We start from the raw sequence: 72,089 nt of genomic DNA, 5'->3' as shown, positions 1-72,089 counted from the left end.
TATTTTAAAGTTCATCATATAGAAAACATTTAAATAGTTAAGCCAACATGGAAATCCGAGCTTTCAAATCGTAGTCTGAAATGAAACATATGTTAGTTCAAATTTAAACAAACAGTAAAATATCTAGTAAAGAAAGATGACTGAGCTCCTGACACACTGAACCTCCTAAGTCTGTGGGTTACCTACAATTTAGTTAACAAATAGAATGAGTTTATCACTCAATGTGTGTAACAGGTATAAAGACAAGACAACAATACAAATATAACGGTAATTTCCCAAATTCAGATACAGAACTTGAAACAAATGATACTCAGTATTATCGTAACAATTTAGATAAGATGTAGAACATATCTCATACGGATGTACAACAGATTAGAATCAGATGTAGTTTCCTATCCCAATCCGCTACACACTATCTCTAACCATCCCAACACACCATATAAGGTATCAAGGACCTATCCAGCCTTACACACCAATTAGTGTTTGTAGGTCACATTTCAGAGTGATTGTAGAATAACTATCAAATCAGTATGTAATAAATCCCCAGAATCAGATACAAATTTGTGGCTTAGCTATTCAATTCAGCAGATCATTAATCTGCTAGCACTTCCTTCTGTATACCATTCCACCAAATACAAATTACAGATATCAGATATTAAGGATATACATATAGTTATCCAAATACAATTTGTAATTAGATAATATAGATCATTATCATTTAACGGTTATCGTATTAATTATATGAACAAATAATCAATTATTCATAATCAGAATATTGGATATCAGTTATACAGTCTAATTAAAATCATACGGACCTTGCGGAAGGCCCACATTTGATTCGAACAACGCCTACGACCCTAGGGAAAATTTTAGTATTTTGGCCCACACGCCCATAAAATTTCACACAACTTGGGTGTCTGGCCCGTGTGGTCCACACACCGTGTAGCTCAAAACAATGAGTTACACGGTCTGGCATATGGCCAAGCACACGCCCGTGTGACTCACAACCCCTCACATGGCCTGGACACAAGATTATGTCATTGGCCTGTATGATTCCAAGTTCAAAACAGTGAGTTACATAGCCTGGACACACGCACGTGTCCCTAGCCTGTGTAACCCATAATATAAACAATGAGTTATATGGCCCAGACATACGCCCGTGTCCATAGCCTGTGTGCCTCCAATTTAAAAACAGTGAGTTACATGACCTGACACAATGTCGTGTGGCTCACATAGCCTACCACACGACTATGTGGCGTCGAGAGCCATGTTTTCTAGTGTTCAAAATTGACAGAAATTCGAGTTTTCGTTACATACCTGATATAGCTTTGATGTAGGAGCAACGCAGAAAAATGTGGAACTTAGAAAAAACCATCCAACAACCAATTACACGATAAATCACAACCCAAACGCTAAATTCGCAACTAAACTAAAACTACGTCGAAAAACTTCGACGGAAACCAAGTTGAAATTAACACCTACCCTTACGTAAAGCAGAAATTACGAAAACCATACTTTGATGGAGGAACGTTACTCTCGAGAACTTCTCCTACCATAGACTTATGCAAATTAGGAATTCAATCCAAGCGAAAGAGAAGAAAAATCGACCATTATCAAACTCAAGCAAAAATAACTGGATAAAAGACACTTACACGGTTCAATTGAAAATTAATGGCACAACAGAATGAAACACAACAGATACAAATAGATTCTCATCCAATTAATATAACCAAAAAGAAAAGAAACGATTCGAAGTAAAAAGGAGCAAAAAGAAAAAAAACAAATAAGAAGAAAAAGAAGCATTTGTTTTTTTTTCTTTGTCTTGGAACAAGAAAGAAATTGGGAAAGTGAAACCGTCAGTTAATTTTAAAAAACAAGATAAATTTTAGAAAACAACACAAAAACAATATTGTCCTTACTACCTACATAGGGATTCGAGCACAAGACTCATGAGTATTCAAAAGCTTAACCATTGAACCAACAGGCTCATTTTTGACATAGAATCGAACTTAAGTCTAAGGTTCAAAATAAGAGTTGATTTAAAACAATTGATAAAATTTCACTACAGCAAAACAGGTTTTTAGCGGCGTTTATAGCGGCGTTTGAATCAAAAACAGGTTAGGGGCTTAGGGTTTACGGTTTAAAGTTTATGGTTTGGGATTTAGGGGCTTAGGATTTATGATTTAGTGTTTAGGGTCTTATTTTAAACAAAACGGCACCGTTTTACTCCCTGTATTCTCACCCATCATCCAAGTGGCCATCATGTATTCTTTTCGACAACTCATGCATTCTTTCATCCTCTTCTATTTATTATTTAACTAGTTTCTATATATTCATTAAAATACAATTTATTTTTAATTTAATATTTAAAATCTTCAGAAAAAACTAATGACACGTAGAAAAAATTTGAAAGTAAAAACATAGAAAAATATATGTTAAAAATGAAAAAAAATTAAAATGCTATTATTTAAAATATTTTTAAAGTGTTTTTGGTATATGACTGATTAAGTTTTTAATTTATATATTAAATAATTATTATATAGTTGTAAAGAGATAATATGAATTTTAATATATTAAAATTATCATTATAGTTTTTAAAGCTTTTTTCATATTTTGAATTTTTATTTTGTTTTGTTTTCTTACAAAAAAATTATATAAAAATTTTAAAATTTATTTAATTCTTTTAAATATTACTTAAATTTTCAAAATTATTTATTTAAAGTTGATATGAATTATGTAATAATTAAATATAAAATTATAAAAAAAGTCAATCATTAGCGGCGTTTATAAAAAAAACGCTGCAAATGGTAAGTAATAGCAGCATTTAGACCAAAAACGCTGCAACTATGTATTAAAATTTTCAAAACGGCACCGTTTCAATACAGAAATTTAATTTTTTTAGTTGCATTTTTGCTGAAAATGCAGCAAAAGGTCCATGTATTAAGTCCACCAAATTTACATTTATATTGTGATTTGCGCCATTTCTTGTACATGGGCCTTTGGTCCATGTACATCCTTACCATCTGCTCTTTTATTACGTATAAGTTACAATTTTAGTCTCTATATTTTAATTTAATTATTTTTAATTCTTGTATTTATTAAATTTTAAATTTTAGTCTTGATCAAACTATAATTGTTAAATCAATTAAGTTAAATTTTACGATTTATCAAATGTATAATACTATGTTAATTTACTATTTTTATATAATACTCACAAAAATAATATCATTTTAATTAATGATTCAATTGCTACGGTTTTGAGTTAAGATTAAAACTTTAAAATTTAAAAAGCGTAAGAGTTAAAATAAACAAATTGAAGATTATGAACTAAATTCACAAATTGCTTGTGACTGATAGCAAAATTTGACCAACATATTAACTATTACTATTTGGACTAGGTTAAAATTTTAAAATTCGAAAATCATAAAAACTAAAATTTACCAATACGAGAAATACATTATTAAAAATTTACCAATTTTCTTTCAACAAGAAAATAATTTCACCTCAAATTATTATTATTTTATTGCTGACCTGAAATTAGTTAATACCCAATTAAATTGAGTAAATGACCAAAAATACCATTACGCCCAAAACAAAACCCTAGAGAAAGCAATTTAAGCAAACAGAAGAAGAAGAAGATCTTAGTCGTTGATCTGAAGTCTATCATGGTGTCTCGATATTAGGGTTTTTAAGTTCTATACTACCTTTTATATAATCTATCTCCTCCTCCTCCCTCTTTAGCCGTCTTTCCTTCCCTCCCTCTCAGATCAAAGCTTCAAAATGGTAAGTCTTTCTAACGTCTACGCTCTCCCATCTTTTTCAACTTGAAGATATTTCTCTTCGTATGAAGGGCTTTAAGAAAACTTTATCAAACTGCTTGGATATTAATGAAATCTGATGGCTTTTTGAGTATTGCTCATTTTTCCACTCTAGGTCTTTTTCATTCACCCAGTAATCACTTTTTAATTTTCTTTTTAGTAGGTTGGTTTTATTTTGATGACAATTTTAGCAGATCCAACGGCTAATCCCTGTTTTTCTCCGGTTCAAATTCGGCTTCATTTTTCGCTACCTTTGTAAATTGCCGCGAAAAACCCTAACCCTAACCCTAAAGCTCCTCAACTTTTCTCAATGACGAAGGTTCACGGAACCGGCGTTTACGACTTCAAGCGCTGCCATGTGGCGGAGTACCTGGTTGAGTTAGCCGACAAACCGAAAATGAAACCTCCTCACAGTTCATCCCTTCTGAGCTCTATTACTTTGTCTGAAATCTAGCGGGACCAGCTGACTAGAATAGCAGCCGCGAATTGGCTGAGAAGCGGTAGTTCGAAGCCTGAAAAGCCATTCGACCCTCAGCTGGTTAAGGATATTTATGAGACCGAGCTTACGGTGAAGTCGGAAGGGAAGTCTCAGAGGAAAACTGTGCCGTTGCAGAGGGTTATGATATTGGAGGTTAGTCAGTATTTGGAGAATTACTTATGGCCGAATTTTGATGCTGAGACGGCTTCGTATGAGCATGTCATGTCCATGATTTTGATGGTCAATGAGAAGGTAAAGCCCTTTTTTAACTAAATTAAATTCGTTTTAAATAACTTTGATAGATCTAACTTGTTCAATTACTATTTGCTTGTTGCTTTGCTACTTTTTTTTTTCTTTCTTATTCTGAGCAAATTATATTTTACATTTATCTATGTTAGAGTTGGTGATAAAAGAAGTAGGACATATTTTGTTGATAATATTCGTTTTTTTTTGTCAATTATGATTTTGTTGATAATATACTTGGTGAAAGCTCTTCAGTAAGGTGCTGTTCTTGATTGCTTGTTACGTTCTTCTATAAAATTAAAAGAATGATGGAACAGAAGTAGGAGGAGAGTGAAACATTTAAATGATGCATTTTCTTAAAAACATTAAAATGATATCCAATAACAAAGAATTTTTTAGCAAATGCAATACATAAATAAAATTTGATGTACATACAAAGAAAAGAAAAGAAAAGAAAAATCTACCTTAATATTTTTTTGGCTTGAGTGTGCGAAATTAGAATAGTAGTGAGAATTTACATATATATATATATATATATATATATATATATATCAAAATATAAAGATTTTTAAAATTATAAATTTATTGTTATATTTGATGATACAAGAATGTGTCATAAAGGACAGAGATGATTCACTCACTAAAGGTGGAGCATGATAAGAGGGAGGTACAAGTGTTGGAAGAGAGAAATGATAGAGGAATATGAAGGAAAACTTAGATTGAAAAAGAGAGAGAGCAGCTCTTGTTGAGAAGTAAAAAGGGTATATTGATGGTTTGACCCCTTATGTCGTATGACGCTTCCTGATTGGTCTATCTGTATTTCTTATTAGGTCGATAATGTAATGTTAAGTGATCAGGTTGAAAACATTAGTAAATTACCTTACATATTTGAAATAAATTACATTCATACAAGAGTTATTTTTGTCTTTTTACATTTCAAATAAAATCATTTTTATTTTATTTTATACATGTTGATATTTGAACTCATGACATTAGAATATATAAAATCTCAACTTTACCACTACAGCAAATGTTTCACCTCACTGAATTAGTGTCAATTGTACATTGAGTCGGTTAGAGAAATAACTTATATTCTTACAAGAATTCTTTTGTCTTTTTCATTTTAAATTATAAATGTTGAGATTTGAAACCATACCATTAACATATATAAAATCTCAATTACTAATATTATTACACAATCAATGCTTCATTTTAAATTTTTGTACATATTAATATTATTAAACAAAAGTTTTCACCTACACATATTACATATTTTATTTTGTTCATATTGCATATGTTATTTTTAAATAAAAATTATTTTATTTTTGTATGTGTTTTAAAATGCAAATCTAAGTTTTAAAATTAATATACTTTTAACAACGTAATAAAATAGTTGTCGTGACATCACTATCGAACTATTCTAGATGGCAGAAATGAGAGTTTAGTAGAGCCAAGTGGTATAAGAATTGAATTATTAGTTTCTCTTGAGGGGTTAGAATTAAAAAGAAAATAAACATCAATTACAAGTTTACAATGCCTCTACCACCATCTTACCCCTATTGGATGCACAATATTATAAAGTAAATTTCAATTTTGAATTTTGTAGATAATAGTTATCGTTTAAAGATTTAATCTAAGTTATATCTAGATTGAATTACAGGCTAGTATAATTATTATAAGAAAATAAAAAGAAATTAAAACGGGTGGAGAGAGTTGAAAAAGTTGACACGTGTTGTTGACATATATTTACCTAACCTTTTTCAAAGGCAATATTTATGACCGACTTGCTTACCTAGTCCTCCAGACTGTATTGAACCCCTTTTGAAGACTGTATCTTTTAAAGAAATTATCTTTTTATGTATGATCTCATAAATCTGGTAATATTTGTTTCTTTTCTTCAAACAAAAGCACTAGATGTAGTACTTCAGTATTCGTTGTTCAGAAATTGATGACAAATAGGCTAAATCTTTGATTACTGGTTTGGATGCAGGGAAGAGAATTAACCATTGCAGAGAAAACGAATTATCTGGTTTTCATGATCAATGCTTTTCAGGTAATCTAGCACCTAAGTATGCATTTTAGTGAATGCTTTTGGATGTTACAAATTCATGCATCTGTCAAATATTTGCTCCTATGGAATATAACCTCAGGCAGTTGAATGGGAGAACTTGACTTGCGTACTCTCTTACCTTAAAACAGTATAATAGAGCTGAAGATGATAAGAAATAGTCCATAGTACATGTGTAAACAAGAACAACATTCTCGAGCTACTATCAATTTTGTAATGTTGTGCCTGTTGAATGTGACAGAGTTTGGAAGATGAAATTGTCATGGAAACTGTCCTTAGATTAGCAAGTCTGCGATCTTGGCACAGTTTGTCGTATGGTCATTTTCAGGTAAGATTTTATTGAATGAATTGTATTTTTCAGTCTCCTTTTGCTGCTGGATATTTTATTCTCTCTCATCATCGTCATCATCATCATCATCATCATTTCTCCATAGATGGAACTTTGTCTAAATCCAGATTTGATCAAGAAATGGAAAAGAATGATAAAGAAAGAATCTGATGATGCCAAGAAGCTAGGAGTGCATCTTGATCCCTTATCTTCATTGGAAGCTAACTTATTGAGAAATCTGATAGAAGAGTTTCTTGAGGTGCTATGAATAAGTTGCTTCCTTTTTTTTCATGGTGGGTGGGGGTTTGGTGTTCAATGATTTTGCAGCAATTAATTGCCAATTTTTCATGTTACTTAGGTGCTTGATCATAAGGTTTTTACCCAGAAGAATCCTGTCAGTGAAGATGATGAACGTAATGCTTCTAGTATTTTCGATCAAGTTGATGATGCTTCTATTTTGTACTGTGAAAGGTTTATGGAGTTTCTCATTGATTTATTGAGTCAGCTGTCAACAAGGATGTATCATTGCCCTGCAACAGGATCCTATCCTCTTAGCTTTTAACTGATTTGTTTTCTTATTGTAAGAATATTTTTACCATTGTAACTTTTAACATTATGAATTTGAAGTACTATTTAGATTTGCTGTTTTTGATTGGATTTCATGCTAGTTGTATATGGATGAAAATGGATGAAAATGGATTGTTATAAATCTGTTAAAGTTAGTGGTGTTTTTTCATAAATGACGCTTTTACAAGTGCTATAGACCTAAAAGAATACCGCTAAAAGTTTATTTTGCTGCAGTGTTTCTGGAAATGGGATTTGAACCTCAAATCTCAAACACACAATTAAGACATTTGACCATTGAAACAAATACTCATTATTAATAAGATTTAACAAGCAAAATTTCAAATTTTTGGGGGCGTTACAAGAGTAATTTGTGTAACATTTGACAAGTTAAGTACCAAATTGGACAAAAAAAAAAAAGAAGCTTAGGTACTATATTAGGAAAAAATGCATGATAGACAAATTTCGTTTTAGTACCACTCGTTTTGGCCAAAATGCTCCGTTCTGGTAATTAGTACAAATTTCAGTAGGTATCGATCGTACTAGAGTGTATCAATTGATTTCGCCCATACTGGCTGGAATATGGTGTACTAGCTGGTACTAAAAAATAAATTTAAATTTAAAAATTTTATTATATATTTTGGGTTTTTTTGAATTATGGGTTGTTATATGCATAATATGAGATCTTATTGTTTAATTTATGAAATATTTTTTCCTATCTACTTATTTTGAGTTTGTTTAATGAAGGTTTGGATTTGTGATGTTTATTAAATAATATTTTATATAATTGATGAGTAAATTATATTTGATATTTATTTAATATTATTATTTGATGTTTGCAAATAATTTTTTATATAAAATGTTTTTTTAAATAATGATAAATCCAAAATGATACAACAAATAAATTGGTACCGGATGGTACCAGTACTGGTAGAAAATAAATTGTCCACCAGTACTATATTGACTACCTTGAAAAGTGTCAAATTCAATTAAAAAATTAAATTCAAGTACTAAATTAAAAAAAACTTAAGTGCCGAATTAAAAAATACATAAATTTAATTAAAAAAATATTATATTATGCGAAAAAAATAAACCTTTAGTTGAAATTAAACTCATCTTCCTTTTTCCCAGACAAATCATTGGTAAGTGCATATATCCATGACATTCATCAGCTACTGTTAAAAGGATTGTAGATTTGAACATATCCTAAGATTAGCAAATAGTCTCGCGCATATCTTAGCAAATGAAACGTTGAAGAGAAATAAAGGAGTTTACCTGGTCTGAAGCTGTAGAAAAACAAGCAAAAAGTGAAAGGGCGAGAGAACCAAATTGAACAAGGAAAGGGGAGAAAACGAAATGAGGGGAGTCTGAGAAGGGTTGGTAACAGATTGACTAAAGCAGGCCCTTGGATGAATTGAAAACGTCTTGAAGAAGGAAAGATAGATGAAATGACAAAACGGTAGTGGATTTGGTGCTGATTGGGCAGGTAAAACGGCAGCATTAATATGTTTCAGATTTTTGTTTCCTTTTTCGATTTCCTAGGCGATTAGGTTTCCTTTTAATTTTGTTTTAGTTTTCCTTATGATGGGCCAAGTCTTATAACTGAGCTCCTTTTCTTTCTTTTTCTTAGGTCTATCTGTGTAGTTCTGAAGTTATTTAAATAAAGCCCAATCTGAAGTTTATTTCAAAAAAAAAAACTCATATTCCTTTTTAATTTTTTTAAATATTCAATTAGAGATTTATATAATAATTATATAATTAATTTTAATGCATTGATGATCGATAATTTAATACAATGTAAATGAATTCAAGGGTGATACATCATAAAAATATCATTTACTATCATTATCAGGTTCAGTAATTGCATAGAATTATACAATACCGGTTAGTCAAATATAAATGAATAATTATATATGAAATGAGGTGAAAGTACTATAGAGGTCTCTAAAACGGGTAAATAAGTCTTTGTTATTTGTATGTAAGAAAAAGTTTAAATTAATTTTTAGTTAAATATTTCATCCATTTGTTCATTAAGTAATGAGTTGACATTTTCAAAAAAAATTATATAAGTGGCGAGAATTAAAGGATGCATAGGATTAGGAAAAAGTATAATGGAAGCATTTTATTAGGATTTGGATTGCATTTACTCTCTCTACTAAAAATGATGTTAATTAGTCCTTGTATGTAGATTAAAGAGTACATCGATCATTCTACTAAAAATTCTATCCATTTTTATTATTAAGTGATGACATGACCATAGAACAATCAGATAACGACACTTGATATGACATGTGTGCTTCGTGCTAACTTTGCATTTTGCCATGTCAACAAATATTTTAAAATTAAAAGAATCCTAAAAATAAATATTTTTAATAATTTTTAAAAACCAATTTAGGATGAATTAAGACATGATTTTTAAATAATTATATACCAACTACTTTAAAATTATTAAAAATATTTAAAAAAGATTGAAAACAAGTCTAGAATGAACTTGGATAAATAGTTTCTTAAATAATTATAAAAAATACAAAATTATTAAAAATATTAAGAATGATAAGAAATTATAAATAACTAGATTCACGGAACAATCACAATGTGGGTGTAAAAATTTTATTACAAGTATATTTATTAAAGTTTAATATAAAAATTATAGGCTTATATGTCAAAAAAGTCCTTATGAAAATGAAAAAAATAATTAAGCCCCTATATTAAATTCAGACTCAATTAAGCCCTGTTCTTAACTAAAATAAACAATTAAACCCCTTCATTAACAGTTTTCATCATTAACCACGTTCACCATTAAAATAAATTGATAGAGCAATCAAATGATGACATGCGACAACTTCTTGTTTCATCTAATATTTCCCATAAAATTATTGAAAAACTTAAAAGAAAATTAGATAATATAAAAGTTATAAAACATATTAGAATTCATAAAAAATAATAAAAAATTGTAAAAAAAAAATGAAAACTCATATAAACTTATAAAAATGATAAAAAAATTCATAGAAATTTGAACTGGATTGGATCACTCAATTGGACCAATTAAACCCATATGTATCAATGTAGAGAAAGCTATTAGACCGATTAACTTAGGGACTGGGCTGTTGAATCAAATTTTTTATTTTTAAATTTTTTTTATCAAACTAAAATTTTATTATCCAACTATTAGTATATATTAGAATGAAATATTCTGACCAAGGTTTTTAAAACCGGAGTGATGGTCAAACCAGTTAGGTCATCGATTTGCTAGTTTGATTGGTCCGACTAGTTTAATTAAATAAAACATTAAAAAGTAAAAAAATATATATATTAAAAGGAAAAGAAAAGAACCGGTTCAACCATCTGTTTCTTAGGTAAACCACTCTAATGGATTTCTTCGGACGGATTCAGTCTAACCAGTCTAATCAATTAATCTAGTCTAGTTCAAGTTTTATGGTTTTTTCAATAACTTTTATAAGTTAATATCAATTTTAATTTTCTTATAATATCTTATATTTTTTTATAATTTTAATTTTTATAGAATTTTAATACATTTTATAAAATTTTAAATATTTTAAATATGTTTTATTAATTTTATAAAAAAATTATGATTTCGAGAATTTATTATATATTTTATAATACTTATACTTTTTTTATAATTTTATAAATTTATATCAATTTTAATATTTTTAAATATTTAATAATTTCTAATTTTGATAAAATTTTTCTAACTTTTTAATCATTTTTATAATAAAATATTAGATTAAATCATAAACTAACATGTGTCACCATTTGATTGGTCCATCAGTTTATTTTAACGATCAACGTGTCACTAATGGAAACTATTAATAGATGGGTTTAATCGATTATTTTAGTTAACTGCAAGGGCCTAATTCATTTTATTTGCATTTTAAGGGTTTTTTAATTACATATAAGCCAAAATTATAAATTGTTTTTCGAATCCCATAATGGGCAATTTTTGTTAATTTATAAAAATATTAAAAAGATAAAAAAACCATTATAACAAATAAAATGAATTTTTGATAATTTCTTAATTTAGTTGTGACTCGGTTGATGGGTGACATGCTTTATAAGTAATAGAGAATATAAAACTTTTAAAAATTAATAATAAAAGTTATCATTAAATGTTACTATTAATATATTTGAATTATAATAAATTAATAAAATATAACTCATTAACATAATTAATTAAAAGTATCAATTCAATTAAGAAGATACATACGTGTATATATGTATACATATTTGAATTCTTTAAATATATTATATGTGTTTTATAATTTTTAATAAAATTTAAAATTATTTATAATTTCTTATAATTATTTTTAAAAATTTCTATAATGTTTTAAAATTATTTAAGAAACTACACCAAAATAAACAAGAACAAATGGTTGTGAAGGTTCATTTGAGTTTGAACAACCATTTGTTTAGGTTCACTATGGACATTGTTTTTAATAATTTTAATATTTTTAGTATTTTCTTACTGTTCATAATAAATTTTAAATAATTTTCTATATTTCTAATTTTTTATAATTATTTGAAAAACCATGTCTAGGATGAACATAGACAATTTTCTGGAAGTGGTTTTAAATAATTATAAACATTCTTATTTGTTTTAGGATTTTTAATTTTTAAATATTGTCATGTAAACATGAGGTATACATGGTATGTCCTATGTTACCGTTTTATTTTTCCATTAGTCACATTAGTACTTGACAGTAAAAATGGATGAATTAAAAAAAAACTAGTTTAATTTTTTTATCTAACCTTCATAGACAATTCATCTATTTTTTGAATAAAAAGATAAAATATAATTTAACTCTTAATACATAAGCCTTATATAATATACTACATCGATTTTATGTTTTTAAATAAAAAATCCATCTAAAATATTTGACTCCACATCATTGTTTAGTGGTGAATTTTAATAAAAAATCAATTTACACATATTCCTAACGTATATATTAATTTATTCATTTTTAATTAAAAAATAAAATACAATCTAATACTTAATATAATTACTACAATATAAAATGCTATGCTTAATCATCTCTTGATTGCTTGGATGGTGATTACGGCTGACAGCAATCGAAATTTGCCGGTACACAACAACCTTAGGAGTATTGGACAAATATCTGGGTCCAATATAGGTGGGTGTCCTTGTTTGCAGCAGGCCGTCTTATCTCCTGCCAGATGCCAAGCCTCACACCTCACTGCTGACAGCACGCTCTTTGTCAGGTTCGTGATTTGCTGCCCCCACTCGAAGTTTCAGACCATTCCGAGGTTTCGGACCCATATATCCTCCCATTAATGAGATCCTCATATTTGATATAATAAATTCCTTTTCTGGTTATTAAAATTTGATGGCCTTTTGGATGGGTTGGGTATTCAATCAGGCTCATTCTATCAACGCTCATAGCCCAATGAAGTGATGATTAGAAAGAATATTTTGGGCCATCAAATTGGACCATTAGGAGCACAATGCTTGGTTCTATTGGGTCTAAGAATACAGTTTCAAGTGCATGTTAGTCACCATCAAAAAATTTTACGTTGAAATTTTAGTACTTAAAAGTTGGCTTTATCTACTTTTAAGTTGAATTTTCCCGTATAGGCCGTAATATAATGTACTGGTCGGTATAAAAAAATTAAAATTAATTTTTTAAATTTAAATTTAGATTTTTATTATTTAACCAAAAGATAATTTTAAAATATATTATTTATTTTGATTATCTAAAATTGATCAAAATTGTGTAGGTTGGAAATTAAGTAAATTAATATTTTCAACGCATTATTTTTTATAATTAATGTATTTTTTATGTTCGTTTTACTATTTATGAAAATTAAAATTTCAAACTTCGTGCTTAAAATTAATTTTTCAAACTTCGTGCTTATCCTTCTTAATAATATCATATTCAAGATTACAATATATTTTACTATTATTGATCCTAATAATTTTTAAAAATAATAAATCAATACTCATTTTGTTTATTCATTACTTACAACTTTTTTCAAAAGAAAATTGTGTATATATATATGAAAAATTATTTGATACACAGTCAATAAGATATTTTAGACTACACAAGTAGGTTAAGAGTTTGATAAGTATATTGTTGACACCATTTTTTTTTGTGAAAACGGGGTCGACTTGGATTTTAAAAATGAAAACGAAAATAGGAGTCGCCACCAATCCTTTTTTAATGAGATGTGATTGGGTCACCTCGAAAAGTGGTTGTTTTTAATAAGTGATTTGATTTTATTAAAACAACGATTTTGGTCCATGAAATTCAGAAAAACGGGTTCGGGAGTCGGTTACGTACGAGGAAGGATTAGCACCCTCGACACGCCCAAAATTGGTACCTTGTTGATTAATTAGTGTCTTTAATGTCGAAGATTGAAAACTTTGAAGAATTTTAAAAATACGATCCTAAAAATTTTCGAACAATATGGGTTGGAATTTAGGATTCTCTCGTTCCGAAAGAATATCACATCCAGCACATTAGGATGCGATACTTTAAACTCTCGAAACCAAGATCACTTTATGGATTCCAAAACCCATACTTTGAAACTTTAAGAGGGTATTTGGCTATTTGGCTAAACGAGAAATCGAAACCCAGCACATTAGGGCACGCTTTCTCGAATTTCCAAATGCAAAATATTGCCTTTATTATTTTTCTAGAATAATCCTCATATTGAGAAAACAACGTGTCATATCCAATGCGTTAGGACACAACGTATTGAATTCCCGATAATGAGCTTTTTATTTATGTTTTTTTTATTAAAGAGCATTTTTGATTATTTAGATTCAACGAAAAAAATTAGAACCCAATACGTTAGGGCTCAATCCCCTCGAAGATCCCAAATATTGAGTATTGCCTTTATTTTCAAAATTTTCTATTTTACGAATCTGAGTAAAATTGATGTAATGGAATAACAATTATGATAATGTAAGTAAAAATAATATGAGCAAAAGCAAAAGATAAATAAATAAGAAGACAAATATATATAAAAATCAATCATGTGTACACAACAATAAGTAATAAACAAATAAAAACTAAAGCATAATAATAATAATAATAATAATAATAATAATAATAATAATAATAATAATAATAATAATAATAATAATAATAATAATGGACATATAAATAAATAAATAAATAAATAAATGAATACGAAGTGAAGCAATTATAACAACAAAGAATATAGATAAAAATTATAAAAACTAAAAATATATATGTACATATAAGAAAAAATATATGTATGTGAATTATAATATATATATATATACATATTTTAAAAAGTAAAAAAAATATAAGTATGTATATAAAATTATGAAACATAGAAAATATATAAAAGTATGTGTGTGTATATATATATAAATTAAAAATGTGTACGTTTATGTATATATTATAAAATATATGCATGTATATATATATATATATATATATATATATATATATAAAAAAATTTGAAATTTAAAAGGTAGATAGGAGTAAATATTAATAATAATAATTAATAATAAATATAATGATATTAAATTGATTAATTTCAATGAGAAAACAACCAAAATAATAAAGAAAATGACTAAATCGAAATAAAAATTAAAATTCGGGTCGAAACGCAAATAAATAAAAGAAAGGGACCAAATTGAGTACGTGAATAACAATGAGGGACTAAAGGGGAAAATATCCCTGCCCTCCAAAACAAAGCGCTTTATGCGGGACTCAAATAAAATCAGAAAACAATTTTGGGGCGAAATTAAAAATAAAATAAATCTAACAAAAAGGGACTAAATCATAAGAAAGGCGAAATGCGGAAGGACCCGCAGCGTAAATAGACCCTTCACCGCAAAAACATGCGGATCCTGAGGGTAAATGAGTCGAATTTCGGGTCTTATGCGAAACAACGCCGTTTTGGGGCTTCTGAGCACCAGCCAAAACGACGTCGTTTTATCACCCCTATATAAGTTAAAAATTTTCTAAAAAAATCATTTTCCCCCTTTCCTCAAAAATTTTTTTGAAAATGCTCTCCCCTTCCCTCTCTTCTGCAGTGTCGGCGCCGCCGTTCGAGGTGGACAGAATATTCAAAAAAAAAACTCTTTAATCCTCTCGACCCCCTGATTCCGAATCTGGGGTTGTTTTTTTAGAAAGAGTGGCCAAAAATAGCCGAAAGGAGGAAGGACCCTTTGAATCTCGATGACGAAGAACGAACATGTAGTTTTTTTTATATATATTTTCCGTTTATATATCTATATATAAAATAAAAAAAATAAAAAAGAATGAAATAGGATGAAAAATTCGAATATTAAAAGTCACCTTTCTCAGAACTCGATTTCTTTTTTTTTATTGCTCTCAAAAAATCCCCCCTTTACATTGTTTTGTTTCTGGGCTTATAAAGCCGAAATACAAGAATTTTTATTTTATTTTTCGCTGTTATTACGCTGCCTCTACTGTTCTCGGCTGCTATTTTCGTCTTTCTTGCAGGTTATAGGGCAAAGTCAACTTGCTGTTTTGGTGCAAGGCTGACAGGCGGTGGTAGACCTCGGGCGACAAACGTGCTACGGAGGCACGTGGGTGGCGGCAGAGGGTGTGGCGCAAGGCAGGAGCTAGGGTTTCTTTTTTTGCTGAAATTTGTTTAGGTTTTGGGCCATTAGGTTGTTGACACCATTTTTTGGATGAAAAAACGGGGTCGACTTGGGTTTTGAAAAATGAAAACGAAAACGGGAATCGCCACCAATATTTTTTAATGAGGTGTGATTGGATCACCTCGAAAAAGTGGTTGTTTTTAATAAACGATTTGATTTTATTAAAACAACAAGTTTGGTCCACGAATTTCATAAAAAACGGGTTCGGAGTCGATTCATACGAGGAAGGATTAGCACCCTCGTCGCCCAAAATTGGTACCTAGTTGATTACTTAATGTCTTAATGTCGAAAATTGAGAACTTTGAAGAATTTAAAAATACGATCATTGTATTAAAATGTTGAAAATTTTGGGAAAGAGGGACACGTTCCACGTTAATCGAGAAAGAAAGCATCATATCCAGTAAGTTAGGACACAATGTTTCGAATTCCCGATACGCGGATGAATGTCAAAATTTACTTATTTAAAAGATGTTTAATTATCTCGGGTTTAGAAAAGGGACCATGCCCAGTAAGTTAGGAAACGATCTTTTTTTTTAATTCCCGAGATTGTTTAAAAACTTGAGTTTGAAAAGATTCGTATATTTAGATTTATTGTGAAAATCGAAACCCAGTAAGTTAGGGTACGATCTTCTCGAATCTAAACACGAAGTGCCATTTTTTAAAACAAATTTTGTTATATTGAGTGAAATAAAAACACGAAGTCGTAGTAAAAATGTGAAAGCAAATTACATTATTATGCATGGCAAAACCATGATGAATACAAAAGTATAAAAAAAATACGGGCAATAATACTAAAATAAAATAAAGAAAAAGAACAAATCGATAACATGCGAAATAATAAACCGTAACATATAAATAAAATGCATAAATGCGTATAAATATTATATAAACATATATATATATATATATATAAAATATATACATATAAAAATGTGCATGTGAGATATAAAAAATAAGATAAATATATCTATATATATATATATATATATATATATATATATATGTATAGATATAAAAGAAGCCATATAAAAAACATATGAATATGTATACATATATTCGTGAGAAAAATGGAAAGTATATAGATACACATATATAAAAGAAAAAGTATTTATGTATATATTAAATAAGTTAGAAACAAATACATATACATATACGTATTTACATATATAAGCAAATATATAATATTAATATTAATATAATAAGACACATACTTAAAATTACATAAGTAAATATAAATGAAAATATATAATGAGAATAACAATGATATATAATAATAATAATAATAATAATAATAATAATAATAATAATATAAAATTTGTTAAGAAAATAAACAAATTAGCAAAAGGATTAGACTAAACATTAAACAAGATTCGGGGGGTTCAAAACGCAAATAAACGAAAGGGGAGGGACTGCTCTGAACACGCATGTAACATGGAGGGACCATCAAAGCAAATTACCCTTCTTTTAAAACGGCGTAGTTCTATTGAAGACTAAATTGAAAACACAAAAAAAAATTCTGGGTAAAAATTTAAAAGATCAAAAGAACCTAATTTAAAAAGCATTAAAAAACGGAAGGGCTAAAGGTGAAATTAGCCCTTTCGTCAAAAACACGCGGATCCCACGGTTGGACGGGTCGGGTTGTGGGTCGGATCTCGGTTTAGACGCATAAGCGGCGTCTTTTGAGGCCGAATGAAACAGCCAAAAGCAATGCCGTTTCATTTAGGTATTTAAACCAATTTTGTTAAAAAATCATTCACCCCATTCTTTTTTTAAAAAAAAAAACTGAAAACTTCTCAGTTCTCTCTCCCTCTTCCCCTTTCTTGATCTCGGGTCCGGCCGAGGGCCACCGTGTCGGCCGTCGGATCGCCGGCGCCAGCAACGCCGTACACGGTGGCCGGCGAGTGGAGAAAGGCGAGATTAGAGATCCCGACCTCCTAAACCCGAATACGACCTCAAAATGACCAAAAACGAAGGGAAAAAGGCCGTTAGGCTTCTCTACAGTCGGTTTCCTCACTGGAGGAGTCTCCAACGAGGAGGAAACCAGCGACCTGCAGTGAGTCTCTCCTTTTTCTTTATTTTTTTATTTCCTTTAAGAAATGAAAATAAAATAAAATAAATAAATACAACGAAAAAAGGAAAAAGGAAAGATTACAATCGAAAATCCAGGAAATCACCTTAAAGCTTGATATTTTTTATTATTCTGTTGATATTTGTTTTCTTGGTTACAAATCGAAAAAAGAAAAAGAAGCCCCCCGATCCTTTGCCTAAAATCGGCTTTTATAGCTGATAGAAAGGAAAAAGAAAAAGAAATTCCCCCTTTGCTTGTTGTTGTGGTTTTGCTATTTGTTGCAGGTAGCAAGTGGGATGATGGGACAACGGTAGGTGAACGGTGACATGCGGAGCGGCGGTGGCGGCACTGGCAGAAAAGTCAGAAGGTCCTAGGTGCGACGCACCTAGGGTTAGGGTTTTTTTCATTATTGTTTTGGGCTTGTTGGATCTGTAACTGTGGGTCAGTTTTGTTTGGGCTGGATATTGGGCCATGGATTATTTTGGGGTATGGAAATGGGCTGGGTAAAATTGGTCTGTACAGCTGCCCCTCTTTGCTCGTTGTCGTGTAACGAGATCAGAGCAAAGACCTAGAAAGACTAATTTTGCCTGGTCCCGCCGAGTCTTGGCTTCTTTTGACACTTCTCTTCTTCGAGTAGTTTCGCTCCAGTCCATTGTGTCTTGTTGCTTCGATCCATTCCACTGCACTTGAGAGAGATGCGTCTTGTAGCTTCAATCCATTCTGCTACAACTTCAGGGGGACGAGATTTGTGGTTTTAGTCTGCTCTACATCTTTGATTTGCTCCACTACTACTTATGGGGACAGAATCCACAATCTTCAATCTGCTCCACCTTGAGAGATAAGATCTGAAATCTTCAATCTATTTCACTGCCAACCAGGGAGATAGAATTATCGACTTCAATGTATTCCACTGTAGTCACATGGGGGTAAAATCTGCCATCTTTGGTCTTCTCCTTTTTGGGAAATAAGATCTGAAATCTTTAATCTGCTTTGCTGCAAACTATGGTGTCTTCGATCTATTTCACTGTACTTCAGAAAGATCTGATTTGTAGCTTCAATCTTCTTCGCAGCAACTTCAGGGGGACGATGTTTGTGGTTCTAGTCTGCTCCACTACAATGTTAGGGAGATAAGACTTGTTGTGGTAGATTTTTATCCACTCCACTGCAACTTCAAGGAGACACGATTGGTATTTTTTGTCTGCTCCACTACTGCTTAGGGATAAGACTTGATGCGATCTGCTCTACTGTAACTTCAGAGAGATAAGATCTGTGGTTTTAATTCGCTCCACTGCAACTTCAGGGAGATAAGATTTGTATCTTCAACCTGCTCCACTGTAATCTCAGGGAGATAAGATCTTTGGCTTTAATCTGCTCCACTATAATGTTAGGGAGACAAGATCTGAAATTATTCGGTCTACTCCACTGTAACCTCAGGGAGATAAGACCTGATGCGATCTACTCTGCTGTAACTTCAGAGAGATAAGATCCTTTATTTTAATCCGCTCCACTGTAATCTCAGGGAGATAGGATTACTATCTTCAATCTGCTCCGCTGTAATCTCAGGGAGATAAGATCTCTGGCTTCAATCTGCTCCGCTGTAATCTCAGGGAGATAAGATCTGAAATTCTTCGATCTGTTCCACTGTAATCTCAGGGAAATAAGACCTGGCGCGATCTACTCTACTGTAACTTCAGAGAGACAAGATCCTTTAATCCGCTCCACTGTAATCTCAGGGAGATAGGATTACTAGCTTCAATCTGCTCCGCTGTAATCTCAGGGAGATAAGATTACTAGCTTCAATTTGCTCCGCTGTAATATCAGGGAGATAAGATCTGAAATTCTTCGATCTGTTCCACTGTAATCTTAGGGAAATGAGACCTGGTGCGATCTACTCTACTGTAACTTCAGAGAGATAAGATCCTTTAATCCGCTCTACTGTAATCTCAGGGAGATAGGATTACTATCTTCAATCTGCTCCGCTGTAATCTCAGGGAGATAAGATCTGAAATTCTTCGTCTGCTCCACTGTAATATCAGGGAGATAAGACCTGACGCGATCTACTCTACTGTAACCTCAGAGAGATAAGATCCTTTATTTTAATCCGCTCCACTGTAATCTCAGGGAGATAGGATTACTAGTATCGATCTGCTCTGCTGTAATCTCAGGGAGATAAGATCTGAAATTCTTCTGTCTGTTCCATTGTAATCTCAGGGAAATAAGACCTGTATAATGAACCTAATTATGCCTAATGACTAGGATGACATGATCAAAACGAATCAAATGCTCCTAACTAGATGTGTATGAATGACATGCAAAATGTCATGAAAATGATTCCTTAATGCTTAGGTTATCATCACACAAAAGCTTATTAAGGCTTTATCATTGACGTGCTACACCGCCTTCTTGCTCGGCTAGCATATCCAAAGAAACACTTAATCTGATTGCCCCCCACTGTGAACGTCAAAGTTCAATCCATTGGGACATAAAATTTGTACCATCAATCTCCCACTGTAACCCAATGGTAGAAAGGTATGGCTTTTCTCAATCTTCTTCTATCGCAATTCAATGATATTGAATGTGAAACTCTTTGGTCCTTTACCTCATCCCCAAGGTGTCATACCAAATGCTCATGCACAATTGCAAAATTTTCTTCTCCTAGAAGACCTTTTCTTTTTGCCTGGTAAACATCGCTTGTTGGTTCATTGAAGCTTTGTCATCAACACGGCATCTTGTTATTTTGTTCAATCAATGTTTGGACAAAAAAAATCTGAAAAGATAACCTTTAACTTAGACTATTCCCTCTTAGATATTTCACCCTTTAAACTTGGTGTTTTCTAAACAATAGTCCTGTTTCAGGTCCCTATATTATTTAGAAACTTCTAGAGTAATATGTAAAACTTCCATTGTGAAAGTATTATTAGTCCATTAATCATTATTCTAATGCAATATGCCTGCATAAAAAATCATAACGATAGGTAAAATAGAATTGATTTGAGAGCATAGCTCGAAAGGAATAAATTATCAAGGATAGCAAGAATAAAAAGAGGAATTGATTAGAACATGTATCTTGAAAAAGAAAGAAGTATTCCAAGAATGACAAATTCAATATATAAATAGTATGAATGTCAGGTGCCCCAGATATCGCAGCCTGAACTTCTCTGTACAAACTTTCTGAAGACTTTCCTGAGTTTGACATGTGTTTAGGAGATCTACAAGACTTTGTCGATACCCCAAGATGTCGCCTTACCCTTTCAGGTATAGCAGGATCGCCACATGCCCCAATCTGATCACTTCATGCCCCATTCTGATCAATATTTGAGCCGCCCTTTTCGGGTTTTCAACTCAAATTCCCTTTGGCCTAAGGTGCCCTTTGTGGGTTTTCCCCTTAGCCTCTCCATTTTTACTTTTTCATTTTTTCATTTTTTTCATCCTTTTTTTTGACTCAAAGTGCCCTTTTGCAGATTTTCACCTTGGTTCCTCCTTCTTCTTTAAACGAAGTGTTTCTTGACTGGATCCGAGTTTATAGAATTAGCAATCTCACTCAGGATCAGTGCTCCTCTAAAAATTGTTCTTTACAACATAGGGACTTCCCTAGTTTGGCATTCATTTCCCTTTAGAATCCTTTCGTTAAGGAAGAATCTTTTTCAACATCCAGCCCTCTTGTGGAATTCTTTGAGACGAGCATGTTTATTATGGGCTCATATTATTTATTTATGGTACATCTGACCCGAGAAGTGTTGCCCCAGTACCGATGTTCGACAAACAATGAGGGCAAATGGTAATTTCTCACGTCAATCCTTGTAAGTCTCAGTCATTTTCCTTCAATTTTCGATGTTCAACTCTAGGAACTTCAGTGACGAATCATGGTGTCCACTTCTGAGTTAATTTGAGACCTCAGCTATCGTACTATTGTTTAAGCTCAATGCATTCTCCAATACCCTCTTCTCTGAAATTCTGTATCGGTATACGATGACTTTGGCCCATGCAGTAGCCTCTAAAAAATGAAGCAATGCCCATTAGAAGTCTTCGATAATGGTGATGTCCATGCCCCATTTTGCTCAAAATTTGAGTCGCCCTTTTTCGGGTTTTCAACTCAGATCCACCTTTGGTCAAAGCGCCATTTACGGGTTTTCGCCTTAACCTCTCCTTTTTCTTTTTCTTTTTTCTTCTTTTTTCTCCTTTTTTTTTGACTTTGATTTTTTTTTATTTTTGTTTTTGTTTTTGTTTTTATTTTTTTTGTTGTTTTTTTTTGAGTATGAACTGATGAGATTAGGCAAGTCCTGGTCATGCTTTTCGACTAGAATCAATGTTATTCTAAAGTCTTCCACATAAGATCTTCCACTTTCTTCTTGTATGTGAAAAACCTTCTTAGGTACCAGATTCATAGAGCCCTTTTGGGACGCAACTACGACAAAAACTTTAGATCTTCCTCTTTAATCAGGATAAAATCCAACAACATCTTGAAAGGATGGAAACTCGACTTCAAATGGGCAAAGCTATGCTGACTCAATGAGAGAGGCATTGCCCCGGCAAAGAATTACATCGTTCGCACTGTAAATTTCTGACATCGTGCTGTTGCGTAGGTTTTATTATAAGAATCGAGGCATACCCTGGTATGATCATACGAAGACATCTTTGAACTCTAGAGGTAACTCAATAAGGTTTTGCTTCATCTCTTATGGTCAAGTCAATTCTAGTCTTCACCAAGTTCACAAATTCTAATGATTCCTTGAGAGGTAGGACCTGTTTATCCTCTTATTCTACCATCCTCAACAAGTCCGGAGATAGGCTACAATCTGTGTCATCTTCAAAGTCGTGAGATCTCTCTAAACACATGTCTCGCTCAAAAGGAGATTTTAAGTCTGTAGCAGTGTCATTCATGTCGTTGATATTCAGGGACCTACTGTAGGTACAAAAGAATATATAAAGAATGTATGAATTTAAGAACAATTATTTATACAATATGATTATGAATGAATGAATGATGTGGAAGAAAATCCAAAAGAAAAATAATCAGACATAATTATTCAAAAAGAATGAAAGAATATTGGCTCAAAAGTGAATGCAAAGATGTATTTTATTAGAATAATAACGTTCAGACATTAGCCTATTTCACAAAGGAATTTCTATCGCTTCTAGGCTAAAAACAACAAAATGTTCTGAACATTACTCTAGATAAGCCCTAAAAACTAAAGGGATTTCTTCCGCAGCCCAATTGCTTAGAACACTCCAGATTTATAAGGGCAGATATCTAACAAGGTTCCTTTTCATTCGTGTCTTCAAATATGTCATTGGTGTGAACGCTTGCCAACATTGAGCGTATGTTTTCCTCCTCTTTAATTTCCTCACGAAGCTTCATCCCTTTATCGTCCATCATGTCCTGAACCAAGGCCTTGAATTCCACACTCTCTTGGGTCTCGAACCCCCTCTCATGATGGAAATCGCAATGGTTCCGTGTCTTTCCCTTATTTCCTCCTGAATCAGAAATAACTGATCCCCTTCCTACCTTCATGTCTACCCCATTATTAATATGGCTAGGTAGTAGATTTTCTGCACTAGACGAGTCATCAAATCTGACAACCCCCATATTAATGAGTTTTTCAACCAGTTTCTTGAAGGCAATGCAGTTCTCTATTGAATGCCCCGTAATTCCCGCATGGTAGTCGCATTGTACGTTCGTGTCATACCATTTGGGATACGAAGGCTGTATGGGTTTTAAGTAGAAGGGGGACACCACACGTGCATCAAATAAGCTTCGGTATAACTCACTATATGACATAGGAATTGGTATGAACTGGAGCTTCTCAGTACCTGGCTTCACTCCAAATTCTTGCTTTGAAGACCTCTGATGGCTGGTGGTTTCTGTTTTTGGTCGGCCCGCAGTGATTGGTTTTGAGTGGCCCTTGTTATACCTGCCCGCATTATCCCATTTATTCCCCTCCTTCTTTGGGGCCTTTGTGGTACTTAGGTATTCCACCCTCACCTGCTTTGTTTCAGCCAGGTTGTCGAGAGCAACAGGAAAATTGTTCCTCACTTTGGACCTTGGGTCCGTCAAGCCACTTACCGGTGCTGTTGTACCAGTCTGATATTGTTGAGATCTTATGGTAAAGAGTGCCCCTTGTGGACGCCCATCCGGCTGGACTTGGACACTTGTCGGAGTATAATCTAGGGAATGGGCAGGATCCTTATTATCAACCCCAAAGTGGACCACTAGGTCCTTCCTTTTTTCTAACTCTCCAGCTGGCAGTCGGTTGAACTGACTCATCAAGGTTCGTTGTAATTCTAGCATCCGATCTCTCATCTCTGTTGAAATTCACCAATTGCTCCCAGATCTCGAATCAGATTCGCTCTAATCTCTCCAACATTTGGTCCATTCCTTAGTTTCTATTCGGGTACCGCAAAAATGTTGGTTTTCCAGACTTTCTGAAATAATTTTACCTAATTAGGGTCACTTCGTGAAAATCTAATGCATATGATACAATGTAATGCAAATGCATGAAATGAATGCCTAAAGAGACGTTGATTCTGATTCAATTACATTTAGGAAACTTTTCTAGGAAGCAAATTCCCTTACATAAAACGGATACATGTACGACCTCACCCTCATATTCTAAGGAACAACATCAGTTTTTCTTCATCCACATGTTTGAGGTAATCTTTCCAATAGATGCCATTGCTAGCTCATTTTCTTGATCTTGGTCGCGATCCATCATCTGCCCATCTTCATAAAGCTCGTCTGCCTCTTTAAGGGGGTGGAATGTTAAAGGCTCTTAGACAATTGCCTTGAATCTTCAGGCTACGAAGCAGGGTCACGAGCTCTTCCATCGCCATTCTTGTGTTTCTCAGAATATATTCGGGAAGTCGTATTATTTTCCACTTTATCAAGGAATCCGTATTCCATGACAAGCTTTCTAATTTAGTAATCAGACTTGAATCAATATCTCTTTCCTAAGATGCAAATGCAATGTAATGCAATCATAATCAAAACAAAACAAGAGGGGTCAGAAAGAAACATAAGCAAGCACAGAAAACAAAAAGTACCTAATCAGGTAAATACTTGGGATTTGGAGTGGCTCTACCTAGGTTAAGTTCCTAAGTCCACTATATGAGGTTGGTTCTAAAGATAAGGTACTCGAACCAACAGATTCCTCGATCTTCACCCATTATAGGTTCATACAGACCGAGTTCGGTTCAAGGGAATACATTTCCCTATGGCTGCACGGAGATGAAAATCTCACGAAGACATAGGTACGGATGTATCCCGAAAGCGATCCACTATCCTGTACGGAGGTGAAAACCTCACGAAGGAGTAGCTTCTCACTCCCACTTAAAAGGTGTGACCAACGGTCATGCAATGCAATGTCGAGGTATATAGAAATTTGAAATACGTAACATTATAAAACTATAACTCAAAACAAATGAAATGCAATCAGAGGATCGTATATTTAAATCAAATTTCAACTTTCGACAAAAAGACAAGAAATAATCAACCCGTGGCTCGACTCACTTATTTTGAAAAAAAAGTCCCCAGTGGAGTCGCCAAGCTGTTGACACCATTTTTTGGATGAAAAAACGGGGTCGACTTGGGTTTTAAAAAATGAAAACGAAAACGGGAGTCGCCACCAATCTTTTTTAATGAGGTGTGATTGGATCACCTCGAAAAAGTGGTTGTTTTTAATAAACGGTTTGATTTTATTAAAACAACAAGTTTGGTCCACAATTTCGAAAAAAGCGGGTTCGGAGTCGATTCATACGAGGAAGGATTAGCACCCTCGATACGCCCAAAATTGGTACCTAGTTGATTACTTAATGTCTTAATGTCGAAAATTGAGAACTTTGAAGAATTTAAAAATACGATCATTGTATTAAAATATTGAAAATTTTGGGAAAAAGGGACACGTTCCACGTTAATCGAGAAAGAAAGCATCATATCCAGTAAGTTAGGACACAATGTTTCGAATTCCCGATACGCGGATGAATGTCAAAATTTACTTATTTAAAAGATGTTTAATTATCCCGGGTTTAGAAAAGGGACCATGCCCAGTAAGTTAGGACACGATCTATTTTTTTAATTCCCGAGATTGTTTAAAAACTTGAGTTTGAAAAGATTCGTATATTTAGATTTATTGTGAAAATCGAAACCCAGTAAGTTAGGTACGATCTTCTCGAATCTAAACACGAAGTGCCATTTTTAAAACAAATTTTGTTATATTGAGTGAAATAAAAACAAGTCGTCGAAAAAATGTGAAAGCAAATTACATTATTATGCATGGCAAAACCATGATGAATACAAAAGTATAAAAAAATACGGGCAATAATACTAAAATAAAATAAAGAAAAGAACAAATCGATAACATGCGAAATAATAAACCGTAAAATATAAATAAAATGCATAAATGCGTATAAATATTATATAAATATATATATATAATATATACATATAAAAATGTGCATGTGAGATATAAAAATAAGATAAATATATATATATATATATATATATATGTATAGATATAAAAGAAGCCATATAAAAAACATATGAATATGTATACGTATATTCGTGAGGAAAAATGGAAAGTATATAGATACACATATATAAAAGAAAAAGTATTTATGTATATATTAAATAAGTTAGAAACAAATACATATACATATACGTATTTACATATATAAGCAAATATATAATATTAATATTAATATAATAAGACACATACTTAAAATTACATAAGTAAATATAAATGAAAATATATAATGAGAATAACAATGATATATAATAATAATAATAATAATAATAATAATAATAATAATATAAAATTTGTTAAGAAAATAAACAAAATAGCAAAAGGATTAGACTAAACATTAAACAAGATTCGGGGGGTTCAAAACGCAAATAAACGAAAGGGGAGGGACTGCTCTGAACACGCATGTAACATGGAGGGACCATCAAAGCAAATTATCCTTCTTTTAAAACGGCGTAGTTCTATTGAAGACTAAATTGAAAACACAAAAAAAAATTCTGGGTAAAAATTTAAAAGATCAAAAGAACCTAATTTAAAAAGCATTAAAAAACGGAAGGGCTAAAGGTGAAATTAGCCCTTTCGTCAAAAACACGCGGATCCCACGGTTGGACGGGTCGGGTTGTGGGTCGGATCTCGGTTTAGACGCAAAACGGTGTCGTTTTGAGGCCGAATGAAATAGGCCAAAATGACGCCGTTTCATTTAGGTATTTAAACCAATTTTTGTTAAAAAAAATCATTCAGCCCCATTCTTTTTTAAAAAAAAAACTGAAAACTTCTCAGTTCTCTCTCCCTCTTTCCCTTTCTTGATCTCGGGTCCGGTCGAGGGCCACCGTGTCGGCCGTCGGATCGCCGGCGCCAGCGACGCCGTACACGGTGGCCGGCGAGTGGAGAAAGGCGAGATTAGAGATCCCGACTTCCTAAACCCGAATACGGCCTCAAAATGACCAAAAACGAAGGGAAAAAGGCCGTTAGGCTTCTCTACAGTCGGTTTCCTCACCGGAGGAGTCTCCGACGAGGAGGAAACCAGCGACCTGCGGTGAGTCTCTCCTTTTTCTTTATTTTTTTTATTTCCTTTAAGAAATCAAAATAAAATAAAATAAATAAATACAACGAAAAAAGGAAAAAGGAAAGATTACAATCGAAAATCCAGGAAATCACCTTGAAGCTTGATATTTTTTATTATTCTGTTGATATTTGTTTTCTTGGTTACAAATCGAAAAAAGAAAAAGAAGCCCCCCTATCCTTTGCCTAAAATCGGCTTTTATAGCCGATAGAAAGGAAAAAGAAAAAGAAATTCCCCCTTTGCTTGTTGTTGTGGTTTTGTTATTTGTTGCAGGTAGCAAGTGGGATGATGGGACAACGGTAGGTGAACGGCGACATGCGGAGCGGCGGTGGCGGCACTGGCAGAAAAGTCAGAAGGTCCTAGGTGCGGCGCACCTAGGGTTAAGGTTTTTTTTCATTATTGTTTTGGGCTTGTTGAATCTGTAACTGTGGGTCAGTTTTGTTTGGGCTGGATATTGGGCCATGGATTATTTTGGGGTATGGAAATGGGCTGGGTAAAATTGGTCTGTACATAGGTTTTTTTAATTTTGGGCTTTGTAATGGACTGTTATTTTAGGTTTGGGTTTGCTGGTATGGGCTCGGGCTAAAATTGGGCTTGTACATATATCATAAGCTGTAATAAAACAATAAAAAAATTAATTATATAAATAAATGTTATACTTGTTACCCTTTCAACTCGCTTGTGAAATCTTATCAAATAATTATTCTCTATATATTATAATTTATAATTTATAATTTATCATTAATATATCTTATAAAATTAAGAATGGGAGATTATGAGTAAGAGGTTTAATATCTATGATATAGCTGTAATAAAATTACAGTTAAGATCTTTCTAGTTTCATAATTTTCGGCCAATTGCCAATTTGGCCAAGAAAAACAAAGCTAGCCGGATTTATGATCATGAAAAGTGCCATTAATCAATCCTTCATCTCAATCGGCTGCAAGAAAATAAGAAGAAAGGGACATTTCTTGTTGTCAAATTAACAAGGTGAGATTAAATCATTCGGCACTATACCATCTCTTGAAATATTTCCAAGTTCCTAACAATGAGATTATAAGATTGAAGTCCTTGAAAAAAAAAAAAAAGTTACTGTATATAAATACAAAACTCATTTGGGAGGTTCTCAAATCCAATTTCATCGTCATCATGGGTTTCATAAAATTCTCAGGTTCATCTCTCTTTCTCTTCCTAGTGTTTTCTCTCCTTTTGGTTAACTCCATGAGTGACAATGATGACTACGACGACGATGACTCCGCTTCCATGGCCAAGCTTGCGGCGGCTCTTTGTCCTTTGCCGTGGACTTGGTCCACCAATTCATCTTCTTCTTATTGTGAATGGCATTATGTCAAATGCGACAGGTCCAAGCACGTTCTAGAGATTGATCTCCAAGCCAGGACTCTCAGTGGTTCTTTGCCATCCCAATTCCCTCCTTTCCCTTTCCTTCAAGTCCTTGATCTTTCAAGGAATAAGTTAACTGGTTCTCTTCCTTCTTTAAACAAACTCCCTTTCTTGAAGAGACTTTACCTAAATATCAACAACTTCACAAGAATCCCACCAGGCTTTTTTCAAGGACTGTCTAGCAGTTTGCAGCTCTTGATGCTTGGTGGTAATCCCTTTCTAAGCACCTGGATGATACCCCTTGAATTTACAAAGTTGGGCAATCTGACAGCATTCTCTGCTTATAATACGAATTTGGGAGGTTCTATTCCAGACATTTTCCATTCTCTAGCTTTAACAAATCTGAGCCTTCATGACAATAACCTGACTGGATCTTTGCCACCCTCTTTTTCGAGATCCCAGATTAAAGATTTGCAGCTCCAAAATCAGAAGGTAGGGCTGACAGGAACCATTGATCTATTATCAAACATGACTTCTTTGTACAGTGTTAACCTAGGATTCAATCAATTTACAGGCACCATCCCGGATTTATCTAATTGCAAAAGTTTGAAATTATTAGACTTGAGTAGCAATAATCTCACAGGAGTTTTCCCGTCATCTCTAGCTTCTCATCCTAGTTTAGTAGTCATTATCGTCAATGACAACAAGTTGCAGGGTCCTTTCCCTGCTTATATATTCATCCATAAGTTAACCACTGTTGAGAATAATAATTTCTGCACAAACACAGCAGACTCGTGTGATAGTCAAGTTACAATATTGCTTGAGATTGCGAGCGCTTGGATGTATCCTTATGAGTTATCCGTAGCTTGGGAAGGAAATGATGCATGTAGAAATTGGTCATTTGTGACATGCGACTCGGAGAAAAGTATTACGAAAATCAGTCTTCAGAAGCAACGATTGCAAGGAACAATTTCTCCATCATTTGCTGATCTAACTGCGTTACGGTATCTCAATCTAAATGACAATAACTTGACAGGTCCTATCCCTAAGAGCTTGGTGAAGTTACCTAACCTTGAAGTCCTGGATGTTTCCAATAACAATCTCTCTGGGATTATCCCTACTTTTGCACCATCGGTGAAGCTAATAACCAGCGGAAATGACTTGCTAATTCCAAGTAGAACAGGCAATACATCTGATTTCCCTCCAGAGGGTATGACACCTTGTCTACTTCGATTTGTAGTGAACATATGATTTTATTCAAGCCCTTTCGTGCATGGCAGATTGTGATTGCCCTTATCCTCTGACAATAGGAGGATAGTCATATTTCTCTGGTTTCCATATAGGAACTTATTTTTACTTTACCTAGCTAGCGATCTTAGCTTACAATATTTATACCATGTTTCAATTTACAGGGCAAAAAAGAGGCATAATAGCAGGAATAGTTGTGGGAACAATTGTTGGTGTCATCTTCTGTATTTTCATTGGAAGGAGGATAACTACTACTACAGGTATGATGATATTAATATCAATAAATATTGACACATTATATTCATACATGTAGTGACAAATGATTTGTCTTGTTTAAGTTTTTGTTGACATAGGTATTGTTGGGTTTAAACTTGGACAATCCTTTCCTATTATTGATAAAAAGGATTTTATTCACAAATTTGCCCATAAAATATATCTCAATTCAAAATTTTTTTCTTTCTTAGAATAAGAATTGTTATGTAAGCTATCAAAATTTAAAAAGAAAAATATTAACCACAATATTAACTAATAAGAATGTGATGTGTGGCATACTTTTTAAATAAAATAAGACAAAATTGATTATTTTAAAAATATATAAATTAACTATCAATATTAAAATTTCGTTATAATTGAGCCAATTTATTAATAAAGTCTAAAATTATACATGTTTAACAGCTTTAAAAAAAAAATATTTATAGCTTAATTTTTCATTCAGCGAAGAAAGGAAGTGAAGATGATTTTAGGAAAGATGAATCATGTTTAGAGTTATTTTCTCTCAATATGCTCGGGAAATCTCAAAATGGAGTCAAATTACAAGAGCTTCAACTATTAGATTTTGGGAAGCTAGCCACTGCAACAAATAATTTTCATCCAACAAATATGCTAGGAAAGGGAGGTTTTGGACCAGTATACAAGGTAACATGCTACCTGTAAGTTAACTTCTTCATATTGCCAGTTGGATATCAATAAGATTGAAGTTATTAAACAACCCATATGGTTCTAGATGCTAAAATGATATTTGAATATTGTAGGGGAAACTCCAAGATGGGCAGGAAATAGCAGTGAAAAGACTTTCTAGAGCTTCAGGGCAGGGGCTAGAAGAATTTAGGAACGAGGCAATGGTGATTTCAAGACTCCAACATCGAAATCTTGTAAGGCTTCTTGGTTGTTGCGTTGATGGGGAAGAAAAGATGTTGGTCTATGAATACATGCCAAACAAGAGCTTGGATGTTTTCCTCTTCGGTTAGATACATTTTCTTTATTATTTATGGAAAATATTATTATTAAACCTAAAGCAAATCTAGCTAACACTATTTGAATACTTTTAAAAAAATATATTTAGATGCAGAAAAACAAAAACTTCTTGATTGGAAAAAACGTCTCAATATTATAGAAGGAATTAGTCGAGGACTTCTCTATCTTCATAGGGACTCAAGATTGCGAATTGTTCATAGAGATCTAAAAGCAAGTAATATTTTATTAGATGATGAATTAAATCCGAAAATTTCAGATTTTGGTATAGCAAAGATATTTTGTGGCAATGAGAGCCAAGCTACTACTAGGCGGGTTTTCGGAACATAGTAAGCTATCCTTCATTTTTCTATCAAAATCTAATATTTAAATATATAATATATGCATATATCACGTTGGCTAAAATAATTTTCTTTGCGTTGATGAATTAAATGCAGTGGTTATATGTCCCCTGAATATGCAATGAAAGGACAATTTTCAGAAAAATCAGATGTTTTTAGCTTTGGGGTCTTGACATTAGAGATTGTTAGTGGAAGAAGAAACTCGAGTTTCCAAGATGAAGAGCATTCACCGAGCCTTTTGGGATACGTAAGTATTAGGTAGTAATAAAATCTCAAGATTCCAATGCCTTAACATTTGTGCTTTTTCAGGCATGGAAATTATGGAGCGAGGGCAACATTTTGGAATTAATAGATCCAGTGATCTCATCAGATCCAAGTTGTCATAGGAAAATGCTGAGATGCTTTCATGTGGGATTGTTATGTGTGCAAAACTTTGTGAAAGATAGACCAACTATGATGGTTGTAGATTCCATGCTTAGCAGTGAGATAGAAAATCTTCCTACACCAAAACAACCACCTTTCTTTGATGAGAAAATTATGATGGATCACTCACAATTACAAGCAAGCCAAATAATTTTAGCCATTGACAATATTTTCTAAATTCTTGTTGTATAAGCAAATTTTATGTTGAAAATGTGTCTAGAAAAAATTGGAGGCAACTATTTTTATTTTAATTTTTTGTTAGAAAATATGGACATCACATATATAATAAGAGTAATTATATGTTATTATTTACTATCATAAAAGGTTAGCCCATATTAAAAGTAATCTAATTTGGTTAAAGTTTATTGGTCTTTAATTATTAAACAAAGTATGAGTCAAATATGTGTAGATACTATAGAAACAGATTTCTAATTGATAATGGATTGATTATAAATTAGGGTTAATGTGCAAAAGTTATATATTAGGGTTATGGTCCTTAAATTACACACACGTAAATTTTCTAATATTTCATCTTTAGAAAGAGAACCACTTTTTCTGAATTACTTGTGTGTTAATTTGGAAGATCAAAACTACAATATCAAAGATTCTAAGAAATCACTGGATTTAAGTACGCTTCCGCAATTAGTCTTGTTCTTGATGATTTTACATGATAGATCCTGGTTTGTTAAGTTTTATATTAGATATTGTTTTATGATTTTAACAAGTTGCATCTGAGCCACATCATGTTGAATCATTGGAAATTGATTAAGTTTCTTTATTTTATTTTTTATGGATTTAATAATTCAATTATATGCTATGTTGAATTTTTAAGATTCTTGATAAAATTTTTAAGTTTTGAGTCTTTATATTAAAGTTTTAGGGATTTATAAAGATGTATAGTTGATTCGGCTTGCTAGAATTGCTTAGATGTTTAATTCTTGGGGCTACTATTTATACATGACTTAAGTGTTTATGATATAATAAATCTTTTATTTAAGTTCTAGATATCATGAATATCATATACTTTTGAATCATGATGCTTTAATTTGAAAAATGCAGTGCATGCAAAATCACTAAAGGATTAAGTGCTAAGTTGCTTTATTATCATTAGCGCTTAACAAGGTTATATTGTAGTAATGATGATCCTAACATGGTTAATCATATATTTTGCTTGGGCTAACATTTTCCAATTGGCTGGAATATATGAGATATTTGCATGTTGCTCGGTATGTGATGCTTATTTAGCGAAAAGCTTCGATTGGCTTGAAATGACGAGGATATCATTTTATTAATATATGTAAGCAATGGCACTAAGATATGACGAGCGACTAAGCATTCGTTAAAGTTGTTAATAGTTTACTATGATTAGATATATATGTTCACTATGATACAAAATTTGGTTTTAAGTTCAGTTAAATTTTAATTTTGTATTTTATTGTAAAAATAATAATTTTGGATTGGTGCTTGTTTAAGCTATTAAAAGTTAAAGATTAAAGTTCCAGTTTTTTATTGCATCATTTATACAACCTTATTTTAGGTGGGTTATTTCAAAATTGTAGCATGATAAGAAATTTTAGTTTTGGCCTTTGACTGTTATGGAAATTTTAAATTTGAATATTAGTATATTTATATATTTTTAAAATAACTCAATTGAAACAATAAGTTGTCAAAGTGACCTCTGTTGTTGAAATTATTTTGTTTTAAAATATAAAAGGTTGTGTGCATGTAATTTAAGCTACGTTAATATTGATCAGTCCAAAGGAAGGTTAATATTTAACAAAATTATATGTGCAACTGTGGTAATAAACATATGCCAATTTTTTGATTTTATATGTGTGTAATAAATCAGCCCATCGTTAAACAAGCTCTTATTTTCAGTGTTTGATTACTACACACTATAGCAAAACAAGCTTTTAGCTAGGGGTGTTCATTCGGTTAATCGACCCGAAATAACATTAACCGAATTAACCGACCTTTCAAAATTTTTAACCGTTAACCGAACCGAAATTTTTTTTAAAAAAATTAACCGAACCGAAATTTTTTCGGTTAATTCGGTCGGTTAACTGAATTAACCGAATTACCTGAATTAATTGAATTACCTGAATTAATTGAATTAATCGAATTAACCGAATTACCCGAATTAACCGAATTACCCGAATTAACCGAATTAACCGAATTGAATCACTACATAATTAAATTATTTTTAGACTTTTAGACTTTAGTTTTAGTTTTAGTTTTAGAATTTTATTTTTATTTATTAAATTATTTGTAATTTTTATGATTGGGTTGGGTTGGGTAATTGGGTTGGGTTGAATACTTGGGTCTGGATTGGGTTTAGGTGAATAGTAGGCCTATTATATATTATCATTTTATTTATTAAATTTTCCGGTTAAGCAAGAAAAATTGATTAACCGATCGGTTTCGAACCAATTAATCGTTAACCAAAAATCAAAAATAATTAATCGACCCCGATCAAAAAAATTCGGTTAATCGACGATTAATCAATTCGATTGGTTAACCAATTTTTCCGATTTACCCAATTTTGCACACCCCTACTTTTAGGGGCATTTTTTAGGCCTATTGCGGCGCTAAAAAGTGTTGCTATAGACCACGTTGCTAATATTGGTGGCGTTTTTTTCACATAAACGCCGCTAAAGGTCATGACCTTTAGCGGCACTTTTATAGCAAACGCCGCTATAGATCATGACATTTAGCGACGCTTTTATAGCAACGCCACTAAAGATCATGACCTTTAGCGGCGCTTTTATAGAAAACGCCACTAAGAACATGACCTTTAGCGGCGCTTTTATAGAAACGCTACTAAAGAACATGACCTTTAGCGGCGCCTTTGTAGAAAACGCCGCTAAAAAACATAACATTTAGCGGCGCTTTTATAGCAAATGCCGCTAAAAACATGACCTTTAGCAGCATTTTACTAAAAACGCCACTAACTTTGGCATCCAATTTTCATCCATATGCAACCCTTCCTGTAGCATGGAAACCAACCAAAAACAGCAAATCTAAATGATACTTCAAATTTAACGAAAGATATATGATATAAATTGATAAATGAAGTATAATTGAAATTATTCTTACAATAATATTAAAAGTTAAAATGTTAAAAATATTCATACAATAGTCTAAGATGGCGGATTTTGCGACTGCTGAAACATCTTCATCATATTCTGAAGCTGTAGTTGGAGTGCGTCGTACTTTCTGCTCTGCTTTGCTTCCCTCGCTGCTGCCTCTGCTTCTCTCGCTACTGCCTCTGCTTCCCTCACTGCTGCCTCTGCTTCCCTCGCTACTGCCTCTGTTTCCTTCATTGCTGCCTCTGCTTTAAGTTGTAGCTGGAGTTCTTCATATTTTCTTTGAACCTCAGCTTCTCTCGATGCTGCCTCTTCTTTAAGTTGAGTAATTTGCTCAACTGTGCTCGCTTGCATTTGAGCCATCTGGTCTCTTAACCTCTGAAATTCAGCTTGAGCCTGACTCCCCGAAGGCATGTATTGCTGCGAGCTGGATCCAAAATATTGGGTTGGGTTAACAAAAGATCCTTGAAATTGAACCTGACCATACCTTTTAGGACCCAAAACTTCAGTAATAATCCGATTATCAATGTTGTCAACATTAACAGAACTATCACTCGAAGCAGTCGCTTCATACTCTGCCTTTTTATCCTTTATTTTCTCCTAATAAACCAATCAAAGAGTTAGAAACGCAATATATATTATAAAAACAAATGCAACTTAACTTAACATTATTTTCTTTACAAACGACGAATTAAACCATTGTAATTAAACATTATAAAAATTTAAAATAATTCAAATTTTATTAAGTAAACATACCATAATTTCTGCAGCTTCAGAAGTCATAGGAGATCCATCTTTTTTCCTATGTGTAATGTCAAAAAGCTAAACGCGTCCAACTTTTTGACCAGATGACAGTTCCTACAATATAGTAGTAAGAATATTATTTATTGGAAAGTATTAAATATTTGAAACTATTAATAAATTCAAAATACCTCGGCCTCAGCTATACAAGCAAAACTTTTCGACCCAGCTGTGTGAGTGAATTTCTGTTTTTGCCTGCTGCCTGTTCCAACTCGTTCACGATCCTACATTATGAAATTATTATTACGTATATAGTAAATAATATAAACTAAAATAATTATAAGAGTTTGGAAGTACGTAATACCTCTCATTTCTTTGAATTCTAAAATCTAACCGCATCTTCCCATTGGTACCTCAGCATTCTCGGCAGGACATTTCGCAATTTCTCTTCGAGGGTTGTTTTTGTCTTAAAATAATCTTTCTTTAAAGTACTTTTATGGTCTCTCCATCTTTTTCCCAATGCCTTTTTGACATAATTATCCGAGACCTCTAAAGCAAACCTGGCCTATAAAAAACACAAGTTTAGAAAGTAAATATAAATGAAACTTAAACCAAAGTATTATAAATTACATTCAAGTTTTGTTACCTTAATATTATCAAGAGCTTGATTTTTGTTACTATCAGGCATTTGATGCCATGACTCGTAGTTGATAGGCAACATATTGGCATTTCATGCTATAATGCCCAAATATCCTACTAAAAGTTGAGCTTCTGATCCAACAGGCTAACCAAAATTGTTTCTACATACTTTGACAGGCTCGGCAGGATCTAACTTGTATAAATCTTTAAGTAGCGTATGTCCTTGACCTCTACACGTCCCACCACTTTCAGCTGAAAAATGGTATATTATAATATAAGAATTTGAAAGGGAAAACAATAATAAAAGTCAACACGCATGTAAATTAAATTTAACATTACTTTGAATTTCTGCAGGTTCGTCAGGTGTATTCGGAACATTCGCAGATCCAATGGCAGTCTGTTGTTCACTATTTGTTTCTTCCGAGTTTGGAGTATTTTGAACAATACTTAGATCTCGCAATCTTCTTCTAGGCATTTTATCTGCAATACACATAAAATAGTTGAAATTTTAGTAACTAATTACAATAATAACAACACATATAAAATAGTTGAAATATTTAATAAGACCAAGACTTAAATTATGATATTACATATATTGGCTTCTTCCTTGACTATGCATCATTTTCATCGTCATTCCCATCTTTTGTGTTTCTATTCATCCAATGGGATTGGCCGCATACATGACAACACTATTGGTTTTTTTCGATCACCCCAATACAACATGTAGTCATTTGGGCAACTATGAATTTTGTTGTACCCAAGGACTAAATCTTTTATCAGTTTCTTCATATCTTTGCATGAATGAGGGATTTTTGCAAACGGAAGTATATCTCTCAAAAACTCTAACAGCATTGTCAAAGAGTTTCCGGTCCACCCTCCCAAACATTTTAACTGAAAATGATGAATACAGAAGGACATTTTTGAAAATTTTGATCCCTCATAAAGTTCTTCATTCATTTCATTAAGTAACGTGTAGAACTTCGCCGTTTCTCCATTCGGCTCTTCATGAGGTACACTTCTTCCCGTTTCGGTAAAAACATTTCCACTGAGATTACAATCATCGGATGCCACAAAGTCGGGTGGAAACGATTGGAAACCATGATTGCACAAATTAAATGCATCCCGCAACATATCTTCCATGTCATTTTCTCTAACAGACCGATGGTAAGCAGTATGAGGATAAGCCAGATTAATCGTTGAAGAGGAAGTACTAGGTGTGCATTCTCTATGGAAAATCCATTTTTTATAACCCCGAATAAACCCATCAACAATTAAATGCTCGTAGACAACTTCACGATAATGCCAATTAATGTTGCCACACTTCTTACACGGGCAAAGAATCATATTCTCTTGGCTTGCATTTTGAAATGCAAAATTTAGAAAAGTTTGTACTCCATTTCGATAGTCGTTGCTTACCCTTGACAAATTCATCCAAGATCGGTCCATTTCATAGTTCTTGAAGTCTAAAGTTAATAATAAATTACACGGGTTTAGGGTTTAAGGATAAGTATAATTAAGTTATGTAAATTATGTAAGTTATGATATGATATATATTTTTGTAAGTTATAAGTATAATTAAGTTATGTAAGTTATGATATGATATATATTTATGTATTATGTAAGTTATGTAAGTTATGTGAGTTACGTAAGTTATGGTATGATATATATAAGTTATTAAGTTACGTAAGTTATGTGAGTTATGATATGATACATATAAGTCATTAAGTTATGTATGTATGTGAGTTATGTAAGTTATGATATGATATATATTTATGTATTATGTAAGTTATGTAAGTTATGTATTTGTTTTGTAAGTTATGGTATGATATATATAAGTTATTAAGTTATGTAAGTTATGTGAGTTATGATATGATATATTTAAGTTATTAAGTTATGTATGTATGTCAGTTATGTAAGTTATGATCGATATATATAAGTTATTAAGTTAAGATCCAAAGTTTTTTTAATTCTTTAAAGGTATGTAAATTATGTAAGTTATGATATGGTTATTAAATTATGTAAGTTATGTGAGTTATGTAAATTATATAAGTTATGTGATTTTGATATGATATATATTTATGTAAGTTATGTAAATTATATATTCATTTAAAATAGAAGTTTTAATTTCGAATAATTCAAAGATCATTTTGTAGCTTTTATTAATAATCTTGTGACGGATATATTTTATCTTATTTTATATGATTGAGTAATTTTGATTTTGCTTTCCTTGTATTAGTCGGGAAGAAATTGAAATATAATTATTTTGTCTATATTTATCAAAATAAGTAAAATGTAAAAAATAAGACTTTGACTTGGCAAAATGAAATATAATTAATTTGCCTATATTTATCAAAATAAGTAAAATATATAGCTGAAGTTTTATGTCAAGATGATATATAAAGCTAAAATGATAATTAAAACTCCTTTTAAAACTCAAAAATAGTAATTAAAATATAAAGCTAAAATATAACCATACAAAAATTTTCCGCAATTGGAGATGTTTTTTTAAGAAAACATATTAGGGAAACATAGGAATAAGTACCTTAAATTTGCTCAAATTCGAAGCAAACTTCTGGACAAAAGTTAGCAAACTTTTAACCAAATATTTTGAACAAAAAGAAACAATGCAGAAGAAGAAATTACCTGTCTCTAGCTGAGCAGGCAGTTAATATTTTCCTACAAGCATTAGGAAGAAAAAAAAAATCAAAATTCAATGGAAACATTTACAACATTAGAATTAAGAAATGAAGATTGGGCAAGATTCAAATAGCTCCAGCAAATTCAGCAAATATTTTTTAGATTGAAAACATGAAGATATATTCACAAACATAAATACTCAATGTGGAAGAGATGGGTCGATTTTAGCTCGTTTTTGTGCATTATGATTTTGAGCATATTTTTCATTCGTTTGTTCTTTTCTCTCATAATGCTTTTGATCCTCACTATATTTTCTTTCTTTCATATTTTCATTTCTTCTTATGCACAATTTTTAGTAAGAATCAATTACGAGCTAAATCAACCTCTTTTCACTAGTCACTCAAGTATATTTTGTAAGAAACCTCAGTAATGTTCCTACCGAACCCTCGATGTCCATGGCCTGATGTCCATTTGATAGTGCAATATAATGTTTAGTGACTGTGAAGGGTTGAGTTTTGAAGTCAATTTCGGCTCAAGGTTTCAAATATAAAGGGTCATCAAGAAAGGACAATGTAATGCTCAAATTCAAGAACTATGGATAATGTAGCATCTAAGATTGGTTCTTTAGGCTCTAGGCTACATAAACAATATCTTAGGTCATCCCTTAGCATTTCAATGAATACAATACTGAAAGATGTTTCTACTTATTTTAATGAATAATGACAATTTCTAAAACATGCATGTATACACCTATCTTTATTCTTTTTGATCATTTGGATAAAACAAAAATTTTCAACTACCTCTATCCTATTGTACAATGTAATTAATTGAACTAAACAATTTATTCACAAAACAAAGTGTTCATCAAGCATCAATTAAAATTTACACATTCAAAGTACTTAATGCACAATATCATGCCACAATCCACTAATTTCAATCACTTCATGTTCAAGCACCATGCATAGAATAACAAAAATAAAATAAATAAAGAAAAATATTTTTGAGAAATTTTGAATTTTTTTTTTGAAAAATGACATATAAGCTGAAAACATGCAAAACACGCATAAAAAAAAGAAAAGAAAATAATATGCATCCTCCCACACTTAAATTACACATTGTCCTTAATTTGTAGCCCAATACAAAATATTAAGAGGTTACCAGACTTTCCTAGAAGGAACATCAAACTAACTTGGGTAGTCCACCTTTACATTTAAGCTCAAAGTTGTTGTGTAATCTTTGGATGGGTGGGTTGCACAGAAAACAAACAAGCCCACAAAAGAAAATGTATTTGGGAGATTAGGACTAAATATTAAGAAAATTTTAGTTTTAGGGTTAAATAGAGTGAAAGCACATGGGTCGCAATACCTAAAACAAGTATTTTGTAAAATCTGACAGGGTATCATGATACCTAGAGCTAGTATCATGATACCCCTAAAACTTTTAAAACCTCAATTTTGAAACTATCTTGGGTATTGCGATACTAACCTATGGGTATTGTGATAGCATTGTAATGTATAAATTTTTTTTTTAATTTTTTAGTCTAAACTCCCAACTATACAAAAATTAAACCTGCCAAATCCTAAATTTGAACATGCAACAAATTTTAAATCTAAACTAAACAAAAGTAAGTAGAGTCTCATCTTGAATAAGTTTAATTATTTACAAAATAAGTTTAAACTTAAAATCGCTTTCCGATGGTATGTCATGCCCCCGAAGTGGAACTTCCACGCAATTCTCAAGACTTTTACCCTTTTCTTGTTCATCATCAGGTTGATTAGGCCTCTTTCAGCAAATGAACATATTGAACCCGCCTTAACTTAGGCCGTGTCAATATGTACACTTTATGCCAATTCTTATTGAAATCGAACCCCCTCCATTGCACCTTCCTAGGAATCGTCAATGTCGGGATTAGAAACTCAACATGTTCTGAGTTCTTCACCTCCATTTGAGCAAACCTTTGTTGGAGTATTTCCTCGTTTGATTCTTGTCATGGAGTTTCTTCTAAAATGTCCAAGAAGTGTGGCGACTCCTCTACATTTTTACCACATTAGAGTCGGAGATTTCCTCTTTAATGCTTAATACTTCACTCAAGTTTTTGATCTCTATTTTTTGTTGAACATCAACCTTCAAGTCTTGTTGCTCAACGATTTCATAGGGGACCTCTTCCTCCACTTAAACTTTGTCTGGCTTGAGACACTCGTCCACTGAAGTTGCTCCCTAGCTCAGTGTTGAAGGAGTTGAAGTATTTGGCTCAATTGGTTCTTGATAGCTTCTATGTTTTTCGGCATTCTGACATTCCATTCTTGAAGGTGTGATCCCAATGGATCTGATCTTGATCATCATTAAGCACCTTCAAATCCTGGTTGTCGCTAGCTACCAGATACGAGTAGGTATACCAATCATAGCAGGGGTTGTATCCTTATTTCACAAAAGGGTCGTAATCATCCCAACTAAGTATTGAAGTACCATCAACATTAGACACAAATGGTCCTTCAGGCCACCTATAGTTACCATTAAACATGACTATCAGTTAATAATCAACAAAACAAAACCAAGAAAACCATAATTTTCCTTTTGTATGTATAGACTTAATTTTTTCTAATTATCTTTCTAACGAGCATGTAATAATTAATCAAAAATCACCAAAGCTTACATCGACTCCCAGGCAACGGCGCCAACAACTTGACCAAATATGCGTGTGCGTGTTAAAATAATGAATTTATATAACAAATTTTAAAGCCCGATTTTATTGCAATCGTAAAGTGTCAGTTGTAATATTTATAGTTCCGATGGAACGTAAAGTATTCCTTAGGGTCGAACCTAAAGGAGCTGGCGATTCAGCGATTTCTATTAAAAAATACATACAAGAAGGGAGTCTAGCTAGCTACTCACTAATTACTATAGTACGACAAACCATTAATGAATTTAATTGAAACTAATTAGTTATCTAAGACAGAAAAAGACTAAATTGTAAAAAACACAAAATTAAGAAATTATCTAATAAATAACTAATTGTGGTTGGTTAATTTCGATATGGTTCATCGATCCTCAAATAAGGGACTTAAAGCACTTAAATTACTAAGTGGATCCATTTTATCTTCCAATCTCAATTTTACTGACTTAGACGAATTAGTTCTGATTTATCTTTCGATCTCACTAGTCAATTCGGGACCAATGAACGAGTGCACGAAATATTACCTCTCGGTCTCACTTTTCTTGATATTCTGTTAGGGCCATCATTACCCAAGTTCTTAGTTTTATTCGATTTAGTTGAATTTATTACGATTTAGTCCTTTGTCTAAAAATCAGCTTACACACATCTCCATCAACCAACCCCTTTTAGGTTTAGTTATCCGTGTTAACAATTGAGTAAATAAATGTAAAAATCAAAACCTTAACAACCATGAGCATAAACCCTAAGGAAAACATAAAAGTTAGGATTTTTACTATTTAAAACTTGCAAGAAAGATAAATAAAAGCATCTAACAGTGAAATCTAAAGCTAGGAACATACAAGGAACAACCTTTAACTAATTAAATGTAAAAAAACTGAAATGTGTCAAACTTAAAGCTGAAAATGTCGTTACAAGAAAGGAAAAAGGATTAAAGATGTAAATAAACCTAGCTATAGTAATAACTAACCTAACTAACTACCATTAACACTAAGAAAAACAAGAAAATGTGCATGAAAAGTAAACCCTAAGCTATGGAAAAGAAAACTACTATAAACTTAAACTAAAAGATGAAAACAAACCTAAACTAAATAGCTTTCTAAATCTAAACTACAAGCTTCTTTTTTCTCAGCCAAGAGTGGCTTTAAATAGAAAACTAAGTAAAAACATAATATAAACATATAAATTGCTTGGAAACAAGCTTGTTAAATGTAATAAGAAGCCTAATTTGACACATCAATTTGTGGTAGATCATACCCCATGTAGCGCACTACTTCAACAATACAGAACTCAACCAAGTTCTTTAATGAATATGTAGTATTCACTAGCAGGAAATGTGTTGGTTTTGTTAGCTGATCTACCACTACCTAGACAGAGTTCTTCATGGAGGGGCTAAAAGTTATTCTAGATACAAAATCCATGGTGATTCTGTCCCATTTCCATTTGGGAATTTCCAAAGGATAAAGTTTTCCTGATGGAACTTGATGATCCGCCTTCACTCTTTGGCATGTTAAACATGTGGAAACATATTTCGAGATTTTCTTCTTCATACTAGGCCACTAGTATGAGTCCTTCAAGTCTTTATACATCTTGATGCCATCAGGGTGGAGTGAAAAAAGCCCTTGGTGAGCTTCTCTTAATATTTCCTTTCTTAATTTATTTCCTTTTGGCACAAATACTTGATTCTTGAACTTGAGTTTGCCATATTTGCCCGTACTGAAGTGTTTTTCTTTTTTTGTTATTATTTTTTGCTTAAGTCTCTCACACTGACTGCCCTTTCCTTGTTCTTCCAAAATTAGGGAGAGATGGATTGGTTTCACAACTAGCTTCGCCAATAAGCCTTTATCATCGACTAGGGTCAACTTGGCTCATAGAGACAACAAAGCCGCCATAGTTTTCCTGCTCAATGCATTTTCCACTATATTTTCTTTTCCTGGATGGTACTTGATGGTTAGATCATAATCCTTCAACATTTCCAGCCATCTTCTTCTACGTAGATTCAGATCCTTCTGGGTCATTAGGTACTTTAGACTTTTATGATTAGAAAAGATATGGCATCATTCCCCGTATAAATAGTGTCTCTCGAGCTTTAATGTTAAGACCACAGCTGCCAATTCCAAGTCATGTGTGGGGTAGTTCATCTCATGCGATTTTAATTGACATGAAGCATAGGCTATGAATTTCCTTTTTTGCATAAGGACACAACCTAGTCCATTCAATGACGTGTTAGTGTAAATTATATACTCCACTCCAAGCTCTGGTTGTGGCAACACTTTGAGTTTTGGTAAGAACTGCCTTTAGCTTCTCGAAGCTTTGCTGGCATTCGTCGCTCCATACAAATTTCTCCTTGTTCTTTAAGAGTTTGGTGAGAGGTGAGGCTATAGAAACTTTTCACGAACCTCCTCTAGTATCCAGCTAATCCCAGGAAGCTGCAAACCTTAGTAATATTCTTTGGTGAGTTCCATTCAAGAACTACCTTTATTTTGGTGAGATCCACCATGACACCTTTCGCCGAAATCATGTGTCCTAGAAAATGTACCTCCTTTAACCAGAATACACATTTACTAAACTTCATGTACAATTGATGTTCATGCATGGTCCTTTATACATTCTTAAATGCTTTTCATGGTCAAGCTCATTCCTGTAATAGATCAATATATCATCAATGAAGATCATAAAAAAAATGATCCAAGTAAGGTTAAAACACCTTATTCATTAAATGCATGAACATTACGGGTGTGTTAGTAAATCCAAATGGCATCACCAAAAACTCGTAGTGCCCATACCTTGATCGAAATGCCATTGTAGGCACATCAACATCTTTGATTCTTATATGATAATATCCAAACCTTAAATCAATCTTGGAGAATACTGAAGCATCACTTAATTTTTCAAACAAGTCTTCAATTCTGGGATGAGGGTACTTATTCTTAGTGGTGACCTTGCTCACCTGATGATAGTCATGCACAGGCGCATAGACCCATGCTTTTTTTTTTGACAAACAAGATTGGCGCCCCCAATGAGATATACTAGGCCCTATGAAACCTTTACTTAACGTGTCCTACAATTGTTATTTTAATTCCTTAAGTTCTATCGGTGCCATCCTATAGGGTGTCCACGATATAGGAGCTGTTCCGGGTTCTAATTCTATTGAAAATTCTAGCACCCCCAATGAGATATACTAGGCCTTATGAAACATTTACTTAACATGTCCTGCAAATTTTCTTTTAATTCCTTAAGTTCTACCAGTGCCATCCTATAGGGTGTCCACGATATAGAAGCTGTTCTGGGTTCCAATTCTATTGAAAATTCTATCTCTCTATCCTTAGGCATACTAGGAAGTTCTTCAGGAAACAAATCTGTAAATTCTCTCACTAGAGGTACTTGGTTGACTTCACTCATGGACTCAGGTGTATCCATTATATACGCCAAGTAGGCATCAACACCCTAAACAATCAATTTTTTGGCGGACATCGTAGAAATAATTCTAGCTACCAATTTTGAATTTTTCCTAGACAATAATATTTCCTTTCTTTAGAACTTGCCAAGAGCATTCTTCTAGACCAACAGTCAACCATAGCGTCATGCCTAATCAACCAGTCTAACCCCAATATGACGCCAAACTCATGAAAACTCAATAACAACAAGTCTGCTAAAAACATGTGCTCACCCACAGCTAAAGGGCGATTCCTTATTAACTTATTCACTACATTGCTCTGCCCCAAGGGATTTGTTAATAATATGTTGGTAAGAAAACATTCTACCTTGAGACTTAAACCCTTTATGATGTTAGTGCATATATATGAGTGAGTAGACCCAGGGTCAATCAATGCATAAATATTTTTTTAGAGGAAAGAAAAATTACCAATTATGACCTTAGGCAGGTCGACGTCTTCCTTGGCCTTCATAGCAGAGGCACGTGCTGACGCACCAGAATTTGTCTTATCAAAAAATTTCCCCTATGGCCTTTGAACTGAGCTAAACTTAATCGCTATCTCCGATCAGTCAGACAATATTTAACCATGTGGTCTCTAGACCCTCAGCTATAACAGGCCCTTAACTTCTTTCTACACTCCACTCATGATTCCTTCCATAGAAATTGTAGTCCCTTTTTTCCATTTGAGAACTACCAGGTTAGCCATGGATGCAGCTGGCTTATGGGATCCATAACGCTTATAGCTAGAGGTCTGCGATTCTCTTCTTGAAGTTTGAAAATGGTGATCTTTTGGTTTCTTAAAGCTCGAGGAATGTGGAGGGCTAGATCTTCCTCTCTTCATAATTTCCTTCTCATAATTCTTGCTCTTATCCCTAAAGATTGACTCCATCTTATGGGCTATAACCATTACCTTTGACAGGGTTTTATATTGAAAAGCTGCCATTAAGGCACGAAGCTCATCCCTAAGTCCCCATTCAAATTTATCACACATACCTTTTTCTAATGGGAACATACCTTTGGTGTACCTATTCAGTCACATGAACTCACGCTCATATTCCAAGATGGAAATTCTGCCCTACTTCAAGTACAGATGGTCCCTTTTCATTTGTTCCATGAACGTTGGGTTGAAATATTTCTCGTGGAACTTCTCTAAAAATAATTCTCAATTGGTTAGATGCTCAGGGGTAATGTTGACCATGTTTTCCCACCATTGGTACTCTTCTCCTTCTAGCAAGGATATGGCACATCAAAGGTTGTCCTCTTGATTACACTTTAACTCTTTAATAACCCTTCCTAACTGAGACAACCAGTACTCAGTGTTAGTGGGGTCATCTTTCTTATCTCCCAAAAATTCCTTTGTTCCTCTTTTCTAAATCTCTAAGATAGGATTAGATATCGGGAGAGTCACTATAGGTGCAAGAGGAGTAGGTTGTGTTGGGCGTACTGCCTCAGGGTAGGGTTGAGGAGGGTGTTACGGTTGTTGAGGCTGCTAAGGTTGTTGCTTAAATTTAGTACCCATGACCTACTCAAATAGTTATGCCATCATGGTGAAGAGCATATTTTAGAATGCATTTCTTGCATTCCTTGTGTTGTTGTCATTGGCGATAGTAGCCTGTTCTTGGGTAGGAACATGGCTCTCCATATCTGCATAAGCGACCTATCTCAAACTTTCAGATATTTCCTTCTCTTTACAAAAGAAAGATAAATTTTGTATGTTACGATAAGACTAAGCTAGAGGCATACTATGCATGACAGGGGTGTTAAACTATCCTCAGCTTGTCCAAGAATTGGCTAAACCTAGGCTCTGATACAAAAAACTTGTAGTGCCCCAAACTCGACCCTTGAGGAGGATCTAGGAATGGCACGTTATAGCCTGAAATTCTTTTTCAAAAATGCAATTGGAGAAAACTTTGGTTAACATAAACGGTTGGGTATATGTATAGTAATAAACAATATACATACCTTTCAGGCTAAAAGGGGTAAACCACTGAATGTCATAAAATTTCATTGTAAGATTTAGGAAAGAACACAATTTGGCAAATAAATTTTTAGTTACATAAAATATCATTCTTCAAAATCTTATGCCTTTTGACGTGAACTCTATTACAATATTGAAACTCAATTCACGATTTTATGTTTTTGATCGTCTAAATAGGTACTTGCTTATATAATGGTAGAAATATGAAGGAAAAAGTAAAAAAATGGTAAACTTGGATATAACTCATGAATATAAACAAACCAGAAAAGAACTGACGCTATATGACAATGCAAACCATTTTCTATATTGTTCTTTAACACTCGAAAGTTTCGAAAACGACAAAGAACTTTACCCACTATCTATAATGAGATAAGAACTAGAGCAACAAAACAAGTAGAGAAGAGGAGTGCACTAGTTTGGCTTCAGATAAATATTGGATTTGCTTTCTAGTTCCCTTCTCTTTAATTTTTTTATTGTTTATGTTGAGATTATGAATTTGAAGGATTGTTTTGCTGTTGTTGTTCTTTTAATTAAATGACTTAAATTAATTCATGTTAGCTTGATTGCATTATGTTCACTTGAATCATTAAAATCATGTTTGTATTGTTATAGGCCTTGGTAAGTTGTTCAATTAAATAAAACCATGCTTATGTTATACTTGCATTATAAAATGTAAGGTAACAAAATGAATTAATTATTAAATGTATTGAAATTATAATTAATTAACATAGTATTTAATTGGTGCATGTTTAATCTTCTAAGGTAGTTGAAGGTTAAATTAGCGACGATTAAGCAGTACATTAGCCTTGCATAACTTGCAAGATTATTGTGATTAAACCGCTTTAATATAGAAATATATTGTTACCTTAATCTTTTTGTGCTTATGAAGGTTAATTAATTGTTTGAATTGGCATTGAAAAATGTTCAAGAGATTAGTTAATTATTAAACTGCTTCAGTATAGAAATATGTTTTTGCCTTACTTAATCTTTTAAGTGCTTATGAAGCTTGATTAATTGTTTGAATCGGCATTGAAAAATGTTCAAGAGATTAGTTAATTTAGTAAGTACGTATGAGTAGTAGTTAGCAAATTACCAAGTTGCTGTGAAAATATTCCTAACAACATGAACATGGGTTTAGTAATTCTAAGTTAAGGACTGTAATTGATCTAACACAATTACTCCATATTTATTAAAACTATCTTTTGAAATCATGCATTGAAATTTTTATTTTTATTTAATTTAATTTTACTTAGTTAAAATTTAGTTTTAATCACTTCATCAAAATCAAAATATTTTTAAACACCGAAGTGTTTGATTTACATTTCATAAATATTTTTATTTCACAGTCCTTGTGGATACGATAACTCGACATTTATTTGTCACTTTATTACTTGTTGTGATTGTGTACACGTGCACATTTCCGTCGTTACAAGTTTTTGGCACTGTTGTCGGGGACTATTTTAAAAGACATTATTTGTGAAATTATTAATTTTGCATTTTGGTCTTTTTTTTCTTCTAAATTTTAATTCTATTTTGTGTGTGTTTGTTTTAGGTGTTTATCAGTATGGATCAAATTATTGACTTGCTCCCCGTAGACCTTGAATTTGAAAACACATTTAGACAAAGGATAAGACAAGGAAAACAAAGAAGGATCGAAGAGATGAATTCCATGAATCAAAACCAAAATCAAGGAGGAGCATTCGTTTATAATACTCATAGTCCGATCATTGTTGCTGATGACAAAAATTGTGCCATTCGACAATATGCCATTCCTCTTTTTAACAAGCTCAGTTAGAGTATTGTGAGACCTGAAATTGAGGCACTGCAATTTGAACTAAAGTCAGTCATGTTCCAACTTTTGCAAAATATGGGTCAATTTAGTGGGATGCCTACTGAAGATCCACATCTTCATCTTAGACTATTCACAGAAGTGAGTGACTCATTTAAACTAGTCGAGGTGACCGACGATGCCTTGAGACTGAGATTATTCCCATACTCTTTAAGAGATAGAGCACGAGTGTGGTTGAATTCCCTACCATCCGATTCCCTAATTACATGGAAAAAGTTAGTTGAACGTTTCTTAATGAAATACTTTCCTCCATCTTTGACCGACAAGATCTGAAACGAAATCACTTCATTTCAGCAACTTGACGAAGAAACTTTATATGAGGTATGGGAGCAGTTCAATGAGTTATTACGAAAATGGCCTCATCATGGCATTCATTACTGCGTTCAAATGGAGACTTTTTATATTGGTCTCAATATTTGTACTAGAATGATATTGATGCTTCAGAAAATGGAGCCCTTCTTTCTAAGTATTATAATGATGCTTACGAGATTATTGAAAGAATTGTTAGCAATAAATATCAATGGAAACCAACCGAGCAGCCTCAGATACATGAGTAGCAAGAGTATATGAAGCAGACACACTTGCTTCTTTGGTAGCCCATGTCTTCTATGCTTAAGAACATAATTGTTATTGGTTTTAATGGTAATCTGACAGGTTAGCAGTCGAACCAGTTCGAGAATATTTCTTGTGAAGAATATGGAGATGACCATTTCTTTGAAAATTGCCCATCGAATCAAGAGTAAAAATATTACATAGGAAATCAGAATTGGAATAACCTGAAATCAAATTCTTACTACTCTTCATGACAGAATCATCCAATTTCTCTATAGAGTAATCAATGGGTGAACAATAGCGACTCTTCTATGCCATTTCGACCAAATTATCTGCCAAAATATTCTCAACAAGTGCAATAACCCCACCAACTGAATCTTCAATTGATCTTGAAAATCAGTTGAAGGCACGCATAGCGAAGAATGATGCCACTTTAAGAAATCTAGAGAATCAAACGGGTCAACTCACCAATGTACTTCGAAATAAACCCCAAGGAGCTTTGGCCAACGATATTGAAAATCTAAGAATTTTGGGCAAAGAATATTGCAAAACAGTCATTTTTCCAAGTGGAAAGACATTGGAGCCCAAGGTGGTTGATGTTCAAGATGAGCCTGTTGTAGCTTAAGACAAAGAGGAAGTTAAACCGAGTGTTGAAACTCCTGTTTCATAGAAGTCAAATTTGATGATCCTTGATGAACTAAACTCAAAACTAATTAATTCTGATTATCTAACACCCTTGTCAGATGCAAAAAGAATTCCACAGAAGAGTTTTCCAGTTAAAACTAAGATTCCACTATTGCCCTATCCTCAAAATTCGAGAAGCAGTCAGTTGAAAGAAATTTTTGATGACGAGGTGAATTTTAATGACTTCAATGCTGCTAAATCCCTAGATATAGTTGATGACTGCTCTGCTATTTCCAAGATGGAATCGCTAGCTTTTACAGAATTAGAGGTCAATTCTCTAGATGATTCGTTAGAATGTATTCTGCTAGCGGATTCGCCAAGTGATGATGAAGATGAGGAATGTTTGGCTTTGTTAGAAGGTAAAACGAAGGGATTCACTCAAGAAGTTCCACTAGAATCATTAGAGTTATTATCTTGGGAGTACACACAACCAAAAGTGTTGATTGAAGAGCCAGCTGAATTTGAACTGAAGACTTTGCTTCCTTATTTGAAATATGATTATTTGGGTTTATCTCCAACTTTACTTATCATGATTTCAGTTGAGTTCACCAAGAATCAAGAAGAAGAGTCACTTGTTGTTTTGGAAAAGCACAAGAAGGGTGGTAGATAGATTATTGCAGATTTTTGAGTCATGGGTTAGAGGATTTGTAAGATTTACAAGAAGTTAAACAAGGCCACTAGGAAAGATCATTCTGGGTTTTCTTTCCCTAATAAGATGTTGGATATATTTGATGGGAAAGAATGTGATTATTTCCTAGATGGGTATGGTAGCTATAACAAATGGCCATTTGACACCACCATGGTCAATGACGATCCTGAATAAAAGGGTAAACTTAGATAAAATTTATATCGTTATTTTCACTTTCTCTATCTTTATTTTATATTTTTAGTTTTTTTCTTATTTGAATAAAAGGGTAAACTTAGATAAAATTTTCTTTGGTTCATTACATTAATTAAAATTCTATCTAGGAGATTGGGACTTAAACGGGACCATCTGTGACCTCTCCTGTCTTTCATGGGAGTTTAATTTAATGTAATTTTTTGAATAATATTTTTCTAAGTAGCCTGAAGAATTTAAGTACTTGTTTTGTTAAATAAAGGGTTAACTTTTAACCTAAACACTAATTTCTTTGAGTGTTTTTAGTTTACTTTCAGTACAAGAGCTTAGGATCCAAAAAGGAGCTGCCATTGGGCTTAAGACACTATTAGGAAGGGAAATATTCAACCCTTTTTAGCCCAAACCTATAGCCCTTCCCTTGCTCCACCGCCACTCCCAAGTAGCCCAATAATGCATCTTACTTAACCCCTTAATGTCACAGCCCTTAACTCCCTAAATTACCACCCCAAACACCTTCATTTGAAGTCACCAACTATCACTCCTAAACTATCCTTAAAACTGCCACCCCCTTCAACTCTAAACCTTACCATTGTCTAGTCAATCACTTGGCCGAAACTGAAACCACCCTTAACACTTTTTCTAAGTCCAATGCTAAGAGTCCCTTCATTTAGCACCATTTTACGAAGTGAACAGTTTGATATAATGGTTATGTTGCAACACATACAGTTGCAGCAACAACCTTATTGGAGATACTGAAAAATACGAAATGACTTAATCAAAGATGCATTTAAAATATATATTTCAGGACTCGTTTGTTTTTGTGCTTGAATTTTTAGACTTTATACTTGAACCATAGACTCCGATGTCGAGGAAGGAACAAGGTGGTCGTATTTAGAGGGGACTGCAAATAAATAAAAGGGGTGATCTTGTTTTTACTTTATTTTACTTTTTAGGATATTTTGAGTTTTTAGTTTTAAGCTCTTTTAGGAATTTATTTCTCGCATAATAAAATAAGATGTGAAAATCATCAATAAAATTGAACAAATTGCAAAATAAGAAGTGTGACAATAAATATGTACATGTCTAGAATTGGATTTGCTTTGGAAAAGCTTGGTATATAAGTAGTCAATATTAACTCACCTCCTTTTCCTAGGGTCCTACCCGATGTACAATATTGATTTACTTCTATATTTTCATTCTCTCTATTGTTTTAAATAATGGGGACATTTTCATCTTAAGTAGGGGACCAAAAATTGAAATTGTTTTTCAAGATACATTATTCTTATAATTATGGTCAAGTTATATTTTTGTTCAAAAATTTGAATTCTTGTTAATTATGCTATCTTCTAGAATAAATAATGTTCTATTATCTCAATAATTGTTATGCTAGCAGAACTATGACATAATGTTACTCTTAATAAAGTTTGCAAATCATACCATAAAATTTTTAATTCTTTAGGAGAGTTAGACATGCATGGAAGTTTAAGTCTCTAGAATTGACTTAGTAATTTCTAAAGGCAAACTCCTAGGAAACATGAAATTTTTAAAATGACTTAGGCAAAATTTTGTTTAGACCGATTGTGAAACAATCCAATTTTCAATGGTGTAGGAAATAGTGTTTTCGGGACCACAAATTCGACGAGTAAGTTCATATAATTGGTATTAAAATTATACGAGTTAATAGTAATTTTTACATTGGATTTTGATATGATGATTTTAAACAATTGAATTAAAATTTAGTGTAAGTGACTGGGTTCAAAAGTCAAGTGGTCATTGAAAATGAGGTATTAGAACCTCGTTTCCGTAATATAAAGTCGTAAATATTTTTATTAGATATTTACAGTCGTATTATATGTGAATTGAAGTTGGGTCCAGTAATTTTGATGATTTATTGCTTAATTGAGTTAAAATGATTAAATTGTAACAGAGGCAAAACTTAATTGCTATTGATTTAAAATAGTAAAAGGGCCAAAATGGTAATTAAAGCATGGCCAAAAAGTCCAAGAAGTGGTGGCATGATTAAATCCACTAACTTTTGGGCTGTTTGCTCATTTAGTCCAAATTAGTTTAGGATTAAATTGAAAATAAGATTGTTTAGTTCAAATTTAAATTAATTGAAGGACGAATGGTGTAATTGGACCCTCCTTAAATGACCTAATAATAGAAATGATATGAAATTCTCTAGGTTTTGGTAATTTGCAATTAATTCCTAATTAATTAAGGATTTACTAATTAATTCGTTTTCCAGTATGATTAGAAATTATGGTTTTGGGGCCACAATTTTGATGTGTCATATCATAAATATTAATTATTTGATATTTACAAGGTTATTAATGTCGTGTTAAATTTTTTATGAAATTTTATCGTTTAGATAGTTAATTAAGAGAAAGGAATGAATTGTAAAAACTGTAAAAATGGAGTTCTATAGATTAAATGCATAATAGGAATGTAAGGTAGGGCCCTTAAATGGTAAATATACCATTTCAAGGGATAGTGGACGGTTTTGGTTTCCTTTTTGCTAAAATATTAAGTGAAATTAAAGGGGAAGTTGTAATTATGTTAATAAGTTAAATTTCATTAAAATAAGATGAAATCTAATCATCTTATTCACTCTATTGTTTCCATTTTAGCCGAAACCCTAGTGTAAGAGGAGAAAACCATTCGTCCATCTTTAGTTCCATAATAGGTAAGTGAAATCCCACCCGTTTTTAGTAATTTTTATGTTTCCGAACTAGTATTAGCTTATCTAGCTAACTCGAGGACCAATTTGTGAAACTGTTAAATGTTTTGAATTATGCCATTGTTGAATTTTCGTTATTCTTGAAACTTTATGAAAGAATATTGATTTTGGTTGTTAAATAGGACTATTTTGTAAAGTAGTTTTTGATGATTTTAAGGTTTAAGGACTAAATTGTTAAAGTGATAAAGTTACAAGGACTTGATGAGAAATAATTAAAAATATGGGCTGTATTGAGTTTATTTAATATTCAGCCATAGATTTTTCAAATAAAAATTGTTAATTTGCATGATTAGGGCTTAAGGACTAAATTGAATAAAAATAAAATATTGGGGTAATTTTATAAAAATGCCAAAGAGGAATTAATTGCATAAAATTAGTTAATTTTACTATTAGAATTAGTTAATTGAGTGGAAATATTATTTTATCATGAATGAGTGGAAAATTTAGGAAAGAGAAATTACCGAATAGTCATTGTACCTTTGTCATTCTTTGCAATTTAGTCGAGTAAGTTAAATGCGGTTTAATTTTAGTACATTTTTAAATGTATTATAGGTACATAATTTCATAATATTAAATTATATTGATGTGTGTAATTGGAAATGGAAATAAGGAATTAAAATGACATTGATCATTGATTGAGATACTATGAGTCGTTATTGCAAATTAATCCTGTAAGTTCGTGCATTTAATTATGATTCCAATAATCCTTGTACTCTTTGATAATATAATGTTATTGAATGTTATATTATATACCAAAAGAGATCAGCAAGTGTTACCCATTGATATACTGATTGCTGCTCAGAAGAGCCATACCTACTGAATCTACTGACCATATGCGCTTTTGAGCCATACCTATTGAATCTACTGAAAAGAATGCTCTATCGAGTAAAAGAAATCTACACGTATATTGAGTAAAGCTCAAACAAGCATTACCCACTGAATATACTGAACTATTGTACTGATTGTTAATTTATGATAAAGGTTACATTTTATGGAATTTCAACATTTAATTTTAACTGTTTACTATGTTTAATTGGAAAAGTTTATCAATATATACAAACGAACTTACTAAGCTTTATTCAAGCTTACCTGTATTTAATTCATTTTTTAGATTTAAGTTGTGAAGGTTTATAGGATCGGATCAACGCAAGGAATCATACTATCCGGTAGGTCTTTGGTAGACTTTGTTTTGTTGGTATATATGACATGTAATAGGACTCTTTAAACTTATGTTGCGAGGTTCAATAACTAAGAAAATATGTTTATTTGCTTAAGTTGAAATCAATGATTTAAGTGAAATCAATTACCCTATATGAAATTTTGGTAAGTGATGAAATGGAAGTAAACTTCATTATGTATGTGTGCTTTGTATATGTTAGTATGGAAGTGTTTTGTCATGAAGTATTGAGGTGTCGATGATGGCACATTGGTTAGGCATTTGAATTGATTCCATTATATATTTTGGATGCCACTAAAGGTGTCTAATGACCTATAAAATTGTATGTTTGAAAATGTTTTATGTGTCTAAGCAAATGGATGAAACTTGTGCATGGAATGGGTCATTTTTGGGCTCACATGGCCTCAGGCACGGGCTGTCACATGGCCGTGAAGCACACGGGCAACCATACGGGCATGTGCCCATAGCGTGTTTTTAAATAGTATATATAGAAATCTCACACGGGAAAATAGACGGTCTACAACATGATCGTGTGGTCCAAATTAGAGAGTTACACGGTTCATGCACATGAGTGTGTAAGGTCGCACACGAGTGTGTAGGTTAACCAGACGACCATGTTTGGCGGGACATGGGCTGGACTCTGTCACACGGCCTGGACACATGGCTGTGTGACCCCTGACTTGAAAATTTTTGAATTTTTCCTGAAAGTTTTGATTTGTTCTGACTTGGTCCCTGAATGTTCATAACTTATTTTTAGAGCTTTGAAAGCTTGATTTAAGACCCGAAACCGAATGATCTCTTTTATATTGAATATTACTTGTAATTATGGAATTGAATTGATTATTGAATGTGAATCGTATTAATTGTTCAAACTTGACTGGTAACGTTCGGTATCCTATTCTGGCAATGGAAAAAGGATATGAGTGTTACATTTAGTGGTATCAAAGCTACAGTTTTGTTGATTCTTGGACTAAATGTAATGTGTTTAAAGATTAGAAAGTAGATGCCATATAAACCTGTGATAGTGGGATATTGATTGGTCCAATCTAACCCCATTTTCATTATAGATTTTAATGATGTCATTTGATTCTGAACGTGATGAAATTAATGAAATTAACAGCAACATTCTGACTACTAATTATGGTGCAAGTCATAGTATACCAATTTTACAACTGTTTAAAATGAGGGTAAGAATATTTTCTTTTAGATTTAATAAATGTTAATAGAATCTGATCATGTTGAGCTTGATGAGGAAAAAGGTAAAGGTAATATTTTGACTTTTAAACAAGAAGTAAGTTCATAATGATTGTTGCTCAATGTAGTTCACTTGTAATTTATTATTGGTTTCTAGTTAATTGATTGATATATATAAGTGTGAAATTTCTTTGGTTATTTATATAACAATGAGAGTGGCAAGTATTTATGTATATATCTATGAAACTGAGAAGAGATTATTAATAGTGTTTCTTGAAATTGTATTAAGTTTACATGTGAATGAAATGAATTTTAGTGTGTATATGGAAATGAAAAAGTGCCCCTAAATGCATATCTGTGCCTTTGTTTGCACTTTGGTGCCCCTGAATGCACATCTGTGCCCCTGTTTGTACTTTGGTGCCCCTGAATGCACATATGTACCGCTGTTTGCCCTTTGGTGGTCCCAATCACATATTTATGCTCTTGATTGCACTTTGGTACCACTATTATGCATCTATGATGCCCCTAGTGTGATTTTTGTTATTAAAAAAATTAAGTCAAGTTATTTGATTCGATGAACTAAATGATAGGGAGATTTACAAGTTAGTTATATGCTTGTATGTTTTGTTTTATTTGTATTTAATGGTCTTGATAAGTGAAAATATAAAAATGTATGATTTATACAGGTACGTGGAATGTCACTTTGAGTATGTGTGATTTCACTACGATAAGCTTTTAAGAAGTAAAAGGTTAAAAACCATTTGAATATGGGTTCAAGTAATATTATAATTCATGTTTTGGTATTGATGATTAGGAATTTGTACAGGTCAATGAAGACAATCGAGGAAAAAAATTGTGTTTGTGAATAGTGTTAAACTATCTATGTTTTAAAAAGGCAAATTCCTTGGTCAAAGTAATAATACAAAAATTACATGTAGTGGGATCGAAGACACAATTGTTAGATCTGGAGCTACTGCATCTGATAATATATCTGGTACATTCTATCTTTTCGAAATTATTATTGCATATGCATTGGATAATACTTTATCAACTTACTCATATATTTACACTACATTAGTAACGGAAAAGGATCTAAGTTTTGAATCAACTGAGTTTGATTTTCGAGTCATAATCCAATGGGTTAGAGTGTAATGGTTATTTTGGTATGAGAAACTATTTACTGAAAATCTATGACTATGACTTTCCTATTGATCTGATGCTACTACCATATTATGAATTTGATGTTGTTATGGGAGTAGATTGGCTAAAGGTTATATGATACTGTAGTAGACTGTATATCGAAAGGAATTGATTTGGAAATTTTAGATTTGTGAAATGATCATAGTGAGTCTGGTAAATCAGATAGTACAAGTAGAGTTATTTTAGTTATCTTTATACAGAAAATGATTTGGGCAATTGTAAAATATTTTTGGTGTATTATATATAACAGTGTTATTAAAAGATAAATACAGATCAAGTTATTATTAGTTGCAAGTTAAAGATTGTTGTATATTGAAACTGCTTTCAAGCTTGATGTGGTCATATGGATTCTGATAATGTTGCCTGGAGTAGTCAATGTTCCTGATAATCTATAAATATGATGAATTAGGTTTTTAAGTCTCATATGGATATAGATAGTCGCATCTATGTTTACTGGTGATATTCTGATTTATTCTAAAATAGAATCCGAGCATGCTCAACATTTGAAAATTTTATTACAGATTTTACTTGAGAAGTAGATGATGAGAAAGTTAGTAAAGGTGAGTTCTGGTTCAACAAGGTTAGTTTTCATGGTTATGTAAATCTGACAAATGGGATTTGTATAGATTCGAGTAAACTCTTTCCCATTGTTATTTGGAAACTCTAAAAATGTCTTTAAAAGTTATGACCAGTCGAAAGTCTTACTAATGGAAGTTTAGTACTGATCCAAACTGAATCCGAAAAGGAATATATTGATTATAATAAGGGTTTTGTATTAACTGATTTGGAAATAGACTGGCGCCTTTACAAAGAATTCAGGAATTGCATGATGATGACTTGAAGGCTGATACCTAAGTGAGGTTAAACCCAAAGTAATTCGTTTACAGGAGTTACAGTGGATACTGATAGTGTAACACCCCTAACTCGAATCTGTCACTGAAATAGGGTTACGGAGTATTATCGAAGTGTACAATTTAGACAGACAGAAAATTCAAACATTTCATATCAAAACATATATCGGGAATGAAACGTGAGATTTTTGATTTTGTATCTAGATGTTTGATAATTCAGCAAGTTAAAGCTGAACATCAAGTACCTTCAAGACTATTACAGCCAGTGATGATACCAGAGTGGAAAAGGGATAGAGTTACTATGGATTTCGTATCAGGGTTACCCCTATCTTTGAGAAAGAAAGATTTTATCTGGGTTATTGTTGATTGTTTGACGAAGTCTGCCCATTTTATTCCGGTACGTACAGATTTCTCACTTGACAGATTAGTTGGGTTATATGTTTATGAGATTGTCAGATTACACGGGGTGCCAGTATCCATTATTTTGGAAAGAGATCCGCTGTTCACATCGCGATTCTAGAGAAAGTTACAGGAAGCTCTGGGTACGCGGTTGCATTTTAGCACTACATTTCATCCTCAGACCGATGGTCAGTCTGAGCTTGTGATTCAAATTCTCGAAGATATGCTTCGATGTTATGTACTAGAGTTTGAAGGCAACTGGGAGAAATATTTTCCGTTGGTCAAATTTGCGTATAATAACAGTTTTCAGTCGAGCATAAAGATGGCATCGTATGAAGCTCTATATGGTCGTAAATGTCAAAATCTGTTATACTGGACCGAGCTCAGTGAGAAAAAGATACACGGGGTTGATTTGTTTCACAAGATCGAGGAAAAAGTGAAAGTGATCCGAGATAGTTTGAAAGCAGCTTCAGATCATCAGAAATCTTATGTAGATCTTAAACGTAAAGATATAGAGTTCCAAGGGGCGATAGAGTATTTTTGAAAGTATCGCCCTGGAAGAAAATTCTTCGATTTGGTTACAAAGTTAAGCTGAGTCTGCGATTTATCGGACCTTATGAGATTATTGAAAGAATCAGACTTGTTGCGTACTGATTAGATTTACCGTCAGAGCTTGAGAGGATTCATAATGCCTTTCACGTGTCTATGTTATGATGGTATCAATCTGACCCTTCACATGTTATCTCTCCGATGTATATTGAGATTCAACCTAATATGACATACGGTGAAAAATCGATCAAAATTCTGGCACGAGAGGTGAAAGAGTTGAGAAATAAAATTATAGTTCTTTGGCAGTGGTAGAGAATAGAAGAAGCTACTTGGGAACCTGAAGAGGCTATTGGAAAGCAATATCCAAACCTTTTTTTCTAGTAAGATTTTCGGGGACTAAAATATCTTTAGGGGGAGAGTTGTAACAACCTATTTTTAGTGAAATTAGAACAGTGGTTTTGGGACCACAAATCTGAAGTTAAAAAATTTATTTTATTATTTTATGGTCTACAGCATGATAGTATTACCGTATAAAAATTTCGTTAAGAAATTTTACCGTTTACATGCTCAATTTGATAAAAAGGACTAAATCGCGTAAAGTGAAAAAGTTGTGTTCTAATAGCTAAAGGTATTAAATAGATATAGAAATTTAAATTGGAAGTCCTTATATGATAATTAGACCATTTAACTTGATAGTGGATGTACATGGCATGGAAATTGTGTAATTATTAATGTTTTAAAAGGTTAAATTAGTAAAAAGGTAATTACAAGTTAAATTAAATAAAACCAAAGTGAAGTATCATCTTTTTCTTCTTATTTTCAACTGAAAGTTGAAGCAAAAGGAAACCATTATTGAGCTAGGGTTCGACTAGTCTTATTTCTTTGATTGGTAAGTGATTTTTGTCCCATTTTTAATAATTTCCATATTTTCAGGATCGTTGTAGCTTAATCTAGCTAGCCCGGGCTTTTGAGTTTTTCCATTGATGAACATGTTAGGGTTTTGAAGTTTAATGGTAGAAAATGAATGGGTGTTGTTAGATGAAAACTTTTGCAAATGAATTTTTGATGAAATTATCAATTAGGGATTAAATTGAAAAATGTGATAAATTGTGTGTTAAAATTGTGAATTTGTGAAATGTATGGGTTGTTATAAATATGTTTATAATTAGGCTAGGCTTGGGAAGTGATAAAATTGAATGAATTTCATTTTCTGATCCTAGGGACTAAATTACAAGGAATTAAAAGTATAAAGGAAAAATGGTAATTTTTCCAAAAATGTGTGTTGGACTAAATTGAATATGAATTATATTGAATTGAGTTAAATTCATTTGTATAGATCCGGTTCGGCCTCGTATGGAGTTAGATCGAGGTAAAGAGAAAATCTCGAATTAGTCACTTTCGTATCTACGAACACTCTTCGAGGTAAGTTCGTGTAATTAAATTGTGTAATTATGTGTTTTGATTGAATTAGATATATGTTATTTTCATTATCATATTATATGAATACCGATCATGTCATTAGGGGTACTGATTTCAGCTCTTATGAGTTTACTGATGCTCAGCTTCTATGAGCTTACCATTATTCAGCTCGGAGGAGCTTATTGTTATTTAGCTCGGAGGAGCTTACCGTTTACAGCTCGTATGAGCATACATATACATGAATTGATGGATTACAGTTCAATACACCTCGTGTGTACTACCTGTGTATCCAACGATATTCTAAATGGTTCAAAGAGAACAATTCTGTTACGAGTTTATATGAGTTTGATACGAACTAGTACATGTATTTACATGAATTACATGGAAATGGTTTGTATATGATATATGGATACATGGTATAGATGTTACATGTATATGGAGTTTGAATAGTTGTTGAACTCATACATGATTCTCTGTTTTTATATGAATTACATGGCTAACATGGTTGATGAATATGTGTTAGGCTTTTGGTAAAATTGAGTTGAGATATGCTTTGGTTTACTTACCTTAAATGTGATTAAAATGGTAAGTTAAACTCTCTATTGTACGAACTTATTAAGCTTAAAAGCTTACTCTGTGTTATTTTTTGTGTTTTATAGTTATTCAGAAGCTCGTTTGGGTTGGAAGCTTGTCGGAGCTATATCACACTATCCATCAGCTCTTTTGGTACTTCCAGTTATTTAATTTCGATTATAATGGCATGTATAGGTTAATTTGGCCAATGTTGGCATATAAGTGTTTTGTTGAGATTAACCACTTATTTGGCTTGTGTTTGGTATATTTTGATGTGTATATATATGTGGCCTTATCATATTTGATGTGTGTTTGATATGGTAGAATGATGGAAAGTAAAATGTGGTTTCAATATGCATATAAGAGATGTTATATACCTTGGTGTGATTTAGTGCTTTGTTATGGAAAACTTATAGCTATAGTGATGTTAGTTAGAATGGTATATTTGATGCCATTTGGAAATATTGGTATGTTTTGGTAAGTAAGTTAAGTGACATGAAATGATGCAAAATGATTTACCTTGTGAATAGGTATTTTAGGTACCAAATGGTTGAGCTTGATAAGTGACCTACATTATAGGTTTTGGTACAATTATGCATATATGTATTTGGTCATTTAGGTAAGTTTGGATACATGGTTGACATGTTTTTAAGTTTTCATTTGAGGTGCCTAAGGGCATATTGGTTGTATGTGATTATAGTACATGTTTAAAGCTTGTTTATGTTTGTTATGGAAGCTTGGTTATAGCTAGTATATATGTGCATTTTTGGGAGTAGGTTGATGTCATTTTTGGGTGAGAAATGTGGCTTGGAAAATGACCTATTTTCGTCTAGCTTTGTGTGACACACGGCAAGGTGACACCGTCATGTGTCCTCCATATCTTTTAAAGAGTGCAAGTCAGTATGCTGACGTGGCCTGGCACACGAGCGTGTGGCTTTGCCATGTAACCCAAGTCAGTGAGTTACACGGGCACAGACACAGGTTGCGACACAACCGTGTGTCCCTATTTTGAATACCCACACGGCCTAAGACACGAGCGTGTTTCATAACTGTGCGATTCACACGGCTTGGCCACACGACCGTGTGACCCCTACAACTTTGAAAATTTTAATTGTTTTCAAAAAATTCTCTAAGTTTCTGATTTAGTCCTGATTTGTTTCTAATGTATATTTGGGCTCTGAGAGCTCATATAAGGGACAAAATATATGATTTTTATTGATTTTCAACATGTATACGTTTTGATATGAAATGTATGAATTTTTTATCCGTCTCGGTAATACTCTGTAACCCTGTCCTGGTGACAGATTCGGGTTAGGGGTGTTACAGATAGTATGAAGTATTATCGTAATGATTATGTGTTTTGAATAATCTAGAGATAAACGAAACATTTTATCTAAGGTTTGCAATAGCACTTATTTTATTCTTTCGGATAAAAAAATCTAAACATCAATTACTGTTGGAATTATTATAGCCTGGCATGATTTTTGAATGGAAATGGGAGTGAGTCATGATGGATTTTGTATTTTGTATTTCTGTGTAACTGAGAAATAAATATTGGATCTGGGTTATGGTCGATAGATTGTCAAAGTTAGCTCATTTATTCCAGTGAAAATTGATTATCCGTTTAAGAAGGAGCTGAGTCATATGCGTCAGAGATTGTAAAATTTCATGGAGTGATAATGTTTATTATTTCTATCACTGATTCAAGATTTACTTTTAGATTTTGAGTAAACTTTGCAGGGCTATAGATACTGAACTTAATTTTAGTACAAGATTTCAACTGTAGGCAGATGACCAGTCAGAGTGGTAATACGGGTTCTGAAATAAATGTTACGATGCTACATATTTAAGTAAAAGATAACTGGGAAAGGTTGAACCCCGATATACTCGTTAAATTGAGCAAAAACTAAACAGTGAGATAGAACTGAGTAGTGAAACCGAAGATAAAGTTCACGTTATTCGAGATGGTTATTAGATTGTTATCTTTCATATTTGGATGAACCAGTGACTATTTTAGTTTGTGAGGCAAATTTCAGAATAAACAGGTATTGCTAGCTAAAAATTTTGAGGACGAAATTTCCTAAAGGGGGAGAGTTATAACAACCCATTTTTCAAAGGTGTCAGAAATAGTAGTTTCGGGACCACAATTTGATGAGTAAGTTCGTATAATTGATATTAAAATTGTACGCGTTAATAGTAATTTTTACATTTGATTTTGATATGATGATTTTAAACAATCGAATTAAAAGTTAGTGTAAGTGATTGGGTTCGAAAGTCAACTGGTTATTGAAAATGTGGTGTTAGAACCTCATTTCCATAATATAATGCTGTAAATATTTTTATTAAATATTTACAGAGTCATATTATATGTGAATTGAAGATGGGTCCAGTAATTTTGATGATTTATTGCTTAATTGAGGTAAAAAGATTAACTTGTAAACGAGGTAAAAGTTAACTATTATAGATTTAAAATAGTAAAACGACCAAAATGGTAATTAAACCATGGTCAAAAAGTCCTAGCGATGGTGGCATGATTAAACCCACTAACTTTTGGGCTATTTGCTCATTCAGTTCTAATTAGTTTAGGATTAAATTGAAAATAAGCTTATTTAGTTAAAATATAAATTAGTTGAAGGACTAATGGTGTAATTAGACCTTCCTTAAATGACCTAATAATAGAAATGATATGAAATTCTCTAGATTTTGGTAAATTGCAATTAATTAAGTAATTAATTGAGGATTTACTAATTCATTTATTTTCGATATGATCGGAAATAGTGGTTTTAGGGCCACAATTTTGATGTGTCGATTGTAAATATTAATTATTTAATATTTTTAGGGTTATTAATGTTGTGTTAAAATTTGGTTATGAAATTTTACCATTTAGATAATTAATTAAGTGAAAAAGGATTGAATCGTAAAAATTGTAATAGTGGAGTTCTATAGATTAAATGCATCAAATGATAATGGGAATGTAAGGAAAGGCCCTTAAATGATAAATATACATTTCAAGTGATAGTGGATGATTTTGATTTCCTTTTGCTAAAATATAAAGTGAAATGAAAGGGTAAAATTATAATTATGTTAATAAGCTAAATTTCTAAAAGAAGATAAAATTAATCATATTCTTCACTTTATTCTATCCATTTTAGCCGAAACCCTAGTGTAAGTTTTGATGATTTTGATTGAAGTATGTTCATAAATGGAAGGTTAATGTCATGAATTACCTTAGTTTGTTTGATTAAATGTTTGATCTTCTTTGAGGCGCCTTAGAATGACATATCAGTTAAGTATATGATGACTAAAATTTTGGCTTGTAATTGATGACTTAAATGTGGTGTCAATGAGGGCACATTGGTTAGGCACGTAGGTTGTATGTAATTGACATGTTTTGACTTGTTTTGAGGTGTATTTTATGGTGTTTAAAGGGTGGTTTTAGGCCTAGATTTGTGGTCAAGTTAGGTGTAAAGTTTACCTTATTTTTGAAGCAATTTAGGGTACACACGACCTTAGACACGAGTTGCCACACGGCTATGTGTCCCACATGGTCTATCCATACGGCCGTTTGGCTTTTTGTCTTTAGGTGCAAGCTTCACATGGCATGGCACATAGCCTATGACACAGTCATGTGTCCTAAAATAGTTTGTTACACGGTTTGAGACATGGTCAGCGACATGGTCGTGTGACCAAACATCGATCACACACATGGGTGGACCCACGGGCTGGGATATGGTCATTGGTTTGGACTTCCAATATCCACATGGTTGGGCTGTGACACACGACCTAGCCACACGACTCTGTGCCCTATATTAAAAAATTTCAACTTTTTCCTAACTTTCCTGTTTTGTTTCGAATTGACCCCAGAATGTTTCGAATCTATTTTTAGGGCCCCATAAAATTATTTTAAGACCCGTAAGTGTACGTTTAATTATGAATGGAAATGTGATTTGGTTAATTGTTATTATGTTTGATTAATTATTTGTGTAACATGTCGTTTTTAGTGAAATTGGAACAATGATTTTGAGACCACAAATCGACAAGTAAAAATTATTTTATTATTTTAATGTCTATGATATGGTAGTAATGTCGTATAAAAATTTCGTTAAGAAATTTTGATGTTTGCATGCTTAATTAAGTAAAAAGGACTAAATCGTAAAAGGTACAAAAGAAAAGCTCTATTAGTTAAAAGGATATAGAAATGAAATCAAATGGACTTAAATGGTAATTAGACCATTTGAAATGTCAATGGACATTTATGGGCATGAAATTAAATGATTTAGATGTTATAAGTCAAGGTTAAATTAGTAATTTAATTATTAAGATAAATTAAAAATTAAGTACAACATTGTCTCGTCTTTTTTGTTTTGACTACACCACCGAAATAGGGAAAGAAAAACTTCAGTTTAGGTGCTTTGAAGCTTCGGTTAGGGTTTTCTCATTGCATGGTATGTTTTTAAGCCCTATTTTGAATGATTTTTATATTTTCGGGATTATTATAGCTTAATCTAGCTAGCCCATGGACTAATTTGCAAAACTATTAAAGGATTAGAGGTTTTTCCATGAACATGTTTTCATTATTTTTGAATTTTAATGAAAGATTATAAGTTCTTGTTAATAAATAGATAAGTTTTGTAAAGTGATTTTTGATGAAAATGTCAATCAGGGACTTATTTGTAAAAATAGTAAAAATGCATGGTAAAATTGTGAAATAATGATTTGTATGAGTTGATATGTGTTCATAATAAATTCTGTTAGCATGGATTAGGGATAAAATTACATAAATTTCCATTTATGAGCTTAAGGACTAAGGGTGGGTTTCGATGGGCGGTGAGTTTACCTGCGGTTAGTGTAAAAACAGCGGTTACGGTGAGATTAGATACTGTAGCGTGAGAAAAAAAGTAAATTAAACGCATCGCGTCGCACCCAATCGCCCATCCAAACCCACCCTAAATTGTAAAGAAGTTAAACTGTTAGGGGAAAAAATGTAAATTTGCAAATGTATGAATTTTGGATTAAATTGAATAGTGTGTATTAAGTAGATTGAATTTGCTTATTTAGATCAAGATAGACCTCTATGGATTTAGATCGGGATAAAGCTAAAGCTTCAGATTAGTTGACTCCGTTTCTATGCCTTAATTGTCGAGGTAAGTTCATATGATTATATATCGTTTAATGCTACATTTGAGCTATGTATTAATCTGTTGATTGCTATGTAAATGAATAACATAAATCCAACAATGTTACGACAACTATTGAGCCCTGTTTTAACTTTAGGAATTTGTAGGATACAAATGACATGTCATTAAGGTTTCCATGTTTCAAGTGCTGGTTTTGAATGTCCTACTGATGGCTGAGGTATTGCATTTGCTGTAGATATTCCACAGGTCGTGTGAGCAGCATCGGGTAGCTTACATTCCAACCCACAGCTTATGTGAGCAGACCCATTTCACAGCTCGTATGAGCAATGATGTAAAGGAAAGGAAAGATTACAGTTATATGTTTAGCACACTTAGTGTGAGCTGTCCCATGCATCTGATGATATTCTAAACGATTCAACGAGCATGAAACGGAAAGGAATGGTAAGTGTTCAATATGAACCATGATATGTATTAATGAAAAGGATTGAAATGGTGAGTTACATTGAAAGCATGTTATGTTAAGGAAGACGATGGATCCAAATGAATTATGTTCATGTGTAATGGATTATCTATGTTAAACTGATGTGAATTATGTTTGTGTATGCTAACATGTGTTGTTGTTGGTACTTATGCTTGTGCCAAGCTTATGGTTGGATTGTATTATGCCTAAATTTATTGTTATGTAATGAAATGGTAAGTGATGTTTTATGTTTTACAAACTTACTAAGCATTATATGCTTACGTAGTTTTTTTTTCATGTGTTTTATAGATTATCAGAAGCTTAATTGGTTTGGAAGCTCGTTGGAGATCTATCACAATATCCAACGACTATATTGGTAGATTTTGATGTTTTGGACAAATTTATAATGTCATGTATAGGTGGACTTATGTGTAGTGAACTAGTTTTTATGTTTGGCTTGCATATATGATGATGTGGTTGGTATGCTTTTGCCACTTTGATGTTTTGATGATTAGTGTTTGTATGGTCAAATTGAGGCAAGGATTTATGACGAAAGTGGTAAGTGTTGGCATGTTTGCAATGTGATCAATTAGCGTATGCTTTGATATGGAATTTAGTTAAGTATGTGTGGATGAAATATGACCATTTAGACACAAACTTAAGACCATTTAGACACAAACTTAGGTTTAACTGCTTGGTTGTGATTGAGGTGCCTATATGACATATTGGTTGTATGGATAAATGACCTATTGAATTGGTCCTATTATGCATGTTTTGGGCATGTTTTAAAGCTTTGGTTATATGTATAAATGGCTTGTACATAACTGCTTGGATTGGGCGAAGCAAATGGCTTGATTTTGGCCTATTTCTTATCCACACGGCCTAAGACACGGGCGTGTGTCTCAGCCGTATGTGGCACACGGGCGTGTGAGGCCATTTTGAAGGTTAAACAACCTGACACACGAGTGTGTGGCTTGGCCGTGTGACCTAACTTAGAGAGTTACACAGGCATGGACACGGGTGTGTGTCCCTATTTTGAGTGTTACATGGCTTGAGACATGGGCATGTGTCTCAGCCGTGTGATCCCTACAATATGAATTTTTCTAAATTTTTTCTTAAAGTTTTAAATATTTCCAATCTAGTCCCAAATCGTTTCTAAAGTGTTTCTAAGGCCTCAGGGCTCGAATAAGGGATGGTATGCATGTGTGTGAATGGATTATGCTATGATTTATGAAATTTTTGGAAATGAGTGATTTTAAGTTACGTTTTTACGGTAAGGCTCCGTAACCCTATTCTGGCGATGAATACGGGTAAGGGGAGTTACAATTTGTAAATAATGTCAAATGTTTAAAATGTTATCGTAATACTCTGTGACCCCAATCTGACGATGGAGACGGGTGAGGCGTGTTACATTTAGTGGTATTAAAGCCACAGGTTTTGCCGATTCTCGGACTGAATTGAGCTAAGAATTGAGTCTAGAGGTACATGCCAAAGTTGAATTTAGTTTGAGTTGGGATTGGATGTTGATTAATATTCTTCCTATTTTACAGTTAAAAGATGTCGGATGATACTAATGATGTTGTCGATAAAGGAATTTATATTGGTGATAGTTCTACTAAGGAATTTGAAGAAACTAACTCGGTAACATTTAGTATTCAATCTGATGGTGCTCAACAACTAGGTGCTAATATAGGCACTAATGAAACACAAAGTCATACAAACTTATTGCGTTCTATTACTGAAGCTCTTTGTATTACTGAATTGAGGCGATACGGTGCTACGAAATTTGCTAGGTTAAAAGGAGTTGATCCGTCAACAAATGTGTTATGGTTGGAATCAACCACTAGGGTTCTTCAACAACTTGAATGTAATTCTCGAGAAAGTGGTATCTGTATTGTTTCATTATTACAAGGGGAAGCCAATACATGGTGGCAAATTATCACACGAAACGTTCCTGTAAAAACTATAAATTAGATGTTCTTCCAAACAGAGTTTCAAAAGAAATATGTCAGGGAACTATACCTCGAAGATAGAAAACAAGAATTTCTATTGTTGAGGCAAGGAGATTTATCCCTAGTAGATTTTGAATGGGAGTGTATGCATCTTAGCAAGTATGCTATTGAACTTATCCCTACTGAAGAAGCAAGCTGTAAGCGTTTCCTACGAGGAATACTAGATGAAATTAGAATTAAGTTAGTTGTACTGAAGATTAAAGAGTTTGTGGATCTATTAGAATGAGCAAAAATGGTGGAACTATCTCTGGGATTAAATAAGAAATCTGAACCTTCTCAGGTTACGAGAAAACGCTTTGGGACTTTTAGCTCTCATTCAGTACCAAAGCAAAGCAAAGAGTCTCTAGATTTTGGGAAGAGAGTTGCAAGATTGGCAACATCGAATAGAATGTGAGATCATTAAAGTATAGTTTCTGTTGTGAGTGTAAAAGGGCCGAATAAAACTTCTATTATGCCGACCTATGAACATTGTGGAAAGAAACACTAGGGAAAATGCTGGAAATTGACAAAAGGGTTGTTTTCGATGTGTATCATTGGAGCATTTCTCTCGTGAGTGTTCGAAGAATGAAAATAATACACCTGATGAACACAGACAGCCACCTCCAGAGTTGGGGGTTGAGGGGCGAGTAGAGGTGGATCGAGAAAAAAGGTAAAATAGTCGCTTATTAGCCCGAGGCTAGAGCGTCGGCTCATACTTATGTTGTGCGGACACTTGATGAAGGAGATGCTATCGATGTTGTAGAAGGTATTTTTCTGTTATCCTCCAACCTTTTCATACTTTGAGAGATCCTAGTTCTTCCCATTCGTATGTTAACATTGATCTAGTAAAATCTGGGAGGATGAAATCTGAGGTGTCAAAGGTAGCCATGTCTGTATCAAGTTTGTTGGTTAAAACTGTGTTAGTTAATCAAGTCTGTAAACAATATCCACTGAAAATTCAAAATTCAATAGTTCTAGTAGATTTGTTAATCATGCCTTTTGGTGATTTTGATGTAATTTTTGGTATGGATTGGTTAATCGAGCACGGAGTGATTCTTGATTGTCAGAAGAAAAATTTTTTGAATGAAGATTCGAATAGTAAGATTATAGAAGTGAATGGTGTTAAAAAAAGTGGTTCAACTCAGATTATCACGTCTATTCAAGCTTGTAAGTTGTTGAAACAAGGTTTTGAAGTTTTTCTAGCTTATGTTATAAATTCTAAGACTAGGGTTAGTGAAATTAGGAATATTCAAACTATTTGTGAATTCCCCGATGTGTTTCTCAAGGAATTTTCAAGATTACCGCCTAATTATAAGGTCAAATTTGCAATTGAAGTTTTTCCTGGCACAACCCCGGTGTCCATATCTCCTTATCGTATGGCGCCAACTGAGTTGAAAGAATTGAAAGTCCAATTGCAAGATTTACTGGAACATGGTTTTATACGTCATAGTATATCACCCTAGGGAGCTCCAGTTCTATTCGTGAAAAATAAAAATGGTTCGATGCGACTTTGTATTGACTACTGACAACTAAATAAGTTAGCAATTATGAATCGGTACCCCTTACCTTGTATCGATGGCTTATTTGATCATCTAAAAGAAGCTTCAATGTTTTCAGAAATTGATTTAAGATCGAGTTACTATCAGTTGAAAGTGAAAGATAGTGACATACAAAAAACTGACTTCCGTACGCGTTATGGCCATTACGAATTTTTAGTGATGCCCTTTGGAATGACAAATGCTCCTGCGACATTTATGGATCTCATGAACCATGTCTTTCAACCCTACCTGGATAAGTTCATGTAGTTTTTATTGTCGATATTTTGGTCTATTCAAAATAGGAAGCTAAACATGAACAACATTTACGTATTGTTTTACAAGTATTGTGAGAAAAACAACTCTACAAGAAACCCAGTAAAGTTGTATTTCTGGGACATGTCATTTCTGCAGATGGGATCCGCATTGATCCGAAAAAGATTGAAGCCATACTTCAGTGGAAGCACTGAAAAATGTGTCAAAAATCCATATTTTCCATGGATTAGTTGATTATTACTGAAGATTCGTTAGTGGATTCTCAAAACTAGCTTTGTTGATGACAAAGTTGTTATAAAAGAACGTTCAGTTTGTTTGGTACAAGAAATGCCATGAAAGTTTTGAAAAATTGAAGCAAACGTTAACTGAAGCACCAGTTGTAACCTTACCAAAATCGGGAAAAGACTTTGTAGTTTATAGTGATGCCTTATTGAGTGGTTTGGGTTGCGTCTTGATGCAAGAGGAAAGGTGATTGCATACACGTCTCGGTAGTTAAAAATGCATGAACGCAATTATCTGACACACGATTTAGAGCTTGCTGCTATAGTTTTTGCTCTAAAGATTTGGAGACACTACTTGTACAGTGAAAAGTGTTATATATTGACTAATCAACAGTCTTAAATATCTCCTAACTCAAAAGGAGTTGAATTTAAGACCATGTTGTTGGGTTGAGATTTAGAAAGATTATGAATGTGTTATTGACTATCACCCTAGTAAAGCTAATGTTGTAGCTGACGCACTGAGTAGGAATGCAACAATTGAGTTGTGAGCTATGTTTACTTGACTTAGTATTTGTAATGATGGTAGTTTGATGGCTGAGTTAGAAGTTAAACCAATGTTAATTGATCAGATTAAAGAAGCACAGTTAATGGATGATAACTTGGTGAAGAAGAAAAGAATGGTTCAAGAAAACTCGATTGAAAACTTCAGCATTGATGATCAAAATTTTCTATGGTTCCATAATTGATTATGTGTTCCTAATATTGTTGAATTAAAGGAATTGATATTGTGAAAAACTCATGATAGTTCTTTTGCTTTGCACCCTAGTGGAATGAAGATGTATCCTGACTTGCGGGAATTTT

At 32.8% G+C, this 72,089-nt stretch overlaps 3 protein-coding genes, 1 long non-coding RNA gene and 1 other non-coding gene across 6 annotated transcripts; 3 read left to right on the top strand and 2 right to left on the bottom strand.

The window, feature by feature from the left end:
• The first annotated feature begins 3,580 nt into the window (after nt 1-3,580).
• LOC105774181 (uncharacterized) lies at nt 3,581-7,597 on the top strand. Of its 2 annotated transcripts, none has more exons than XM_012596566.2 (6): nt 3,581-3,783; nt 3,979-4,548; nt 6,530-6,592; nt 6,849-6,935; nt 7,042-7,194; nt 7,294-7,597. In XM_012596566.2, exons 2-6 carry the CDS (start codon nt 4,438-4,440, stop codon nt 7,495-7,497), a joined length of 618 nt encoding a protein of 205 aa, XP_012452020.1. In that variant the 5' UTR covers nt 3,581-3,783; nt 3,979-4,437; the 3' UTR covers nt 7,498-7,597. The 2 variants fall into 2 exon arrangements, with proteins under 2 accessions (XP_012452020.1, XP_012452019.1); XM_012596565.2 differs by having other exon boundaries at nt 3,582-3,783; nt 3,982-4,548.
• Nucleotides 7,598-8,464: 867 nt separating this feature from the next.
• Nucleotides 8,465-9,144, bottom strand: LOC105774182 (uncharacterized). The gene is made up of 2 exons (XR_001127291.2): nt 8,775-9,144; nt 8,465-8,674 (listed from the first exon to the last, which is right to left on the bottom strand). It is a non-coding gene; the product is annotated as an uncharacterized LOC105774182 (long non-coding RNA).
• A 19,795-nt stretch (nt 9,145-28,939) lies between these two features.
• On the top strand, nt 28,940-30,382 carry LOC128041731 (receptor-like kinase TMK4). The gene has a single exon (XM_052632033.1). It carries the CDS (start codon nt 28,940-28,942, stop codon nt 30,380-30,382), a length of 1,443 nt encoding a protein of 480 aa, XP_052487993.1.
• A 178-nt stretch (nt 30,383-30,560) lies between these two features.
• LOC105771499 (G-type lectin S-receptor-like serine/threonine-protein kinase At1g11300) lies at nt 30,561-32,571 on the top strand. The gene is made up of 6 exons (XM_012592955.2): nt 30,561-30,639; nt 31,095-31,294; nt 31,411-31,621; nt 31,722-31,959; nt 32,068-32,218; nt 32,281-32,571. The coding sequence occupies exons 2-6, from the start codon at nt 31,160-31,162 to the stop codon at nt 32,569-32,571; spliced, it is 1,026 nt and encodes a 341-aa protein (XP_012448409.2). The 5' UTR covers nt 30,561-30,639; nt 31,095-31,159.
• Nucleotides 32,572-49,695: 17,124 nt separating this feature from the next.
• Nucleotides 49,696-49,802, bottom strand: LOC128042213 (small nucleolar RNA R71). The gene has a single exon (XR_008197417.1). It is a non-coding gene; the product is annotated as a small nucleolar RNA R71 (small nucleolar RNA).
• Between the last annotated feature and the right edge of the window lie 22,287 nt (nt 49,803-72,089).

This window comes from Gossypium raimondii, chromosome 6 (genome assembly GCF_025698545.1).
Source record: "Gossypium raimondii isolate GPD5lz chromosome 6, ASM2569854v1, whole genome shotgun sequence".
NCBI lineage: Eukaryota > Viridiplantae > Streptophyta > Magnoliopsida > Malvales > Malvaceae > Gossypium > Gossypium raimondii.
The sequence above is the reverse complement of the archived record's forward strand: the minus strand, read 5'-3'. Positions and strand labels throughout refer to the sequence as shown.

Excerpts from the sequence above, each read along its gene's own strand:
- LOC105771499 (XM_012592955.2), top strand. The coding sequence starts at position 31,160 with ATGCTCGGGAAATCTCAAAATGGAGTCAAATTACAAGAGCTTCAACTA. Across the intron at positions 31,295-31,410 it reads GTTTTGGACCAGTATACAAG|GGGAAACTCCAAGATGGGCA; the intron begins GTAACATGCTAC and ends TGAATATTGTAG. Across the intron at positions 31,960-32,067 it reads AGGCGGGTTTTCGGAACATA|TGGTTATATGTCCCCTGAAT; the intron begins GTAAGCTATCCT and ends AATTAAATGCAG.
- LOC105774181 (XM_012596566.2), top strand. The coding sequence starts at position 4,438 with ATGATATTGGAGGTTAGTCAGTATTTGGAGAATTACTTATGGCCGAAT. Across the intron at positions 4,549-6,529 it reads TTTTGATGGTCAATGAGAAG|GGAAGAGAATTAACCATTGC; the intron begins GTAAAGCCCTTT and ends GTTTGGATGCAG. Across the intron at positions 6,936-7,041 it reads TGTCGTATGGTCATTTTCAG|ATGGAACTTTGTCTAAATCC; the intron begins GTAAGATTTTAT and ends ATTTCTCCATAG.
- LOC128041731 (XM_052632033.1), top strand. The coding sequence starts at position 28,940 with ATGGGTTTCATAAAATTCTCAGGTTCATCTCTCTTTCTCTTCCTAGTG.